The 71,296-nt window shown below is 40.1% G+C and overlaps 6 protein-coding genes across 9 annotated transcripts in view; 3 read left to right on the top strand and 3 right to left on the bottom strand.

Moving 5' to 3' along the window:
- Positions 1-4,311, top strand: part of LOC116258627 (phosphomethylpyrimidine synthase, chloroplastic) — a 6,536-nt gene extending 2,225 nt beyond the window's left edge. Inside the window, exons 4-8 of one of the 3 annotated variants that reach the window (XM_050079048.1) lie at positions 190-1,016; positions 1,142-1,827; positions 2,469-2,544; positions 3,121-3,335; positions 3,742-4,311. In XM_050079048.1, the coding sequence (XP_049935005.1) occupies positions 190-1,016; positions 1,142-1,825 (1,511 nt within the window). In that variant the 3' untranslated portion in view covers positions 1,826-1,827; positions 2,469-2,544; positions 3,121-3,335; positions 3,742-4,311. Of the gene's footprint in view, positions 1-189; positions 1,017-1,141; positions 1,828-2,468; positions 2,545-2,691; positions 3,336-3,741 lie in introns of all 3 variants that reach the window. The other 2 variants (XM_050079047.1, XM_031635883.2) reach the window with 2 other exon arrangements.
- Positions 4,312-8,415: 4,104 nt separating this feature from the next.
- On the bottom strand, positions 8,416-10,808 carry LOC116259398 (uncharacterized). Of its 2 annotated transcripts, none has more exons than XR_004173919.2 (2): positions 8,660-10,808; positions 8,416-8,543 (listed from the first exon to the last, which is right to left on the bottom strand). XR_004173919.2 is itself a non-coding variant. In XM_031637191.2 (2 exons), the coding sequence occupies exon 2, from the start codon at positions 10,320-10,322 to the stop codon at positions 8,790-8,792; it is 1,533 nt and encodes a 510-aa protein (XP_031493051.1). In that variant the 5' UTR covers positions 10,323-10,489; positions 10,612-10,808; the 3' UTR covers positions 8,416-8,789. The 2 variants fall into 2 exon arrangements, 1 of the variants encoding a protein (XP_031493051.1); XM_031637191.2 differs by having other exon boundaries at positions 8,416-10,489; positions 10,612-10,808.
- A 7,126-nt stretch (positions 10,809-17,934) lies between these two features.
- Positions 17,935-24,180, top strand: LOC116258866 (uncharacterized). The gene is made up of 4 exons (XM_031636297.2): positions 17,935-18,829; positions 19,477-20,497; positions 21,572-22,436; positions 23,866-24,180. The coding sequence occupies exons 2-4, from the start codon at positions 19,529-19,531 to the stop codon at positions 23,910-23,912; spliced, it is 1,881 nt and encodes a 626-aa protein (XP_031492157.1). The 5' UTR covers positions 17,935-18,829; positions 19,477-19,528; the 3' UTR covers positions 23,913-24,180.
- Positions 24,181-29,016: 4,836 nt separating this feature from the next.
- Positions 29,017-34,772, bottom strand: LOC116259121 (uncharacterized). The gene is made up of 5 exons (XM_031636765.2): positions 34,361-34,772; positions 34,168-34,241; positions 31,752-31,878; positions 29,914-30,225; positions 29,017-29,606 (listed from the first exon to the last, which is right to left on the bottom strand). Exons 1-5 carry the CDS (start codon positions 34,496-34,498, stop codon positions 29,343-29,345), a joined length of 915 nt encoding a protein of 304 aa, XP_031492625.1. The 5' UTR covers positions 34,499-34,772; the 3' UTR covers positions 29,017-29,342.
- A 17,546-nt stretch (positions 34,773-52,318) lies between these two features.
- Positions 52,319-54,973, top strand: LOC116259312 (uncharacterized). Its single transcript, XM_031637064.2, has 2 exons — positions 52,319-53,918; positions 54,162-54,973. The coding sequence occupies exon 1, from the start codon at positions 52,508-52,510 to the stop codon at positions 53,906-53,908; it is 1,401 nt and encodes a 466-aa protein (XP_031492924.1). The 5' UTR covers positions 52,319-52,507; the 3' UTR covers positions 53,909-53,918; positions 54,162-54,973.
- Positions 54,974-68,846: 13,873 nt separating this feature from the next.
- The window catches only part of LOC116258951 (ABC transporter G family member 7), a 9,468-nt gene continuing 7,018 nt past the window's right edge, over positions 68,847-71,296 (bottom strand). The window contains exons 8-11 of the mRNA XM_031636473.2: positions 70,977-71,197; positions 69,900-70,112; positions 69,715-69,799; positions 68,847-69,142 (exon numbers count right to left, since the gene is read on the bottom strand). Coding sequence (XP_031492333.1) covers positions 68,984-69,142; positions 69,715-69,799; positions 69,900-70,112; positions 70,977-71,197 — 678 coding nt within the window. The 3' untranslated portion in view covers positions 68,847-68,983. The remainder of the gene's footprint in view (positions 69,143-69,714; positions 69,800-69,899; positions 70,113-70,976; positions 71,198-71,296) is intronic.

The following is a 71,296-nucleotide window of genomic DNA, read 5'->3' as shown; positions in this document are numbered from 1 at the left end:
ATTTCTGTGTATCAGTGAGCAATAATAATTGCTAATTGCTGTTATTGATGTGCCTTGTTCAATCGGTTTCTTTCACACTTCTGATCTTATTCTTTGCCATTGAATCTTTAATGTTTTTTGTGTAACTGTTGATGTTTTTGCTATGAACAAGTCCACATTATTCATATTTGAAGTACATTTGGTTGGCAGGTCTACCTAAGGTACGCAAAAGCTGGGTTGAAAGGAGAGAACAGTTGGGAATGCCAAGGTGCACACAAATGTTCTATGCTAAACAGGGAATTATAACTGAAGAGATGCTATTTTGCGCTGCACGTGAGAAGCTTGACCCAGAATTTGTCCGTTCAGAGGTTGCACGTGGGCGAGCCATCATCCCATCCAACAAGAAGCACTTGGAGCTGGAACCCATGGTGGTTGGGAGAAACTTCCTGGTCAAAGTCAATGCCAATATTGGGAATTCGGCTGTGGTCAGTTCCATTGAAGATGAGGTACATAAGCTACAATGGGCAACCATGTGGGGTGCTGACACGGCTATGGACCTCTCTACTGGTAGACACATACATGAAACTCGTGAATGGATTCTTCGTAACTCAGCTGTTCCAGTAGGCACGGTGCCTATATACCAGGCCCTTGAGAAAGTAAATGGAATTGCAGAAAACCTTAGCTGGGAAGTTTTCAGAGATACCTTGATTGAACAGGCAGAACAAGGTGTCGACTATTTCACCATTCATGCTGGGGTACTGCTACGATATATTCCCTTAACTGCAAATCGAATGACTGGTATCGTGTCTCGTGGTGGTTCTATTCATGCAAAATGGTGCTTGGCTTACCACAAGGAAAATTTTGCTTACGAGCACTGGGATGAGATCCTTGACATCTGTAATCAATATGACGTGGCACTCTCCATCGGTGATGGGCTGAGACCTGGATCAATTTATGATGCCAATGATTCTGCGCAGTTTGCAGAACTTCTGACACAAGGAGAGCTGACACGCCGGGCATGGGAGAAAGATGTGCAGGTAATGTTCACTGTAACTGCATAGTACCTTTTTTGTTTTGTTATTCATTCGAATACCTGAATGAATTCATAATCAGCATTTAAGTTCTAATGGCACTTCATTTGCTTACTTCAATTTGCTTTCAGGTAATGAATGAGGGGCCTGGGCATATTCCAATGCATAAAATTCCTGAGAATATGGAAAAGCAGCTGGAATGGTGTCAAGAAGCACCTTTCTATACACTTGGTCCATTGACAACAGATATTGCCCCAGGATATGATCACATCACTTCCGCTATTGGCGCTGCCAATATTGGAGCTCTTGGTACTGCTTTGCTATGCTATGTGACTCCTAAAGAACATCTGGGGCTACCTAACAGGGATGATGTTAAGGCTGGTGTTATAGCATATAAGATTGCTGCGCATGCTGCTGATTTAGCTAAGGGTCACCCACATGCCCAAGCATGGGATGATGCATTGAGCAAGGCAAGATTTGAATTTAGATGGATGGATCAGTTTGCTTTGTCCTTGGATCCCATGACTGCTATGGCTTTCCATGATGAAACCTTGCCATCAGAAGGCGCTAAAGTCGCACATTTCTGTTCTATGTGTGGGCCAAAGTTTTGCTCAATGAAGATAACTGAGGATGTTCGAAAATATGCTGAGGAGCATGGTTATGGTACTGTGGAGGAAGCTGTTCGAGAGGGTATGAATGCTATGAGTAAGGAGTTTTTAGTGGCAAAAAAGACCATCAGTGGGGAACAACATGGTGAAGTTGGTGGGGAAATTTACCTTCCAAGGAGTTATGTATCAGGAAACATGGAGCGATGAAGGTTGGTGTATCTACACAATAGATATCAAAAATATTTTTTCTCTTGAAGAAAACACCATAAACTATCCAATTTAAGCTAAATTATCTTGATATATTCAGACTATTAATGAAGTACCATGATATTTGCAATAATGGTACAATTACATTGCCATAATGCAAAATATCAAGAAAAAACACGTGCATTTAAAATTAGGGACTTGATTTTCATTTGCCTTCCGTTGACACATGCTTGAAACAGTCTGAGTTTGAGTCGCCATTCTGGACTTCTGTTCCCATGAAGCTCCTTCTCAAAACTGAAGCTGAGCTTCAGCTGTGCTGCAACTGCAAGGTGCTGCATAACTATTAGGGCCAGAAGTGTTAGTAAACCTGCTAACATCTGAGTTTGAATTGCCATCATTTAACTAGGTGATTCTGGGCTTCTGTTCTAAGCTTCAGCTTTGCTGCAAGATGTTCATAATTTATTATTAAGGCCAGAAGTGATCTAGTAAACCTGCTAGAATTTGAGTCTCTTAAAATTATTTATCTGCTCTGTTGTTCATGGTTAAAATTAAGCAATGGGAATGAAAATGAAATTCTCTTGTTTCCTCCATTAAATATATCATTATTTTGTTATATGATCATTTTGTTGCATTGCCCTTGCAGGTAACTATTCGTAATCTTGAAGGATCGGATTGAGTTCCATGTCTGAATGGTCCCTTTTGTTCTTATCTGGTTGTGGGTAAGTTACAATGTGGAAAATAAAATCAATCCATCTGTTGTCTTTGTTCAGATAGTAGAGTTGTTCAGATAGTAGAGTCGTTATCCTTGTGGAATAAAATAATCTTCTTGCTATCCACTTCAGTTTGCTAAATACTAAATGCACCAGGGGTGCCTGCATCTGCGCTTTCCCATCCTGTTGGTTGGGAGTGCAGGCTGAGAAAGTCCCTTTGAACCTGAACAGGATAATACCTGCGTAGGGAGTGTGCATTTTTCGTTCTGTCACAGGATCGTGCTGTATGTTCTGGTGGTTTCGAGCAAGATTTTGCTAAAGGATATGTGGATCAATCTCAGAATGATAAGCCTGAAAAGGGAGATCATTTCCTGGCCCTAGCTCCCTACTTTATCTCCTTTTTTTTTCTCTTTCCCTTTTCTTGTTGAATTCTAAGAATCTATTGCGGTGCCTCCTGCTACAATAGATGTCAATGCAAGAATTTTGCTTCTTGCAGTGACATAAATGCTGTGCTTGCTTCATCAGGAGGTGTTGTATTGTTGTTTAGTTGCTTCATTGCAAATTGCTTATATGAGCAGGCACCAGGGGTGCTTGGACTGTCTTTCCCTACCCATGGGAGTAATGACTGGTTCAGGCTGAGAAAGTCCCTTTGAACCTGAACAGGGTAACACCTGCGTAGGGAGTGTGCTGCTTGTATTCCTCTGATTTTGCAGGGTGCTTCCTATTCTTGGCGATGCTGGAAGTATTGGTTTTTCTTTCCTTTTTACGCAAGTGTGCAATGCACAATCGGCTACTTCAAGGTGAGGTGGTCTATTCCTGGCGACCTTCTTGACTGGGAAGTTTGATGATTCCTACAATATGCTGCCAACCTTCCCTATCCAATACATACCAAATAATCACCCATTGTCACGTCAAGTTACAGAAATGTGTGTATGCCTATTTATGTGTTTGCATGATCATGTTTCTGTGTACATGGTGCATGAAGGCCCTTGTCATTCAGAGCACTTTCTACACGTGGAAAGCTGCTTCATTTGAACCGTCTGATTGCCTATATCGGTACTCTTAATATGGATGTCTACGGCACCCTATTATCATAATAAAGTATACTGGAAGCCAAAGAAATTAAAATTTCTGTTGCACTTTAAATTGGTGCTTTTCTCCTTAAATCGTACACCAGGAAATGAATTTTCTACTTGGTTCTGACAGCGATTTGCGCGGAATGACTGTGCAATCGGTTCTTACAGCTGCTTATAAACAAGTTTGGCGATGCATTTGTGATTCTAAGGATCGGATGTGAAATGTGGGCCCCTTCATTTCTTGACATTTGTCATGCTAAGCTATCTGCCTTTAGTCACTCCTGCTTTGAGGACCAGTCTGCTTTTATGTGGCCCGTCATGCCTTGTGGTGGTGGCGGAGCTACGATTCTTTTGGCGGAGAGTCACAAGCTCATACCTAGTGTGGGCTTCTTTATTTTGAGTCATCACAATGTGATTATCAGCTAGTCCAGTGAAATTTATCTTGGGCAGCTATGGGCGGTAGATCATACCAGCCTCTATGTATCTCTGCCTGCCTCTATGTATCTCTGCCGCTGCTTCCTGAAATGGTCAACCGCCCATACCAGCCTCTATGTATCTCTGCCGCTGCTTCCTGAAATGGTCAACCGCCCATACCAGCCTCTATGTATCTCTGCCGCTGCTTCCTGAAATGGTCATGGTAGGCCACTTGGATATTGCAAATAAGTGAACCATGAATAATATACAAGTAATATTGGAGATCTGTAAGTTGTGCTGTAGCATCTTCCAACTATTTCTAATGCAGAGTGCCACGCCCATGGTGGTACCTCTCGCGTAAAACTTGTTTGGTGGAGATCGTAAATCGATCTCTTTCTAAAAGTGATCCAGCTGATCATGAATCTGCTCATCCACCCGCAAATTCAAACTTAATCCGGGAGATTGCAGTTAAAAGATACCAATTCCATAGATCGAGAACGTGTGCTCACTTGCCATGAAGAATTAACATAGAAGGCAATACCACGAAGTAGAGAATAGGTGGTCATGGCGGTTCATGTACGCCACAAATAGTGTCGGTTATCAACTTCCTCACAGTGGTGAATTAATGGCTTAGCAGGTGGACCATGTACTCAGCATAGTTGGCAAACTCTGACTCAAATCGGCAGATGGCACCGAGTTGACTCTTTGACTCAGCAAATTGACTCGATTTGGTCGAGTTTTAAAATAACCATAATGTAAATCATTGCAGTTAAATCGGGTGAGTCGGGCCGAGTTGGGCTGAGTCAGGGGTCGGTGTGTCAGGCCAACCTTGACTTGATTCCTGAGCCAGTCCAGTGAGTTTGCCCACAATGGTTCTCAGCTCTACCAAAACCCCTCCACCTAGAGGCTAATATGTAAGGTTTGAAAAAACAAAGAAACTCTTACACTCTCAAATTCATTCTGAAAGCAACTGATGTTTGATCTGCTTAGAAGTATAACCATCACCATAAATTTGATGATCTAATGACCCCTACCAGCACATGCCATTTAATTGAAGCTCACTTACCCATTTACATGCAGATAGAAAATTTTGTTATGTCTGTACATTTTTTGACACAAAATGCAGTTTTTGATTTGGAAAAGAATGTGAAAGAACATAAAGGAGCTAAATGCACCAACCGAGTGGGCCAATCATAATTGAATAGAGAGAAAGGCTCGATATCAAGGTTGGATTAAAAAATGATTCCTCCAAAATGAATGTGGTACTAACTGTGACAGTTACGGATGAGATGATGAAGAAACAACCATTAAAGAGGTAGGTGACTCCAAGCCAAACATGTCAAATTGACAAGGATGAAAGATCATGCCATTCATTTGTCTATGATTGTTCATGCTGGTTGAAAAACAGTTTATTGGCTCAAGAAGCTGCCGACAAAGTATATCAGATCTAGGATGAAGGGCTTTGCAATTTTTTTTCCCTTAATGCGCATGGGATTCTCGATTCCCACGTGTTTACCTGTTTTGAATCCAATCCATTTACATCCCTAATCATGGAGATAAGCATCGTCGAAGGCGGTGAACCGGAACACCAAAACGAATCGGTGGCATCTTGAGTCGCCGGATCCGACCGTGACTGTAATTCATTCAGATGGGAGTTGAAAGTATGAAGTTACTTGATCCCTGAATACCTTTGTAATCTCACCATTTCCTGTTATTGTGATTTCTTTCCTCCCAAACGACTAATCTCGGGCTCGACTTTCATAGGAATCAATTTCACATCTGCTTATGTTCTTTCCCTTCATTTTACAACATGGGCATTTAATGTATGATATGAATTTGGTCTCACCTAAAGTTTAGAGTAGGTACGAGTCCATCAATGCGCAGCTATCTGCTGTTCTTGTCAATTGTGGGCGGACGAGGCTTATCATGTGGTGGTGCAATATCTTTTTGGCTTTGGTACGATTGAGATCTTATACGCACAAAGCAGAAGGGGCCATCTCTTCACATTCCACAGCACTTTGGTGACAAAATTTCTGGCGTCTTTTGCGGTGAGAGTGGGACATCCATGTACTAGAAACTCATCTATTTCTTCTAGGAACCATGGTGCTCTCAGCAGAGTACAAGTCCTGGACAATCGCAGGTCGCAGTAGTTCAGAGAACCAATCGCCATTGAAAATGCTCCCTTTTGGCCTCTTTATGACGGGACAGGTCGGGACAGATCACAGGCCTCCGGTTGCCGGGCCCTGCGTTAATGGCATACCAAACTCCAACGTTTTCCTGATGCTTTCAAATTTATCATTTTCCAAAGAGTTGGCAATTTTATGAGCATGGTCGACTCGAATTCGATTTGAATCTCTCAACTTTTAATTTCACAACCGAATCCAAGTCCAACTTTTAAATACGCAACTGGGTCAGAACCGCTTTATTATAATATTGCAAACTGAAAAAACTGAATAGAATCCAATCATATGTTTATTTAAGAACGACTCTACCGATCATATGTCATTTGAATCTCATTTACTCTACCGATCATATGTCATTCTTTTTCAATTCGCATACTAGTGACACCCTTTTGTAGCACAAAGAGTTCATAGCCTTGAGTGTCTGCCCATGAGCGGCTCAACCAAACCCCCATCATATCTCCTCTTCTTTTATTGTTGTTTGGGGAGAAGCCAATATATCGGTCTACACAAGCCTAACCAGGCCGACCATAACAAAGAATGACGCCAAACCAACAGCTTTTGACTTCAGCACCGACGCCACCATCACCTCTCCCTACTTTCGCTCAGCCTCATCCTAAGTCTCAACCCCACGTCCATTTCACGGCTTCTATCTCTTTCTCTCTCTCTCTTTATATATATATATATATATATTGTATTTTTGTACTACCAAAACAAGAGCATGTATATTTATATATATGTGTGTATGTATGTCTATCAAAACAAGAGCGTGTATATTTATATATATGTGTGTATGTATGTCTATCAAAGCAAGAGCGTGTTGGGAGAAGGCAGTCGGGTGACCTTGGTTTTGGTTTCAGTAAGTCCGGTCAAGGTCCGCCCAAGTCACCAAAAGGGGGGCCGGTTTCCACTCCTCTCCGGCATGCGGAAAGCGACCAGAAAACACAAAAATTGGGCTGCCCGATTCCTCATCATCAAGTTCCTCCTTTTATCTTCCCAGCAGCAGTTGCAGTTCTCGTTGACTCAGAAATGGCGGGCCACGGATGAACCAGGCAGCACAGGCTCGCCATTGCCCAACATTAATCGCTTTCCAGCTCCACCATTGATCTTTATGTACTGAATCCCACCTCCATTGTATATAGCTGATCTTAATTAACGGCCATTTTTGTATTCTTAATGGGTTTGGCACAACAGCTGATCTTAATTAACAGTCAATTTGTGTTTCTATTGAGATTAACACAACGGCTTCTGATGAAGGTTGGTCGGTAATCCATTCTTATTTTGAGTGGTATTGGTGTTAACCTTTTATGCTACAAAAAGGAGTTACCGATACACAAATTAAAGTGCAACTAAGGCGGCACCTCAAAACACCCAAAACAGACAAGATTGAATGAAAGTGTTGGCTTTTTCCGAACCTGCAATTAACGGCCAGTTTGCACCCAGAATTTATAGTTACAAATCAAATGTGATGCTTTTGAAACAGGAAACCCTACAATTCCATCGAACTAAGAATGAAGCTCTAATCGTGTCATTCTATTGTCTGAGCCTTATCATGCATTTGTCATGGAAAGGCTTGACGACTGGTGCTTACTGTCACTGAGAAAAGAAATTTTTCTTGCGAAATATCGACAGTAGTTTGTTTCATTACATTACAAAAAACAAGTTATATGCTTTACAGATGATAGTTTATATATGTATAATTATAAAGTTGGTATCAGAATCTAAATTGTTATAATCCAATTCGATGAATGCGCTATAAATCAACCATGTCCATCTGTCTTCTGAAAAGGCACGTTTGCTTTTTAGCCTACGAACTTAATGCATATGGGCTCCAATGATTCAAAAATATTCATACATCACATCTATAGAGTTGGATTTATGAAAAAGTTAAAAGACAAATAAAAGGAAAAACCGAGATAATCACATGCGCAACGCCTGCTTGGTTGAGTGCAATTAATATGAATGTGGAGTGTACGACCCTGCGGTGGCGGAAAATGGACCGACTAATGTCGGCAGTCAGCTCCATGAGGTTCCTGGTCAATGGGCCTGACCATCAGGCACGATTCAAGGAGAGAGGGTCAGCAACTTGGACGAGCCACAAGCAAGACTACCATCTGTCTGTAATCACGTCGCCGTTGCCATGAAAATCTTTGATGCTTCCTGAATCGATTACATGTTTCTTTTTTCTTTTTGTCAAGAGAGAGAAGATATAACAGAGCAACAAACATTGGTTTTCTTCTTCATTTTTTTCTTTCTCACCAACTTTCCTTGCAAAGTACATTAAATAGCTTTCCCTGATAACCATTCTCTCTCTTCTGTTCTTTATAAATCTGCACCTCTGGGATCACAGAGTAGAAAGCGAAAGCTCAAAATACATCACCGACGCACCCTCTTTATTCCTGTATACTAAATTATCCCCCAAAAGAACAAAGATTCAAGAAAAATACAGCTTACCTTTTCAGCTTCAATCAACCATCGATCTCTATAGCCATGGTTGCAGAGAAAAATAAATAAAAATCAATTAAGGCAAAAAAAACAGAGTAGATGGCGGTGGTGGTGCTGCTGCTGCAGGTAGCCAGGGGCATCAATTTTGCTTGTCCCCTTCTCCTGATTCATGGTGGTATGCCTTCTTGCTCCTGTCAATCACCCGCTTCGCCAGAAGACTGAGCATAAGGAAGCAGAAGGCGTAGACGGCGTGGCTCCTCCAGCTCGCCCTGGGTGGCTTGTGAGCGAGGGCGTTGTGGAAGACGGCCGAGTAGTAATGGAGACCGACCACCGCCCCTACCATCGTCTGCACCAGCGCCGAGACCCGAACCCACAGCCCTGTGGCAGTGGAGAACTGAACCACCATGTACAGTACCAGCATCAGCAGATACATCACATAGAACAGAGTCTGCATCACCTGCATGTTTATGTAGCTCGTCATCGAATATTGGTAGAAGAAGCGAAGCGGTTCAACTCTAGTGAAGGCGAAGGTCAGGGTGAGGACGGTGAAGTAGGCGCCGAGGTAGCCATGAATGAAGAAGAGCAGCCTCTGAAGGGAGAGGTACTCGCGGATCTGGTGGAAGAGAAGCGACACCAGAAGGAGTGGGAGGAGGAGGAAGATATAGGAAGTCACGGTGGCGACGACTGGAGCGTATCTGTGGCCTACCAGCGGCTTAAACCCCTCCACCATTTCACGGTTGGCTCTGTTTAGATAGGCCTTGGAGGTCGTGGAGATCCTCTCGAGGTCCGGGATGAAAGTCTCCTGCAATTTGTAGGGGAGGCCCCGGAAATCCTGTATCAGATCGTCCTCGTCATCGCTATACACTTCCTTCGTCTTCTTCAGCTTAATCTGCGTCTCTTTCTCCTTTGGGTCCTTCTTCTTCTCCGGTGTGGCTGGGGCTTTTTTCTTGGTGGGAGTTGCAGAGGAAGTTGAGGTGGAGATGGAGGCGTCAGGCTTCTTCTTTATTATTTGGAAGTCGCCGGCGTCAGATGCAGCGCCGAGAGTTTTCTTTTCTACTTTCGTCTTGTTCTTGGACTCCACTGTTTTCAGTAGATCTGCTTGCTTCTTGATGGGTTTCAGGCCGGTAGGAGGCACCGGTTTCGACTGAGCATTCGTGTGGTTCAAAGGAGTCTTCTTCTTCAGGAGCGTTGCTGCAGCTGATGTGGTAGTGGAACCATTTGTGGGTTTCTTCACTTTCACCACTTGTTTGATGATGGGCTGCTCTAGCTTCACCTTCTTCTCCGAAACAGAGTCAGAATCAAGCGCCTCCTTGGTCTTCTTCTTTAAAACAGAGCCAGAACCAAGGGCCTCTTTGGGCGCCTTCTTCTCCAAAAGGAAGCTAGAATCAGGTGCTTCTTTCTCCTTCTTCTTCTTCTTCTCCAACACAGAGCTAGAATCAGACACCTCTTTGTCCTGCTTCTTCTTCTTCACTGGAAGAGAGATCGAATCTGACGCTTCGGCTTCGTCCTGCTTACCCTCCGAATCAGGAACTTCTTCGAAGCCCAAGATCCGACGACCGCCCATCACAACAACCCCATTTGTGCTACCACGTATGGTCTGAGCACTGGACTCTGAAGGCAGCAAGAGGAGGGCAAAGAAGAATATGAAATGGAAGAAGCGCACAACACCCATCTTAGGTTGAGAATCTGTTTCAATCTTCTCAGCCTCGGATCTCAAAGAAAGAAGAACAAAAATGATTCGAAGACGAAAGGATGGGTGCCTTCAACTTCTACTTGTACCCCAATAAAGGATGCAGTGTGAAACTAAGCTGGAGATGAGAATCCTGCTTCTGCCTTTCCCTGAAAAGATGTCTAGCAGAGTGAACGCAGGAACTCGGTTTTATACGAAACGGACGATCTCAAGAGAGAGAGAGTAAAGCACAGCACAGCACAGGGAGGAGCGAGAAGAGAATGAGGCTCACGTGGCAGGAGCCGACAAGAGGTGCGCCGGCGTGGAGCTTCTTGTGGACCGACGCGGTTTCCTCTGGTCCGGTCATTTCTGCTTTCTTCGGGCATCCAACGCCTTTGCTGCTACTCTCACCTCGGAGCCTACTCCTGCAACTCCTTTCCATTGCTACATGATACAAATGGAGCCGCGTACTAAAATTCACTTCGTAGCTCAACCTTCACACCATAAATCACCCACATTCAAAGCCACGACTAAGAAGACACTGTACACGTTACTTTTTCTGCATCTAATAATAATAAACAAGAGGATAAGTACAACTATTGTCTACTTATTATACATGACTAACTTAGGCCATTCATAGTTACTTTGCTATCTTTTTTTTTCCCTTCTCATCAATTAAGAGGCGCAAATCTTTTTCTTCGTCTGTACTTGAAAGAAGATCAACCTTAGGATGCTCCTTCCTCGGTCTCATTCAAAGGTGGAGCTGTCAGTGGTTCGCAGTGAAATTACTGCTGTCGGGGAAACGAGCTTTGCTTCCAGTAGGAGTCAGCGTGCCCTTTACATACCTGTCAGCGAAGGCCAAACAAAAAGATGGTTCTTCCATAGAATCCATTTGAATCGCATATATTGATGACAGGAAAGTTTTTGAATTGGTAATAATGACGACGACGCATCATCTGGTTTCAAAAGGCAGGATAGAATGAGGTAAATCTAAATTGAGGTGGTGACCCACGCGGGTTGCATTATCATAGCAGGAAGATCTCGAGGTCGAAACCGACGAGAGTCATAGGCGATTTAAAAATCAAAACAAAACAAAGTTTTCTGCTTTTCACGAAGCAAGTTGAGATCACTCAGATACAGAAAACTTTTACAGGCTCGGCTGCTTGGAAGGTTATGATTCCTTTCAATGGTGATGGCTTCAAATGTTGCTGAGATCAAAGTCCATTGGCTTTGTTTCATGATCGGAGGGTTAGAAAGATCCGAGTCGAGAAGAAAAATCTTGATTATAGAATTCGTTCTAGGAAGTATGACAAAGGAGTTGTTCTGTCTGCAGGAGAGTCCAAAGAATGTGCCATCAAGAGGGCCTATGTTAATGGATGGCTCCATATATGAGATAGGACATACGTCGTGATACGTCACCATCTCCACAGAAAAATAACACGATCTCCTTCCATCTCAAATCCCATGGTTTTGTTAGGGAGCCATTCAGTTGAAGTTTAATATATATATATATATATATATTAAACAAAAACAAAATCTCCGACGATGTGCTGAAGGTGGAAACGGGTCGGATCTGGGTACCAAGGGTCTTTGCCATCTTCGGCTGCATTGGATCTGACTCCATGTATTACGTCATCGGCCCAGATCCCGCTCCTCGATTTCCTAAACGGAACGCTCCATGTTATATTGGCCCGTTACTGATACGATACTTTATTATGCAAAATAACGGTGCGATTCTAGAGTCCACTTTTGTTTTGTGAAGAAGCCATCACATTGAAGCCTCCACATCCGTTTCACCGGATTCATACGTCAGCTTTTGAGACTGTGCTTCAAAATCCAGATCCATTATGGGAACGGGATCCGTGAGATCTACTCCAACCTGACGTTCATGTGGGGGCATCAATCATGATACATGGTTTGGACTTAATCGGGAGTAAAGAGTCAACGAGTGCAGATCTGCATGGGATGATGGTAGGGCGTATGGGCCATGACAACTCACCCACATGCACTAACTTTGGGATCGGTGGCCATAAATCAGATTCCCTCCCTCCTAATAGAGGTAACAAATGGGCCGATTCGATCCGTGCTGGTTCCAGATCCAAGCTGTATTGCCCTAGGGCCACGGAATCTCCTTCTTTCTTTTGCATTTTCTTTTCTTCATATATATATATATATGAAGAAAAGAAAAGATATATATATATGATAGGCAAGCTGAGGATTCAGCGTTGGTTAATGCCGAGATGCAGTTTCCCAGCAGCACAACTTCACTTAGAAACCAAAAGCTGTGGTTGATGCAATGGCTTGAGGTGGGGGCAGTCTCTATTTCGATTATCAGAGCATCAACTTCTTGTACTGCAAAAAGGTCGGGCCACTAATATATAAGTTGAAGTAGAGCATGGGTAACACCCTGAGGCCAGGCCTTGTACCTATGGGACAAAAGGTTAGGTAGAAACTATTGGCTCTTTATTGGGTGACGGTCTTTTTTGTTCGTCAAAAAAGTATTTGAAAATAAAAAGGCGAGGAAGACGTGAACTTCCAAAAGGCGCTTTTTTCTGAGAGGTTGCTTAGATAACTTGAGTTTTCTACTTGAGCTCCAGATACCTTTATAACTTGGGTTTCAGTGGACTTAGGGGGGGATCTCTAACAACCGTCCAAAGTTTGGAACATTAGCCTTTAGCTCTAACCAGGTTACCGACTGGTATAGCTGTTGCTAGAATTGGGTTCAGATGTTGGAACCTCAGGTGTCCTAGCCCACTAAACATAGCTTGAGCCGAGCTCGGTTCAGGATTCAACAACTGTAGTCCGATCTCTACCCCTGAAATAGAGTGGAAATACTTGAACGTTGATTAGTGTTGTAAGTATCGCACTTCTACTGATCAGTGCACTTTTCTGTCAAAACAGAAAGGGATGTTAATGTATCAGACCCAAATTGTATATACTCTAAATCATATCTATTGTTTCGGATGTTCACATGTTCGGATTTGAATTTACATTCAAATATGAATCAAGAAATTTATATATGAATCGAAATCCAAAATCCGATTTCACAATCTGAATATGATCCACATCTGTTTTTTACTTTCACATCCAAATCAAAATTTTGAACCAAATCTGGATAATTTTCAAAATGTGAGGTCATTAGGTATAGGATATTTGTTTGAAACTAAATCAGATTCTAATTGAATTTCATCGGATGTTTATGTACACCTGAACTCGAATCCAATTCAATGTCATTTCCTAAATCTGAATTCAACTCGATTTCTTAATCGTATATATATATATATATATATATATTTGGAACATTTAGATATATTGACATTTCTAAATACACATGCATGAGCATGGTGGCTTATATTGTACATGCTGTTTCCGATATGGAAGATTGCAATTATGTACTTGGGGAATATTCTGGTGTGGTAAGTATGATAAATGCAAAGTTTGATATGCTTGAGTCTGAGATTCTCTTCCGATTTCAAATCGATCTCGGCGCCGATGACCTGAATACTGATCATTGTGTCGAGCCCGATCCATGCGGCAGTGCTACTTAGCTGGTCTGGGTGTGGACCTGCATATGAAGGGCTTCCTTAGGCGGCCAGCTGAATACTCCAATTCAAGCCCATTCCAGAGTATCATATATTTTTCAAATTATTAATTTTTAAAGAATTATGAATTTTTTATTATACTAATATTTTCTTTAGAAATTTCATTTGTTCAATTTTGCTGATTCACAACCATTTCCATAGATCATCGAATTGGTTGATTCACCAAATCGATTAGTGCATGACCCTGTTCAATTTGACAACCATTGGTTTTAGCGATTAATAGTTAGGGGCATAACATAGTTGGTTGGGATAGGAGAATGGTAAAAGTCAGTTTGTCAATTTGATTCTGATGGGTACTTCTTTTATGAATTGCAAAAGGTGGACAGACGGCACTCTAGTTGACTGATTTATCGGTCACAGCCTTGAAACCAGATCAATCTTAGAACTCCGAAACCAACCAAAAAGAAGATGAGACTTGGATTACTTTATGCATCCAAACTCCAAACCATGCATTAGTCATTGATATTTGATCCGCCAACTGCATCGATGATCATATTTGCCCAGATGGGCCACAATTCTGAACCCTCTATCTACTTAGTCTAAGAAACCAAAGTCTCAAGCCACTCACGACTTTATTGTCTGCATAGAATGCTGCTTATAGAGCGATTTTATATTTGGATCTACCGAGTTGTTTAAGTTGCTCAAAAATCGTCACTAGCATATTTGGCTACGTACTGTGTGATCTGATCCACTTTACATGTAGGATTTCGATACTCACTCAGCAAAGATGTTCAAACCAACCACGTTCTTCACACCTCAGCCTGCGTTCCTTTGTACAAGAAAGGTTCCATGTGCGAGAACTGATAAGGCTTAAGGACTCCTGTAAATCCACCATTGTTATTGGAAGTCGAGGTTCAGAGTTTCTGAGAACTTGCCAGTTTTCATACATTGCAGCCATGGAACTCCCTCGTAATGTCTCAAATGTTTAGTTTCGTATTGAAGATTGTGATGAATCTTCAGGGCTTTATAAAGGGAGTCATTAATGAGATGATTATCATGGTTCATAGTCTTTTTGGGGGTATCGAAGATTGTGATGAATCTTCAAGGGTTTATAAAAAGGGTCGTTAATGAGATGATTGTCCTGGTTCCTAGTCTTTTTTAGGCTGGAGCCGAAATTGTTAGGAGGCGGGTTGGGGTCCGCCGAACCAGAGGCTTGAGCGCGGGAGTGGGTCGGGTTGTTATATGTCCATTCATCTGTCTACAAGGATCACAAGGTGAAAGTGGCCTGGGCAACCTTGTGTAGGTTGTTAGCTCCAAGGGTTTTCGAGTAGCTAGTTGGGTCTTATGGAGTCAGTTTATATATCTTATTCACATGAATTTTTCAATTTATGCCCTTAAAATTTCAAGCTTAACTGAGCCTGTTATATGCACTTACAAAACCTGCATGCATGGAGCTCAAGCTTGGATTGTCCTATAAATTGAAGATTTCATGAGAGGCTCCAACAAGTCATATCTGTTAACAAATGATTGAGGCTCACCTCTTGAAGATGATGAATCCAGTTTTAGCTACTGTGTAAAGAGCTTGAACATGCCTTGTTCACTTCATTCTTTTTGTATGTTCAGCACTAAGGGTGAGGGAAAATAGGCATAGTTCATAAGTATACAAACTCTACTAATTTCTCCCATGCTCTCCAAAACCTGCTCGCAGCATAGTTGGCCCCCGTAAAAATTTTAGAAAAAAAAATATTTATTTGATTGATGCTTTGAACTGTTTGGCCTCTCAAAGAAAACTTGCTGGCTCCGCTGCTAAAGAAGATAACCAATGTATAGATGCATAAGTCTGGTGAGAACCCAGACATGTTAAAAGTAGAGATGACATGTTAAAAGTAGAGATGTGAAAGGTTGAGGTTCAAATTAGATATATCATCCTCTTCGGGTATTCATATATTCGTATTCAAATTTGGATTCAGAAAAGTTGTATCTGAATCTGAAATCTGAATCCAATTTTTACATCCATATCTGAATCCAATTTTTCAATCAAGTCTTTGCTGATTTTTAAAATGTAAGAGCATTGGATGTAGGATATTTATTTAAAAATAAACACGGTCTGAATCCATAACCGAATCAGATGGGCTATTTATGTATATCCAAATTCAAATCTGAAAACCATCAGATATCATTTCTTAAGTCCAAATATGTCTGATTTCTTAATTGGATATTAATATTATTTTTATATCCGATGCTTTTTTTTTAAACAATCCGGTCGAATATGCAATCCAAATCAAATATATTAACCCTCAGTTAAAAAGTAATGGAGCAAAAGGTCAATCGCTTGATCAGTATGTGGACGATGAGGAGGATGAACATCAAAGTAGTTCACTGGACTGCATCTCAAGGTCCGAATCCAGATCCAGTCTCCAACCTTAGACCAGTCAGCAGAGTAGAATCCTCTACTGTACGTCCAAACAAATGAGTGAAAACAAAACCCCTCGTTAAGTCGATGCTAATCTCGATCAAGACGGCGACAGTTCTCAATGGAATGGGTCGAGATACCCAAACACTGAAAGCCTCTCCTCAAACAATGGAGACCGCGAGATTTGAGGATCTACGTTTCTTGGCTGCGCTCTGTTGAGTCTGATTTCCCCACAAAAACTTGGTCGAGAAGTCTTTCCACAGTCACCTACAGTTTTTTTTGGAATTCTTCTGCTACTGTTTAATATAGTCTTTGAATCAAGTGTTGTAAGATTATCTGAGTGAAGTCCTCGGAGGAGAGTGGCATCCTTATCACAACCGATCAAAACCTTGAAAATGAAAGCGTCTTTAAGGGGTTTGTTCGTTAGTATCCATCAGTTCGTGTATCATAATTGGTGGTGGGGACTTGCCATTAAGCCACTGCTGTCATTGAACTTTCCAAATACTTCCATTGTTTAGTAGTTATGTCACTTACATAATGCACCGAGTAACATTATTTGAAAAAGTAACAAGAAGAAAATGTTGAACAACTTCACATCCCAAGTGGAGAGCTTCCATACTTGTATCTACCACTTTATCAAGAAAAGGTTGAAAGGTTTTCCTTTTGGAATTTTACTTGCAGAAAATATTTATAGGTCAAGAGACTTTAGAAATATTGAACAACAATCTACCCCACAAGCGAGCCCGGAATTGTAAGCTAAGACAATTTATTGTGGACTAACTATAAAATAAAATACAGAGGACAATTTGAGAATATAGTAACATATTTTTATAGGATTGTGTTCATGAATTGACAATTCTCGCCTGTTAACCTACCGAATTCCAGATAAATTCGTGATGTTTCATATCCCAATAATAAAAGAGTTCATCATGGAGTGGAAGAAGGGGGATGGGACCTGGGCAAGCCTGTCAGACTGTCCGCTTCATCATGGTGATCGAATCCAGTGGTCCAACTTTCTATTCCTTTCTTTTTCCCTTTTTCTTTCACCTTCTTAAAAAAAAAAAAAAGAAAGAAGATGAAGAAGAAGAAGCTACTTACATTGAAACTGGATTGTTCACTTTACTTTGGAACTCATAGCCTGTACCTGTAATTTTGATGGATGTTGCTAAAAATCGTTCCATGATGAATCAAATCAGTGAGGCCATTCACATCGACTTTTAATCGATTCGTGCATTATTAAAAAACGTAAAAAAAAAAGGTTTTATACATAAACAAAATAATGTACTAATAAAAATAGAAGATTTTTGGATATTACAAAGATTCAAGCATAACCAAGTGACAGTTTTGAATCGATTGCAATTCAAATCAAATTGCCGCCAATGCAATTGAAATAGCTCTGTCCTTCATAGTATAAAGGTATGATAAGAAGTGCTATAAAGTATTCATGGCAATATAGGTACAAGTACTCCCGGTACAAAATAGCATTACTATACATATTCAGCAATTTTCTTATACAAACTAATGATAGAATCTTCAAAAAAATTATTATATGTTGATTCTCAGACTTTAGGGGATTGTTCATATCAAGACTCTGATGGGGCTGCAGAAAAAGAAGTAATCAAGATTTCGGTTTCTTTGCAGAAAAAAAGGTACCATTATTTTGCCGTTTCAAATTTCCTTTTGTCACAGCGTTCCCTGCATGGTCTCCTGCAGATGAAAAGGGTAGAAACAGAGAGAGAAGGAGAGAGGGTGGTGGGGTCTGAAACTGAACGCTGCGGTGGCCCAGTGTAGGCCTGAAGCCGGGCTGGCAAATGTTGCCCCTCCCTTTTTCTCTTCATCCACTGCCCACCTTCTCTTTCCTTAAAGATGGAAATCTTTCATTCTGAGTTCCATTCACCAGCAAAACTTGGATTTTGACGGCGAGATCCCTTGATATTGTGCCTCCACTACTATATTCGGCTTCCCCTCCCTCTTTTCCTCTATCTTCTTCCTTCCTTTTGCGTCGTCACTACTGGAGTGAAGTGAAGAACCCCCGCCCATCTTGTCTTGCTGGGCAGGCGTTCAAGCATTCTTCCTTTCTCGGGTCGGAGTGTTGGTGTTAAATCCACCTGCTACTTCCTGCAACTCACGGATCTGCAAGAACAGAGTACTGGAGGAAGAACAGAAAAGGGGAAAGTTCTGTTGAGGAGCAGAACTCGATAGGATTCTCTGTTATTTCTTTTTCAGGAGCAGTATTTATACAGTTATAAATACGTATACATTTACAGCTATATAACGCTCTCAGCCACTCCAAGGTTTAGACTCTTTCAGAGACGCGCACAATACGTTCCAACAGGTTTGGATGGTTTCTTCGTGGTTGCGTTGCCCTTGCATACTGGTATGCTGTAATAGACGGGAAGGGGGAGACATTTTGAAGAGACAAGGTAAAGGATTTAAGGATCTTTGGTTAGAGTAAATTTAGGAGAACGGGGAAGTGTTCGGAATAAACAACCTCAGGACGGTCCGGTTTTCACCTTTTGTCGCCCGAATAACGGCGCCCTCATCGCGATCCTTCGGTAAGCTACTATCTCTCTGCGCATCCGCTGTCACTTCAGCCGTTAACTACCAGATCACCCTGTACTCTCTCTCTCTCTCCCTGCAATTGCCCCGTTCTTTAACGAGTTCCATTGTTTAGGTCTCTCTGGTGTTCGGATAACTGATTAATTCCTTTTCCATTGCATCCTGTCGTGAGCGTTCCTTTTTGCGCGTTTTGCATATTGTACTTCTAGTAATTTGTTAATGGGCTACTTTTCCCTCGTCTTATGACATAACACAACATGCTCATGTCTCCGGCCTTGTTGATGCGTTTCCAATGCGTTTTTCCCAGCACGGCCTGAGCCTGTGTATTTAGCCTGTCCAAAGACGGGAGTTTGATATGGTTGCACTTTGCATCAGCTGACCATGGATCACCGAATGTGGCTTGGCTTGGTAAACTCAGTAATAATAGCAATTGTCAAATATAAAAGCTCTGGTCCGATGGTTTTATTTGCAAGCAGGATGGTTTATTATCCAGATGCTGACTGTTTATAGGAAAAACTGTTAATTTAGTTGTTAGGTTTTGTTGATTCTAGTTTATGCCAATTATTTTTGTTCCCTTGATTCGTCTAAATTGTTTTAGTTATCATGAAGACGGCACTCTATGACATCAGTTTTTCTTGTTCAGATGATTCTTGAAGAACCAATTTCGTAGCAATTCCTGTTTTGGACAGTCAGCAATGGGTACAGTTCCTCCTGATTGCCCATATCCTGGATGCTTCTTCTGCGTTATGAAAGAAGGAAATCCTAGTAAACGTAGATCAAGTGTATTGAAGTTCTTCAGAGAACTTCCTACTCAAGATGATGATGGCCAGGTTCTCCCAATCAGTGGTCTCTGGAATACTGCCATGGCACACCCCAATGATCCTGAGTTCATTGAGTTGGGAATATTTGAATGCATGTCTTCTCTTATATGGAAGGGCTTGAAGAATAGGCGCTGGCTTTCCCATGACCAGAATATCTATATACCCTATTATGCAGCACATATCATCGGATCATACACAATGAATATGGAGGAATTTGCAGAACGTGCGGTCCGTTCAGGGGTTATCCCACCTCTTGTGGAGCTTTTAAGAGGTCGATTGACTTGGGTGGAGCAAAGGGTGGCGGTTAGAGCTCTCGGACATTTGGCCACATATGCCTCTACTTTTCCTGCTGTTGCCAACCATAGTGAAGTTCTTGAGCTCTCCATTCAGCTGGCAATGGGTTCACTTGAAATTGTTTATTCTCATTTCTATCAATTTGTGGACAGACGGCTTAGTTATCACTGTGATTTGCTGACACGTGGAATGGGTGGAGTTGAAATGGAGTCTAGGAAAGCTGAAGAATGGGCTAGTCAATTGCAGTGTTGGTCTCTTCAGCTCATTAATTGCTTTGCCTTCAAGGCAGAGTTTATCCCTTTCGTTTGCAAACCTGAATTTCTTGTCAAGCTCCCAGGCATGTGGGGAGGACTAGTAAATGAAAATTCACCGGCTGGTATTGGTTTATTAAGAACAATATGTCACCACAAGCATGGCAGGTTACAAGTGGCTAGTCTTCCAGGAATTATCGAGGCTCTTTGCAACATTGCTCGCTCTTCGGATGATTGGCAATACATGGCTATCGATTGCCTTCTGTGGTTGCTTAAAGATCAAAATACTTCTCATAAAGTATGTAACATAATCATAGTGTTTAACATACATATTTTTGGTAAAGTAGTTGCAGGGACCATATTTTGCTTTTAAATGAAGTTGACAAATTCATCTCAGCAAGAATGCTCTACATCTTCTCAATGAACTTTGGTTGAAGCCACTTCACTTGTGGTGGTGTTGTCTCTTATTGTTTCTTGCTTTTCATAGATTTGGAATCAGGTTCTTGGGTTTATACTTTATACATCAAATCAAAGTAGAAGGTTCTCAGCATAATCAATCCTCACCTTTTAATTGTTCATCTACGTTGGAACATGATATTGGTGTTTCTCTGTTCTTGTGAGAGGAAAACTAGCTCTCTTTTTGGACTCCGTCACTCTGTTGCACTAGTTCTTTCTGTGGTGGTCGTGCAATTTATTAACTCTGATTACGTATTGACAATGCAATGGTTGAGAACTGTTAATTGACAGTTCTTTTTTTGTGGTGACGTTGCAGTTTATTAACTTGGATATACCGATCTGCTGAGAACAGCTAATCAACAGTTCAAGTTTATATAGCAATTCTTTGTGGAATTATAACTTGTAAGTTTCGAGAATTGTTGTCTAAAAAAGTCAAATAACAGGTCAAAATGGATAAGACTGGTAATAGCATATTGTGAACAAGCTTGTCATTAACGTGTGTTGCTGTCTTACTAAGATGGAAATAACTCTTCAATTTCATCAACTTGTCTCTGTTGATGATTCTCAGCCTATCTTAAATTGCTAATGCTGTAGTGACATATAATCTGCCCAAACATTGTCATTATGAAATTGTACTTACATATTACAGACTGACAAGTTGTGAACTGTATCACTATCATCAAGTCAAAACGCCAAATTCAAGTTTTACTTTTGAGCCATAACAAAAAAATTACCTGTAGTAAGAATAGAAAAGAATATCATATATTTGTGAAAGCAGATGTGCCCACTATAAAATCGGAATTTTGTTTTATGACTTGAAGATCAATGTTATGTTTTCCAGGTTGATGAATTCTGAAACTCCTATGTTGCTGTTGTAAGTGCCTGTTTGGGTCATTGTCCATTTTGTTTCATGCAGGTAATTGATGCAGCCGCTCCTGTTCTTGTAGACTTGGCGGAAGTGTCTTCTCTGGGGGACCACAAAAGGCTTGGGGAATCTATTGCTGAAGTTCTTCAGGAATGCATCCAATCACATGTCATGGTAAGGAGCTCTATCAGCAGCCACACAAAGGAGCAACTTGATGAGCTTGCAAACTCAAGGAGGAGAACGAAATGGGAGAAGAATATGCCAAAAGAGGATCTTCATATCAAACAGGCTGCAGCGTTAGTTGTAAAACTCGAAGGCAATTCTCTCTTCTCTTCAGGTGATATTGCAGGTGCAGCAGCCAAATACACAGAGGCATTAGCTTCATGTCCTATGAAGTCCAGGAAAGAGAGGCTTGTGCTCTTTAGCAATCGGGCTCAATGCCACCTTCTCATGCAGCAGCCTTTGGCTGCCATAAGTGATGCTACACGTGCGCTCTGTCTGCATAGTCCTATCAATCGCCATGCCAAAAGTCTGTGGAGAAGAGCCCAGGCATATGATATGTTGGGATTGGCTAAAGAAAGTTTGCTTGATGCCATTCTTTTCATCAATGAATGCTCTCAATCGACTGATCCAGACCTCTCACTTTGGAAGAATAAAGTCCCTGATTATGCGGAGCGTTTAGTCAAAAAGCAGATGCGGGCATCTTGGTTGTTTAGAGAAGCTGCGATAAAGCATGGCAGTACGAATCATCATGGTGACATTGGTGATATTTATGGTGAGGAAGGAGATGATTCTGAATGGGAGACTGCAAGTGAAAGCGACATTGAGAATGCTGTTGGAGGAGAGGCCGGCAATAATGGCAGTTGGCAAAATGATGAACAGGAGAAAGCTGAACATGAGAAATCTTCCAAAGAAGGTAGTATACACTAACTATCCTTCTCTTTTTCCCAAAAGAACTGCAATTAAGTCTTTCTTTTAGTAATGAAATTCTGGTAGTTGATAATTCAACTACCACCACCACTGCCACCAAAAAGAGACCTTTTACCAACAATAAGTTGGAAAGGGTGGGCCATAAGTCAGACTCTTGGTCTAACTTGAGATCCTTTGCAAACCATTAGACGTTGAATTCTGGTATGGGCATCCTGCCATTAAGCATATCAGTAACACATAAGATCTTTTGGTTTAAGATCTGAGATTGTCAAATGACTGCTGGTGGATATCAGGAAAGAAGCTTCTAACACATCTAACCTTGCTTTTAACAGAAAAACACCTATCTATTTGGTCTTGCACCCAAGTTGGAGCTTGTGAAGAGGTGCCATCTAGAATTGCCATAAACAATTTGGGCTTGAACTTAGTTTACGTAGTAATAAATCTTCCTAAACGTCTGTTTTCTGAACATGGACTTGTTGAGATCTGGTGGTAGGTGATTTCTCTCTGTAGAACCAACCGTGGATATCATCAGCGACTTTATGTGAACTGGTTAGAGCCTTTAAGTTGACAACTATCATGCAGATTGCATATATGGAATTTTCAGGCTAATTAATTTTCATTGGTGACATAAGCACTTATGAACTCGGAAAAAATCTGTTAGTAGAAAACATTGAAAATTTTGTAACCCTAACAAGTATGAAAATCTTTCAGGAAGTCATGGTTTCAAAATTTTTAGTGTACACTTATAAAGTTATGTAATTAAGCCCTGGGATTGTTTGGCTGCAAGGCTCATAGGGACATGCAGATGAAGAAATGTGTATACTGCAGGAGTTATATTTAATTATGCTGTTACTGGTGCCTTATCACAAGTACATGCAAGTAAAAGGTCCAAGCATACTAAAAGTAACATGGGATTTTTGGAAACGTTGTGCGGGATTGGTTTATACATGACGCACATCATTGTGCCGTGGTCTACTAAATGCATCTGGGTGTAACACTATGGTGATGAACCAAAAACAATGCATGAAACTGCTGCAATAATTAAACATAAAGAGTAACTGAAATGTCTATTTTTGCAATAACATGTCTGCTATAGATAGTCATTGGTGGGGTTTTATTATTAAATTAACAGAATAAATCACAATGATCTGGATGCTTCCAAGTGTAAGCTTTATTAATTTGGAAAAGAAGATTCAGTCCAAGTCTGAATTGAAAAGTTGTGGACAAAATCTGATTCTGCATAACAGCAAGTTTTCGTTAAACCTTGTTATATTCTTGAAGTTAAGATCTGATTCATAGAAGGTGATAAGAAGCTTCATTGTCTTGGAAAAGTTCCATTATTGAAGTTGTAAAGTCACTGATAACTTAGTCTGATTCTGTGTTTGTCTGTCCCTTTTTTCCTCTGAATGGAGCAGACTTGAGGCTTGGATACAAGGTGCATGTTGCAGAAGAAGAAAAATAGTCATATGCAGTATGGATCTCCATAGCCATGTTTGATGAACATAGACTCCACGTTCTAGCCTTAAAGTATTCAGATAGGTTTGTGTTGTGTAATGTCTCTTTCCACCTATTGTGCCCTTACATGAGGCTGCCTACGAATTAATGTTTGGCTAGCAATTGTTATAAGTCTTCTTGTGGCTCAAATGCCATTTTGAACTTGTATTGGTGAAAGAGGACTGGCTCAACAAAGAGAACCAGATTTCGTCTAAGGAATTCAGTCAATTGTATCACCCTTTCTCCTTTTACTTCTCTCTTATTTGTGGTTTCTATAATCTCGAAATCCAGTCGAGTGGTTGAGTTCAGCGCTTCGTGGTTGGGGGTGGAACAGGGCTTAATGAGATAAGGTGACATACTAAAATTGAAAGATTCTATACCTTGGTTGATCTTTGGTTAGCACAATTCGTTGTACATTGAGCTGGTCAGCAGTGGATCTCGTACTTGCACTTCATCTTAATGTGATGGAGTACTTGGTTTACTAGCTTCTACCAGGCTGAATATTCTAGTAATACTTTTTCTGTTTTTGCTTTTTCTTTTTCCTTCTTTTGCGTTTGAGTTCACCTTGAACATTCTCATTCTTCCTTGCGTAGTTTCTCTCCGTCGAGTGGTTTTAGAATAAATTTGAACCACAAAAACCTTTCATGCAATAAGTCAACCTTTTTTTTTTTTTGGGTAAACGCGGACATCCTCTCAAGAAGGCACTTGTGAAGGGAATTATACGAGGGGGGAGTCAAAGGCATTTCTGCAATTCTGGCGAGTCGATGTTGGAGCGGAATCAACTCATTCTCTCTGACGAGTCCGTTGTTTTTGTAGAATGTTGAAAAAGATTCTTTCCTTTCACACGACAAAAAGGGGGCGATGCAAGACCTTTAAGCTTTAACGTCTCCCTTGGCATCAACCTTGACAAACAATGGATAATCTATATCCCATTTAGTATGATTTTTGCTGGTTGATCAGGAGAACTTTGTTAACCCGGAAAGCTTTGGATTTATGTAACTGCAGTCGGATTTGAGCTTGAAGATCTCAATGGCAAGAAACGTTGGTGCACTGTTATGGGTAGGCAGACTCTTTTTGAGATACTACCTCTATTCTCCGTCTTCTCGAAGAGACGGCGACCATTCTGCGAAACTCGAAAAGAAAGGGTCCGCTTCCTCCTTTGAGACAAGATGGGATGAGGCTGTCGTTCTGGATGGCTTCGGCCATGGCCACACGCAGCTGCTGCAGATGCTTCCACAAGGAAAGATCGCCTGCGAGCTCCGGTTAAGGAGGATGATGGGTAAGTAGACAGTCTATGTTCATTCATCATACCCACTAGGGATCCACATGTGGGTGTGATGGATGATATGTATGTTTGGTCGGTATCATTAATAATTAATTAGTCAAGCCAGACCTGCGTCACATACTTTTATTAGTGACGCGATGCTTCAAAATTCATCACGAAACGCAGGTTTTTTACCAGTCTCTAGTTTTTTTTTGCACATCCAAAGTTAACCACAGGTTTTTGGCTTCAAAACCTGGTTTATGTGCAAATTAAACCCAGGTTGTTTTAATTTTTAAACCAAGTGTAACAGCATGTCATCCAAACAAGCGTTGCGAGCTGTCTGTTAGATACATTGCTTGAATTGATGAGATTGTTTACAAGGAAGAGAAGATGGCATTTCTCTGTCTCTATCATCTATATACCATCAGGACAATCATTCACTTACTCCAAATGAGCACTGTCTCTCCTCTATCATCAGCTGTTGTTTGTGAATTTTATTCTACGAAATTTTTCATGACAGTAGTCACCATCTTGTTAGCTATTTCTCAGGTTCGCTCTTTGAAATTTACCTTTCCAAACTGTGGCCTCTTTTTACAAGTCTCAATAGGTTGTTTTTCCATCCGAGTTACCTCACCTTCAGAAAATCTAACCATATGGATGTGACCTTTGTGGCGGAAATTTTTGAAATTATACAAAAACCGTTCCCAAGTCAAAATAATTGTCTAGATAGTTGAAAAAAATGGATGTCTAAAATTTTCATAAAATCGTGAAAGTGGGTAGCACGGGCTATTGTTAGAAATAAGGTTCTCTCACATTCTCTGAACGCACCAAAAGAAACTAGAAGAAGAGAGAAAAGTAACACACAAATATTTACATGGACAACATTTTCCTATGTCTAGCCACCACACAAAGTAGTTTTTACTATCATAATAGAATACAAAGTACAAGCAAAACGGTGCCTTCATAAACATGAGATTAGGATAAAACCTGTAAAGCAGAAAAATGACGTAAATGTTCTTACAAAAAAATCACGTCGAGAGTTACCGCGAAAATTAAAAAAACTATCAAGTATCGATCAGGCTCCATAATCCAATAGCTACCACTCCCCCATCTATCCTGCTACCTAACATTTACTAAGCATCAGTCTAACCAACAGCATATCTGAGCCACCCTTTCCCTATTGTTCGTCTAGGTGAACCTGTGGTCGGAATCCTCTTGCGATTCTGGCATTTTCTTATGAAGCCATTAAAAGGCTGACATAATAAATTGGGATTATTGTCAGCTTTATCTTCATTTCCTTCATTGTGTCAACGCACAAGAGAGATGAAGTTAATTAATTGAGTCAGGGCATCCCTGCTGGTGTTTAAATATGTGGGGAGGTTTATTCCTCCCACCACGAAGGTTTCCCCTAAATTCTTTAAGTGTAGGAAAACATTATCCAAAATTTGTGTAGAGAGAGTACATGAGCTGCTTTACGAGCATTCCAAAGCCCAAATGGTTCTGCTCACATTTCTAGCTACAGTAGCATTAAGGACCGCCGAGTATCACCATCTAACGGCTCTATCCTGTGGGATCATTGTGTCCAAGATGAACCACATTCGAAACACATGTCTAGATACAAGGGAGAAGAACTCGTTGCAACCTGTCACTGTGGGAGAGTTGCCTCAAAATGGCCATCTATAAAAACAAATGATGAAAGAAGAATTGCTAACAAGTTTGTAATGATTTTCATGGAGAACATGGTCCTGAAACTGGGGACTGGCGTATTTGGTGTGATGGTGCCTGGTTTAGAGATTGGCCGCCTGAAAATTATCGCGATGATTTTGCCTTCGCTGGCGAAGTTCAATGGGGAGAAGAAATAGTGAACAAGAAAAAGCATGGAAGGCATACAAGAACCCAGATGGGCAGTGGCCATTTCTCAGAGGAAGGCTGGGGAAGGCCGCCTACTTCTATCACAGTTAACATTCACGACATGAAGCAGAGAACAGCACCATAGAGTTAAAAAGGCAGAGCAACGTTGTCCGTTAGGTCACTTGATGAAGCATATGCGCTCTAGCTGGAAAACGCCTAATAAATACAGCAAACGCATATGAAATACAGAAAACGCGAGCCCACAACAATCTTAGAAGCAACCATTGTGCAGTGCACTAAATTTCGCACCTTTACAATCACATTTCTTAGGAAAAATCTTCATAACAGGAGAAAGATGAAAGTTAAAACACTCAAGGAACAATTTCATAACAGAACTCTTCACACACTTCATCATAAGAGCCACTCGAAAATAATGTAAGATGCTCTAGAGAATAATGGATAAGGGAGAGAGAGGCAGAGAGAGCTTTTTCTAGGATAGGAAAAACAGTGCAGGATGATTGCTGGTGGCAGGCTACAGGAGATATAAGGAACAGTCCATCAACTTCGGAATGAAATACAGAAAACGCGAACCAACAATAACCTTAGAAGCCACAATTGTGCAGTACAGTAAGATTTGGCACCTTTACAATCACATTTCTTACGAAAATCTTCATAACAGAAGAAAGGTGAAAGTTAAAACACTCAAAAGAACGATTTCGTAACAGAAGTCATCACATACTTCATCACAAGAACCACCCGAAAAGAACGTATGATGATTTAGAAAATAATTGATAAGGGAGAGAGGAAGAGAGACAGAGAGAGACCTTTTCAAGGATGGGGAGAAACAGTGCAGAATGATTGCTGGTGCTAAAGCTATGGGAGAAATAAGGAAGAGGCCATCAAATGGTAAGCAGTAACGGTTGTAACGATGATCAGCTTCTCTCCTATGGTCTCTTTATCATCACCACATGTATGATAGAAGACATCATTCACATGATCAAGACCAGCTTAAAAAATCTGATCTAACGATGGCTGGCAAATCTGATGAGGAGACCAAGTCGTCTCGGATTGTCGATTAAGTACTGGGTCTTAATTCAATGTCTGACGCATATAGAACGAGTTCTTTAGAAACAATATCTAGATCATTGAGTTATTGATTCAATCCATTTTTGTGCTAATATGATTCAATGTCGGTTAATTTTATCACTATAATTTTCAACATGGTTTCAACTTAAACCGGGTCAAGCGCCGGTATCTAGTCCTCATAATTTTTTAGTATACATATTAATAAACTTATGGTGTCCACATGTCAAAATGGTGGATTGAACAACTGAAATTCAATACACCAAGAAACGTTTTGCTTGCTACAGCTGAAACTGTGGCCGACGTGGAAGACATTGCTGAATTATTAGTTATGACTAAACTCTGTCAAATGGCCACAAGTGGCCTTGGCCTAGCTGAAAACGTATCATTAGCAAGGACAACGGACGTGGCTAATAATATTATTGGCCACCTCATGCAGTCCCTGCTGGTACGATCAAGGCACATATAGGCTGGTGTGGGCAATTGCCCACATTTTACTCACACCAGCCCCTGAAAAATACTATACTTACACATTGTTGCCTCATTATTCTTTTATTTTTTTAATACATAGGTGCTTCTTGAAGATTTACAATATTAGTGCTTAGTCAGAAATTTTTAGCTCTGCTACTGCCCACAAATCCTGAATGATAGAACCCTTGCAAGGGCTGCAAGTGCTAGGTTGAAATCGATGTCGTGCTGTGCTCTTGTGACGCTTTTAAGGCAGTCGAAGGGACATGTACTGTTCAGCCCACATGTACTGTTCAATTTTGAAGAGCACTTGCAGCCGGCATGGAAAACATGTCCCTTCGGAAACAAGGGACTCAATTTTGAGGCCTGCATTTGTTCCATTGTCAGCCATTTCAGCAAAAAATGGTTCTCTTTCAAATGAAAAATCTCACCCTTTCAAATTAATACAGTATCCATAACAGTCCAACAACAATCAGAACACGTACCACTCTTTTACAAACACGAGACCCATAAAATTGCGACCAGTATCTAACTAGAGACACACGAGAACAGGACACAACAATTTCCGAACGATGTTTAAGCCCTAGCTTCCAGCCTTGTTGGCAGCCACCCTACCAAGACTCCCACATGATCTCCCCCAAACCAACAAGTAGAGTATCTATGACCAGTTAATGTATGCCTGACCAGTTGCACCAAGAGCAGGCACAAGGAGAAAACTGATCTGGTTAGGAATCAAACCAAAGCGATGCTGCTTTCACCACCTGGAGGCTTGCGAACTCCACCAAGGTAATCTCGTGAAGATGCTTTTCCATCAGCAAATATGTCACTACCACTCATCTCCCTCAGCTTTGCCACACTCAGTGACTTCTCAGCAGATGATGGCACTGCTTCCTCTTTGAAAATGTCATTACCTGTCAACTCTGCCATTTTCTGATTGTAAATCTTCTTTGCAGTTTTCCCTACATTCTCTTCAGTAACAGATTGATCTGCTCCAACCTGAAATAATAATAGTAATAACAACAATAGTAATAATAATTGAGTCAATGAGAACCAACTAGAATAGCAGAAAAATTTGTATGCACCAACTTATAATACTGTAATACCACACTAAAAAATGGATAGAGAAAAATACCAAACCCTTCAGATGAAACAAAATTTTCGGTATTGTGAAGCTTTGGGATTGTATGCGTGTTTTTTCAGCAACAATGCATAAAGCATAGTGAACAGAGGAGACACGAAACTAACACACACAACAAAAAGTGATCATTTTAATCACAACAACCCAAGGAGAAAATATACTCACGCTCGATATTTTGATAGAAGTTTGAAGATGTCTTGGAGTAGAATCAGCTACACCTTTTATTTCTTTTGGGTCTAAAGAATGTGCAGCAGAAGATTTAGGAGGGATTTCTGCAGGACCACCAAAAATATCATGCCCACTTAGCTCTCTGGATTTAGCATCAGATAGTTGTTTCTTGATCTTTGCATCAGACTCATTCTCTAAAGACCCACTAAGCTCCTTCTGTTTTGCCACCTCAGTCAAAGTTGTTGGCTTCTTTGGAGATACACTCCCATCAGCACTAAATGAGATCTGGCTGATCGAATTAATAGCTTGCTGAAAAAGTACATATGACTCAGATCAGAATAGCTCAGCCAACTTACTTTCCAACCTGCCATGCTTTAGCAGCATGGATCACATCCTCAACAGAAAAATAGCATCTTAGCTTCGACAACATAATATTTTTAATCTGGGAAACTATAATTCCAAAGCTATTTCACGCTAAAGCAAAAAAAGGTTGAATAGAAATATATCAACAAATGGATGTATTCAAAAGAAATACAAGAGGACTAGAGGGGAAAACTGCCATATAAGAACTTAACAGCACTACACAGTCTTAGAATCAGGTGCTGCATATGAACTATGTCACATGGGGGCACGGTGCCGGTGCGGGATGCAGCAAGTTCCAAAAAAAATTTGGGTGCGGGTGTGGCGAGAGCATATATATATATATATATATATATATATATATATATATTATATATATATATACACATACATATTTCTATTTTTTATTTATCTTGCTCTTGGGAATGTTATTGTGATATTTTGAAAATGTTTAAGATATATGTGTTAAAAAAGAAGACATACTTTCTTTGCATGCCTATATCATGTGTACATGTTAATAAATACAGGCACTCCAAAACATTTGTAGACTGGAAAAACTGATGCCCAACACAATCAGCACTCAACAGTGTCAAATTCTATACATTCATTTTATGGTCAGTCCTTCATTTTTATTCACCTTATGCCTTTTCTATTCAAAATTTGTCATCAATTATTACATTGCATTTCAAGTTCAATTCAGTTTCTTAGATTGAAACCTTTAATTACGAACCTAAAGTGTGTCCATTCATGAAAGTAAAATGTACCCTTACAGTTTCATGTGCTTATATCTGTATGCACGCTACAAATTCAAAGTCCTGTCAGAAAATTGGATGAACAGGGAAGCATACTCAAGCCTCTGTACAAGCTTCAACCACAAAAGTTTCCATGCCGCACATGACCATGCTGTAGGATCACATGAAGAGTTCCTTAGGGCTAGCTGAAATTTCTAACAATCTTCTTGATCTCTAGCATAGCACGGGTATTCAAAGCAAGAATAATTCCATCCTCACACAAACAGAGTGCCAAAATATGATCAAATGAAGGAAGTTCATCTTAATTTTCTGTATTTTATGTGTGACTGACAAATCTGGCTTGAACTGATTGTTCATGACCAGAATCATCCGTAGCTTCAGACTTTGCAATATACATTTCACATGTACAAGAAAGTGCAGTTAGCCAGTTACTAAGATAACATAAATGTTAGAAAGAGCTCGTAAATTGGTACCAAAGAAATTAGCATCAGGAAGATGGCAAGATGTACTCCACAAATAAAGAAGTTATATAATTTAAATTTAAATGTATTTCATAAAGTTACAAACGATAATCAGCATCACATTTCCTATACAACTTATTTACTTTTCACTCATTTTAAAAAAGTACCATATACCTGGATATCTATTTCCTAATTTTCGGTTTTCAAACAGTTATTGCTATTGACACGGTCTTGCATTCATATTTGGGAAAGTAGAACACACCTGGTAAAGCCGTAAACCAGTTTTGTTGGTAGGATTTGACAAGTTGCTGCCTGATTCTGGATCTTCTTCACCGACAAATATTCCACTGCCAGTCATCTCTTTCAGCTTTGATTCTGAACATGGTTTCCTGAGCACCAGAAAGCAAACCCTAGGATTATTAAAATGTTCACACTTAATAATTAATACAGCCACTGATGCAAAGCCATTTGCAGTACAATTAGTGACGTGATACTAATCAAAAGATCACTGCAGCACTGCCTTTAGTATTTACGTGTGGTTGAAAAATTACATTTTTCAGAAGCCCTGCTGCAACTATGCAGCCAAATTTACCAGTACATGATAATGATCCTTGCATCCATATCAACAAATGTATCACTATAAATGTAACAGCCAGATGCATGGTAAAATGGTGACTTTGTATTCCCAAAAGGACAATTATCAATTTATCATTAAAGAAGATAACACAACCCAATATGCAGAAACATGCAGAAGGCACAGAAACATCCATGTCTGCATGTGAAGTTAAGAAGTATCAGATACATTTAGTGCTAAAAAATGGGGTCTTGATAAGAAGACTTGTAAATACAGGTCAATCACTTGGAGACTTTGAGTAGACAGGTTTTTCCTTATTTTAAGCATTTCTGTAATTTTCCATTTTGCCTGGCAATCCCCAGACATGCCCAAGATTTAAAAAAACCTATATATTTATGAGACAGATCTTATTGAGATATATTAGAAATCAATATTTGTGACTATTATTGAAAAGTAAGTACAAGACAATTACAACCACAATTTGCTGCCTAGCATTGAGCTTGATAAAGAATTACGACAAGGGATTTAAAGCCATTGCCATGTCAATCTTTTCTAAGACAAACAGATATTGAAGAAACACATCTACAACTTTCAAATTCTTAAGTATAACAGGTCAGGTATGCAATGTTTATACTAACCGAGAGAAAACACATGCAAGAAAAGATATTGACGTCAAACTGAAAAGAGTAGATCAGGTTTCAGCTACAATTATTATCTGGATTAGGGAGCAAATTTGGAAAGGATTTGCAAAATCGCTGATGTTCTCCAGTGTTCAGGAGCCTGCATTGAGAAATACTGGAAAAATAAAAGGGTCTGGCTTCCATGATTCCACCTTATACACTGACTTCCACCATGCCTTCATGAGGTTGTCATCACAAAAGCCATGATCATAACCTTCATGAGATTGCACATTAAGGATCAAGGAGCCAACCAAACAAAGCTGGAAGCAAGAAGGAGAAGGAGACAAGAAGAAGGTGATTGTTTGATACGAGTGTTGGGCCTGGTGGGACATGTCCAAGGCTACAATGACTAGAGGTAAACCAGAAAAAGTCGATGCAGAAACTTTCCATTTTTCCCGTCTTGCCATGTCTTTCTTGAAGAAGGTGTTCTGTTTTGACCTACATTTCAATTACTTGTATTTTCAATACGGATTATATTTCAAGACTTGCAGCATTGATGTATCACCCAACAAAAATATGTTGAAGGAGCTAGTGCTGCAGTGCATCTACAAGCGTATATTCTTGTATGGAACAAAAATCTAGAAAGCAACCTCAAAACCAAAATGAACTAAATCCAAAAAACTTGCAAGAAAGATGGGTGATCATCTGATTCATCTAGCCCCCTAACCTGGTGAGAACCACCAGGCCTTCCATATTATAAGTTCAATATTCCTTAAGGATGCTTCTCCGTTCGCCTTAGTCAATAACAGTGGCACTATTAACACAGTTCCCTTACCTTACAAGTTGCAAAACATGCTCAGATCAATCTTTAAGGAGTGTTTTGCTAATGCTAACGTCAGATCATTGGGTATCCACGAGTAAGCATGGGCGCCTGCTATTGCAGCACTCGCACTACTGTAGGATCAGATCAAGACACGTATCCCATTTACCATAAGTGCATCCGCTTCAGATCGAGATGGTTTGCTACCAGGTTAACTCATCATATATTAACAGCAACAAATAGCCACCTAAGAACCATTTAGACCAAGCAACAAAAAAGTAAAGCAAGAACAAAAGCCTTCCAACATTAGAGTAAAATAGTAGAAACATAGAGTGCTGCTTCAATTTCTTTATTTTTCAGGAAATGCACCATCTAAACACCCTGATTAAGCTAAAAGTTACCGTACATTGTGAATCGGGCAATCAAAATCATGAAGTAGACATATCACTTCTCGTGAAAGAAAAAACGCCGCAGATAGAAAACCAGTCAGCAAGTAATAGCTCCATAATCAAAGAAAAAAACTGGACAAGGTGTAACAAATAAGAATGCAGCTCAGCTTCTTCAAGCCAACTCGGAGATCACCAAATCAAATACTGGGGAGGAAAGAAAATGCGAAAAACAGAAACTAAAGTGGAAAAAGGGAGAAGAGATCCACAGATCTGACGTTTTCAACAGGCTCTCCGCCTCTTCAGGAGTCACCTGCCCACCGAACAGCACCGCCCCGACCCCTCCAGATGGCTGAAGTAAAGATAAAAGAAAAAAATCCCAACAACAAAAACACTCTTATAAGCACCGCAGCTCGTGTAGAAAAGACATCAAAAGCGAAAAACGAGACGGAGAACAAAGGATAAACGGACCTGATGGGGACGAGCTGCAGAGCGAGAAGCAGGCGTCCCGGCGTTCCCGGCGGCCGGATCCGGCAATGGCGTCTCGGACCAGGTGAGCAGATCGGCCGTCGATGTGTGGGGCTTCCTCACTGGGGTGCTCCTCTCCATTCCCTCTCTCTCCTCCTCGTATGCGTGTACAGAACGACCAGCAGGTATCTCCAGGAAAGGAAAGAGTGGTGGAGGTCAGTGCTCGTCCTCCTCTCTCCTCTTTCCTTCTGGGAAAAAATGACGGGAAGGGCCTTCTTAGCCCCCCTCTCTCTCTCTCTCTCGCTCGCTTCTGCCTCACTCCACCACCTCCTTTTTCTTTTTCTTTTCTGCGACTCTCTCTCTCTCTCGCTTCTGCTGGTGACAGTCAGTCAGTCAGTCCCAGTGAACAAAAATAACGATGGCTGTCCCCCCTTCCCATTTTCTCCAATTTAAATTCCCCATTATTTTTATTTAGAATCCCACCTTTCCCTCATTATTCCTGCAAGCAGTCGCTCATCTTCACCGTTTTATTTTCCAACTCAATTTTAAAAATTAAGTTAGTTTTAAACTAACAATTTAACACCTTCTTTGTAATAGAAAAAGACGGCGATTTTTTTTTTTTTTAATTCTAGAACATAATAACTTGACTCCTCATCATCTGCTTTTATTTTTATTTTTTTGTAGCTTTTTATAATGATTGAATCCTTCGGTTTTTTCAATTTCACTTCCTTTGTCGCCACTTAAACAGTTGATTAGAAGAGATTGCCGCCGCGTTTCGTTCAAAAATCAAACTGGCCGGCCGGCGCCGGTTTTCGTATCGGCTCGGCAGTTTACATTTTATTAAGATTCAGTAAAATAATTATTTAATAAAACTAAAAAGTGCATATTTTAAATCTCCGTATCGGTCGGCTCGGGTAACTGAGACAGCCGCTCAAACAGTTTGAATGAGAGAACTTCGCGCCTTGGAGGTTGGGTCCAAGTGGCTTACATCGGCCAAAAAAATTTTATTATTATTATGATAACCAAAATTATATATACATGTAAAGCAAATAAAAAGAAATAGATCACCGGTTTTCAAAATATTCAATTTCAATTAGCCTCAAAGGCTATGGTGCAATAAAGTAGCAAGGTTGGAAGTTCGAATCTCATGGTCACTATTAAGATTTAATGTGTTATTCTTCTATGCTGAGTTGAATAATATACTATAAGTTCGAAACAAGGTAGAACCTTGGAAACATAAGGATATTACTTTGAAGTTTTTATGTTCAAAACAGTTTCTTCTTAAAATATATATACATTATTCAATTTGAATTAATCGATTCTAGTTAATTTTTATAACAAAAAAAAAACTTTGGTTTAAGCCCCTATATATACAAGAAAGAATTTTGATAATGTGCTTATGTTTCTCTCTACTTTCAAAGCCTCCCAATGGTGATTTAGAGACAATGACTGTGTGTCCCAGTGTAAAAGGTTGCAAACGTATCTGATTTTCACCTGATTTATAACGTATTTGGTGTCTCTTTTGCGACGGACAATCGATCCTTAAGTGCTTGCGTCGGTGCTGGAAATTGGACCTCTGTGGAAGACAATACGGATACGGATGGGCTCCACTTAGTACTGAATTCATAAGAGTAGTTTCAACTATTTGAATATCAGTAAAAAAAAATATTAAAGAACATACTTGTTTTAGTAAAAATGAAATCATGTAAAAATAGTCAAAATAAAGAGCATCAAGTACTTAAAAATCTTTTAAAACTAACAGTGGCTTTGACAAAGTTTTTATTTCAGAGCGATGAATTTAAAATCCGTCTTGTATTCAAATCTATAGATGCGAGATAAGATGGCGAGTCAGACATATGAATTTTAAAATGTAATAATTATTAATTCATAAGAAGTTGAAGATATGATATCTTGGAAATCTAAGAAGTCCAAATCTCACATCATCTTGAGTTTTAGATCGATGACAACCAAACTCCCTCGACTGATGTTCTACCCATGAAATTGGGTTTAGTTGTTCATAAAGATGTTAATGGATAGGATTTGAATTAGATGTGCCTCATAAGGTATCCAGTAGTTTATAGGATGTTCATATATTTGAATTCAAAAACTGATTCAATCATGAGTTTGAAAAAAAAAAAAAATCTAGGACCCCAAAGTCAGCTTTTAAATTCATAATCGGAAACCAATCCAAATCTGACTTCTAAATTCACATCCCAAATCCGACATTCCCAAATTTCAACTGGATTATGATATGTTTAAAAGTGACTTTTAATGTATAGATAATAGATATAATATATTTACTGAAAGTTGAATCCTGAGCACAATCTGATCATATGCGCATTTAAACTTGATTCAAATTTGGATTTCATTTTTTTAAACCCAAATCTGATCGGACGTAACTTTCTTATACCTGATTTTTTGCACGTAAGCCCTTTGGGTGCAGCTGTTTTTGTTTGCTTTAATATAAGCAGTCTCCTTTATGAGGATATGTACATAAATTGAACGTCCGCAACTTGTTATATTGCAAAATTCCATACTTCTTGCTAAAGGAATCTATTTTACTAAATCAGATGCCACAAAAAGACTCGACACTATTACTCATAAAATCCAAGTCCTTTATTTATTTTTTTAAAATAAATTCGTGTTAGATGTATTATGAATCATTGGCTTTTCTCTGTCCTTGACGACCTCCTTCTAAATGAAGCAATTTAAAATATGTTTATTAAATAGACCATTTGGATCACATCCATTAATTGATTGTGAACAATATTAAGACATAAAATTTGGAGCACATCTTATATATATTATATTGATGAATTTGTATATCCAACAGTTCTCTCCACCTAAGTGGCATCTGAAGGTCCCTACGTCTCTAGGGTTCAGAGGTGTTTCGCAAAAGCATATGTCAAAAACCTGCGCCTTGCACATCAACTAGTATATCATTGTACCTTTTTTTGCGACACAAAAGGTAACTGGGTGCCAACGCCACACTAAGGCTGGACCCATTGTAATTTAAAAAAATGGGGTCAAAATTCCCAAAATTGTATATTAAAAAAAATGCTGGAGTCTGGAAGGCCATTAAAATCATTGGTTTGGAACAGTCTATCATAAGGTTTAATTTATACATGAATTTTTGTGAACTTTTCCATGTATGTTGTGTATTGGGTCTGAATGTCTGCACTGGTATGAATGAATGGCCAGCATTTTTAATCTATTCTTGTTGGTATCCAAATGCTAATTTATCATCAAGAAGAAAAGCAGGGAAAGCCTTCTCTTTTTCACTGTACAGGCATGGGCGTGATTTATCATGAGCGGTGGGAAACATCATAAGTGCTTAACATGCTGTTTGTTGCTGGAATTGTTTGTTTGTGGACGACGGTGGGTCTCGCTCTCCTTGTTGGCTGTCATCAATCCCTTGAAAGATACCATCTTCCATTGCCAGGAACTGCTGCTTACAGCCTCTTAAGAGGCTGCATTTGAGCCTGGGCTTAAAATCAAAGTTGTCTCCGCCATAATGTGGTGACAGTCAGGGGCGGAGATAGATGGAGGCACCATGTTCAATGTGGGATTTGAGTGGACCTGGCTTCAATTATGACAAAAAATCGAAACAAACAGATGACGAAGGAATCGGCATGCAGATCCTGATGAAGTTCGATTTACAGTTTCATGGATATTTGAAGTTCCAAAGGAAAAATGTTCAGTTGTTGAGGCTTTTGCAGAAACATTTTACAGGGCTTTGGAAAACCAATCATTTTTTTTCTTATGGTTCATGTGCTTCCGATATATGAGAAATTAATGATATGGAAGATCATTAATGTTCATAATGGCGACTACCCATCCTCAAAATGAACGCGTCTTCTTCAAAATCATGCGTATATTGAGCTCTAGCGCGACCTTGCCTTGTTAGGGCGAGCAGAAGGATGATCTTCCAACCCATGTTTTTCCCTAAAAATCTCCACAATCAAAGGGTATCAGAAACACAAACTTAAGATCTCGGACGCGTTTTCATGATTCTCTGGTTAGAACATCAGAAGGAAGCTCCAGCTCTGCGTCAATGGCGTCCTGGACAAAGATCACAAATACCCACAGGATGTATCTGTAATTCTACCAGCATCCATCCTTTTTTCCTTTTCCCCTCATGGGTACAACTTGACAGCCTACAAGGATAAAGGGAAAATCGACTGCCGGCGTCTTTAGGGGGTTGTGTGCTTAGATCTCGTCTAGCTTTCTTGTTTCTTCCCCAGATATGCTCGCTCTCTCTTTCTGTGAACAAGAGCTCTGCTTCTGTTCTTTTTCGAAGGAACAGACACAGATCGGAAGTAGCTTGTGAGCGAAACAATGATGGATAAGGGTGGTGGCGTGATGCCTGAGGCCCCCACGTGCAGCCTCTGCGTCCAACACGCACAATGAAAGATTCCTTCTCATCAATGTTACCAGAATGGGTCTGTGAACAGAGTCGGCGATGCCGCGGCCGGTTCACCGGTTCAATAAATGGGGAAATAAATCTTTTTTAAAAATAAAATAAAATAAAAGCATCTGTGTATAAACATTAACTAAAAATAAAAAAAATATTAGACATTTTAAAAGAATAAAAACCGATACGCGACACTCCCGAATCGGCCAAGAATTCGAAGAGGTTGCCTAGTTGCATGACAGTGCCTCCCGTGTCTTTGCCTCGATCCCAACTCCCAATCTTGCCGATGTAACGTGGGGCGAAAGCTCATTTTGCAACATTTTCTACGCGGTTTTGGTAGACTAACTGCAGTTGATTAAAGAAAATTATTCTTACTTCATGATTCTGATTGGCAAATTCGTACTTGCTCCTGTTGTTAAACAAAGTTTACGCCTTTTTCTGACTAAAATATATGTGTTTTTTTTATGTGAAGAGAAAACAAACGCACGTCTTTCCTTCTCTCTCTTTGAAACCAGTTTTATTCTGTAATTTTTAGCGTCGTTAACTACTGCGAAATGAACATGCCAGGATGAAGATTTAGTTGGCATATAAAGTGGTGGTGGAGCTGTCAACTTGTAAGGTAGGAGGGAACCAGAAAAAGCAATTTCTGTTGAGCAGCTCACTTTGTGGTCATTATCTAGAAAATGGATCAGATGCTGTTTTGACACAATTCCTAACACGTCTCCCTTTACTTTCAACTATCCATCTAATCGGAGCTTACATTGAACAGTTGCCTCATAATTCTGGTTAGATTCTCACTCAAGTTGAAGGAAACAACATGGTCTTATTGCTTCATTCTTCATTTCTGTTTGTTGTTCAGAAAATCAATGTCCTTTTTTCTTTCTTTTCTGAATATGTAAAACTTTTATAGCAGCTAAACATATAGAGTAAATGAAGTGAATTTTCGATACCTGCAGACTCCAGAACACGCATCAAGTTCCAGCAATAATCTCAATCAAAAGTTACTCAGAAAATCTACTCTAAGAGGTCAGTTTGCAGAAAAGGGTAGGAAACATCTGGTAGAGCAACTCCACATGCAACCGAATCTCAAGATAGGGGGTGTTTATGCGCCTCTGTGAGGGAGGGTACAGGCTACGGTGAGATCTAAAAAGATCCCCAGATCAGGCAGCTGAAGCTGATCACGAATCTGACATTGTTTAAGTGAGACAATCTTGAGAGTTGGTTCTCTAAGATGGAAAAAAACAGGAGAATTTCCTCTTTGTTTTGTCTAAAGGTGTTGCCAAAAACTGTTGCCAATCCTCTGTGTCAGACATTCGAGCTAAAGGTGTTGCCAAAAACTGTTCTAGTCATGTCCATTGTGAAAAGCTAAGGTCTCTTTAGAGGGCCCTTGATGTGAGAAACAGAGCATCACTTTCATAAAATGCAGCACAGCATTTTATCACAGTTGATCAATTTGGCAGAAGGGTGAGAAGCTAATTAACTGTTTGCTTCTCTTCTACCAGAAGGCTTGTGATCAAATGCCTTCTTCATCTCTCTTCCTAGATTGATGTGCAAAGAGCTCCTCCTCGAACACCACAGTGGTACAATCAACCAGGCATTCTTCCTTCACTTATCGTTGGAAGGAAGAGACAAGAACTGTCGATTCGAGGGTCTGATGATCATCATGAGTTTTGAGGTGAGCTTGTGCGTGGTGTTCCAAGGTTTGAACCCCGAGGCGCCCACTCACTACACAAGCCAAGCATGTCATTATGTTTTAGGTGTTGGCGGAAGGGAAGAACAAGAGATTAACAATCAAAATATTGGGTTTACATAAAAGAGATGCTCAAAAAAATTCACTTCCAACTTCAATGACCGACGAATCAAAAACTATACATAAGTCGTTAGGAATCTGATCGAAGCATCACATGTCTGTTCCTTATGATCAACATGCACCCAATGCAGATACAGATTCAATAGGCAATCCAAACATCAATTTGAAATGTAGGAGACCTGAGCATGCTGGTTTAATGGAGATTTGGTTGGTAGTACTAGAACTCGTCTCCCCTGGATCCTGCAAAGTTTTAGTCTGACCAGGAATACCAGAGCTGGATTTGCTAAATTAATTAAGTTGATTTCAGCCAAGCTAAGTTGAATAAGATTCCTTGTTGAGCAATTTTTGCCGGAGTTTCAGCTAGGCTTGGCTAACATAGTGGGCTAGGTTGGGTGGTACCTGGGTCAAGGTCCACTCAAAATTTGGCCGGATCAGGTTTCTACAAAACTTTAAATATGGCCTCTATTATGCTTAACCTAGAAAGTTTTATGTATATAGACTAGGCCAACTTAAGGGCTAGGCTAGGTTTGCTAGGCAAGTTGCTTCCCTAGCCTAACTTACCTAGCAAACCTAGAGTAATACTTAACTCAGTTGGCCTAGTCTATGCTCTATCTTAAGGGCATTTTCCTAGCCCAATCAAGAAGGCAGTAGGCACCATAAAAAAATACTACTTCATAACTTGTCAAAATCAAAATGCTACAAAAACCTTTATTATTAGGCGTTCAACAGCCTGCCTCGTTGCTTGTTCAAGCGTCTAGAAAGATCTATGACCTAGGTCAAACTGGATCCTGAAATATGGTACATGAAAAACAAGATCTAGATCCAAGTTCTGCCCAGTATGTAGATCCACACATAGATATGAATGGAAGTGTAGCTCTAAATCAATAATTTGACAAGCTCCTGACGATGAAGAGCCACCTAGCTCGACTTTCAACTTTTGTTTCTCATATTCTGTTTGAGTTCTTTCTTCTTTATTGGCATTCTTTATTTTGTGCAGAAAACTTCAACTACACAAGATTGTGTGAAATTTGAGGTTGCAGTCATTCTCTAAATGAAAATCCAGATGTTCAAAGTGATTTTACGAACTATAGAATTAAGAATATCCATCTAATGACTCAAGCAATTCAATACTTTAGCTGGCCTCAGCTAGCTTAGCTTAGAATAAACAGGTTGCATTTGATTCAGCTTACAAATAAAAAAAAAAAATCTATAAATTTGTATTGGTGCAGATCTCCAAAAACAAAAAATTCAAATTCAAAACTAAACCAAATTCATGCGTATGCTGAACTTCTTTCTTATTACGAATTGTTGGGTGAAAAAGGGTTCGATTGCCAATGAGAACAATAACAAACCGTTGAATATTTGGGAAAACATAAGGGCCTTTTGAATGCCCCCCCTTAAATAACTTTGTTATGTGAAAATCAAATTCTCTGAAAATTTGATTAGTGACACGAGTTTCAAAAACCTGGTTTGGATGTTCAGACTATAAGATAAAAACCTGCGGGAATTCGGCTTTATCCGAAAAATCTGGGGGCGACATGTTTTCTTTGCCCTTCATTGAAACCGGGTTTTGGCAAAAACCAACTTTTGATGTCGTCCAGACGCATTTGAAGTGACATTTTGTTGTCAGTAAAACACCCATAAACCTATATGGCTTTCACCATGCAAATCTTTTAAGTAGACAGTAGACTGCCCCCCTCTTTTTGCAGTTGTCAACATAAGGTTTTCATTATAAAAGCTGAAGTATCGAGCTCGTATTTGAGGTTACACCTAAAAAGTAAACCCCAAAATGAAATTTTTAGCTTTTGACTTCGTCATGGCTTTTTTTTATCTTGTTTCAATAGGGAAGCTAGGATTAGGCAAACCTCTATATATATATATATATATATATATATATATATATATATATATATATATATATATATATATATATATAGTAGTTGATAACAGTCCCCCATCTAAACAGACCTGAGCAATAAAATGAAATAAACAATATAGTCCACATAGAACACACGTAGTAAACAAGAATTGATAGTTTTGCAGCTATGGTAGGAGGGTGTCCCTCCTAAAAGGGGGATCGATTTTGCGTGCAAATTTTACCAAACTCCTTTAGATGCTTTTCTTCCTCCATCCGCAACCTGGAGCACCGCCGTTGCACCCAATACCTGCTTTTTCGTTAGCGTTTGCTTAACCACCTGTCGGTCAAACCAAACGATAAACGGTGTGAGGGATCCTCTAGGGACTAATGGGTAGCGGGTTTGAATATGTAATTTGATATGGACATGCTCCATTGATTTGAAACCCAACATACATTCCAAAGGGGATATGCAAAATACATACTTTTGATGACTTTTAATGAGAGTTGAGTTGAAGAACTACTTTATGACCCCGAGTGTAAGACGACATGCTTATCGAATGATGGGTAAATTGAAACACACAGGATCCTTGCGAGACTATGTGAAGACCTATCAAAGACTTATGTAGGATTTACCTGATATACCGGAACAAGATAAACTTGATTGGTTTATTTTGACACTTCAACCTTGAGCACAATTTATCCAAAATGAAAAGAGGTAATCCAAGACCTTGGATGATGCTTATGTAACAGTAGAGCGCTTGATTGGAATGAACCCAATCTGTCTAAATTTGAGGCAGAATCATTGGACAGTAACAAAGGTGCCAAATGACCCGAAAGATATTAAGAAAAGTTATTGGTCGAGATCAACTATAGGCCGCACATCAAATAGTTTAGCTGATCAGCACGAAATTTGGCTGTGGAGATGAGATCTGCAAGCATATCCCCCACCACGTTACTTGTCATATCTTGCGCTCATCTGAGTGGGCGAATGAGGTGATCAAGATGGTGACAACATCTGTATCTTCTTGCTGATGAATTAGGACAGGGCTTAGCTAAGAATGGAAGATATGTTCTACCTTTTCATGTCAGCACGAAACCTTTGTGTGGTTATTAATTATCGGGGTTGTAGTGAGAAGCTAATAATCACTCATCGTGCCTATGGAAGAAGGGACTCGTGAAATCTAAGGGATTTCACAGTATTAATACTATTACTTCTTAGTGGCTTTCTTAAAAGAATAAAATTTAAAAATTATTGTGAGGGTTTTAAAGAAACACCCTATTCTCAACTTTGATGCTTTGATGTGGCCTCTTGTGATGGGCACGCCAGGTTTCACATCATTCTCAAGTAAAACCATAATACTAGGTGTCAAGTCCACTCTCCAAAAGCAGGGACCCAGTAGTGACGCTCATCAAAGACTTGCACCCATCTATGTCTCGATTTTAATTTTGGAGCTAAAGGCGAACTTTTTAGAGTATGATTACATAAACTTTACACAATCATGCTACATCTTCTTTGAACTTGTTCAAGATGGGGAACATGTGTTCGCATCTAGAGGGGAAGATGGTGGCTCCAATTGTGAAACCAGCTATATTGCATCATAGCCAAAGGGAACACAGGTTCACCTACAGAGCAGCTGCAGCTGGCTGACCAGTACTCTATAGTGACACAAGTGGCGCGTCACAATAGGCCGCCGGACCAACCACCGGCGGCCTGCCACCTCATGTGGCGGAGCTCAATGGGGCCCAAAGATTCAGACATTGTAGCAGCAAGTGGTTGGCCCAATTCTTTGGTGGAGCTTTGGATCCCAATAGGCCTGATGCCATAGCGAGCCAATTATTGGACGCAGCAATGATCAGTGGCTGCTGTTGCACATCTACAATATGGGATCACCGACTGTTTGGATCTCTTTGGTTTTACACTTTTGGTGAGTTTTTGTCACTTGTGTTTAGAAAAGTTGGATGAGATCAATGAGGGCGAGGATGTAAAGTTTCCATTAGAAAATGATTTGGGCATTTGGTAGATGAGCAGATCTACTCTCATGGCTTACAATGCATGGTGGCTGGGTCCCTCTCTCTCAAGCTTGCGACGAACTCGAGAAAGCCGAATGAATTTTCCACATCTGCTGATTGCAACTCGCTCAGGAACATTAAATTGGTATGACATGACTAATTTTACACATTGGTAGTCTGTGAAAGGCCCCGATCGAGTGTATCTGATGCTACAACCATGGAGGAGGAAGGTTATCTTCTCTCGATCGGGTTCTGTGGCCTGACTGCTATGGCTTTCTGGTCTGCATCTTCACTGTTCTTCACAAAATCAAGCTACCCATTGGGTGAGTGCTGGAAACAGTGCGTCCAGGGCTCAATTTAACGTAACATTATCTCATAAAAACCATGGTTTCTGGACCAAGTTTATCTTGAATAGCTTGATCACTAAGAGAACCATGACGCCATTCTCTCAACCACACCTTAAATTCTCTCCCTTACAAGGTGCAATCTGTCTTACAGCACGTCCAGAGAACAGTTTGGCGAAAGTTAGGCAGTTGGGTCGAATGTGGACAAGACAATGAGAGAGAGAGAGAGACAGAGGGAGAGAGGTTCTCCACCAGCACCACCACTTTGAACTCTGCCAAGGTCAGATGAAGAAGACAGGTCCACCAACTCAACCTAATCAGACAGTCTGATAAAGATACTTTTCTGTATTTTCCTTCTCCCGTTTGAGAAAAGTTGTTCATAACACTAATTTCATTGTATGTATGGATCGATCCAGATCATGCTGAAAAGCTTCAGTCCACATTTAAAATGCTTGCATTTTGAGTTCTGCACAAAAGCTGATGCATGTGGCTTGTAGGAGTGCACATGAGATGGATTTGAATTGAATAATTAAGCACTAAGTCTGGTTTGGAGTGGATTCTGCGGCGCTCAGAAACAAAATCCCGAACCATGCATTATGAAGCTGTTGTGCACTCACCAGTTCCATAAAGTGGAACTGAATCATCTGCAACACATGGAAAGTGATCCTCAACAACATGGCAGGGCTGTTCACCGTGTCTTACTGTTTGAGAGCGTTGCCACAGAAACCATGTTTTACCGTCTTATTTCTATTAAAAAAAAAACGTTTTTTTTTCACTTATCTGGGTGTTTTTTCACATTTTTTATTTACTTCATTTTTATTTTCATATTTTTTTTTGCATTTTTCTTTTAGGACAGTTTTTGTTTTTCCTTTTGAATTTGCCGAGATTTGGAAAGGCTTACCTTTAAGGAGCTTCCTTATTTGTGAGTGAATTTTAGTGAAGATGAACCAACAAGAGCCTCCCTATTTGACTTGGGATGAAATTAAGGCCTTTGACCCAGAACTTAAAAGTTCAATATTAGATTGCCCATCTGTTGGCATAGTTTGGTGTGAGACTACCTAATTCTAGCCTCCAGAATCAACATCTCTCTCTCTCTCTCTCTGGCGCGCACACACACACAAATACATGCTATGCATTTGAACAAGAATTCAAATAGTAAAAATAGAGGATTAGATCCATCAAAAATAAGAATCAAAGTTTGGCAGCAGGTAGAGTTAGTAACAGACACATCGACACAGGACTAAACTTCGAGGGTGTTACAATCCACCCCCTTAAGACTACAATCCACCCCCTTAAGGCACATGCATTCGCGCATGTGGGACCCCAGGACCGAGTGTTGAACGAGCTTTGAATACCACTGTAACAACTCGACCCACTTCTAAGCTCGGGCCCTTGATTCAAGGGATCCTAACCCGTCCCCTAGCAGTGTCGGTTTCAACTCCACAAAGGCTAGGAATCAGGACGATCATCTCATTAATGATCTCTCTTTATAAGCCTTTGAAGATCCCTCACAATCTTCGATACAGGACTAAACTTCGGGGGTGTTACACATACTCTTAACAATTTCGCTCCTCCAAAAGACAATAGAAAACCTTATAATTAAGTTGTCCTGGATCCTGGAAGCAAAGACAGAGCCATAAATTTTCTTTTCATGGGGTATTAAATATATAGTTAACAAAATTTTAATTGACCATAGGACATTGATTCGGATCTGGTAGGGCTATCCTATGTAATTGGATCTAAGTTCTATCAATTTTCAACAGTGAATGAACGTTTCAAAGGGTGGGCTCCGTGTCTGCCCCTGCCTGAAAGATACGACCAATTTTGGCCTATAAGAGAGACGCTGCTAAACAATAAAACCATGGGTCCATGACGGTTTGCTTGTCACCATGGCGCACCTCACTAAATCAACCCTTTGGGTCTAATGCTAAAGTTCTTTGATAGAATGTAAGCAATGTAAACGCTGGCAGAAAAAAGAATGGATTCATTAGATTAACCCAAACTTCTGATTTGGTCAAATATTGCAACGAATTCATGATATTTTGGAAATGTTATATAAATATCGGGCAGACTGGACATATTGGTAAGCAGGAAAGCAAATAGGCTGCACAAACAGACAAAAACTATCCAATCGCCACCGATTATTTTTTGAATACCACCTTATGAAAATTTGAGATCTGGCTGCTAAATGTGCATGTGGCTGCACAACTTGGATTATACATTCTGGTCTACCAAAAATGGCAGTGCACTAGGCAAAGTATACACTGCCAATTTCACTCTGTGTTTTTGGAGTTATTTGGTTGACAAAAGAAGGTGAAACAGTTCGATGGTATCTAGAGAGGTTGAACTTGGAGTGGGTTCATAGCTTACCGAGCACCCGGACCTAGTCTTGCCCATGTAGTTGCCTAAAACAAGTTCCGCTTTAATTTGCTCACTCAAATTCTGGCATGTACAAATGCTGGAAACATTTGCATAGTCATTAAACTCGCTGATCTAAGTAGTGAGTCATCCGAGGTGGCTAGGATCATCCCTTTACTGGGTCACAAGTCAGAGCTTAACAAGTCAGTTGGGATCGTCAACTAATTACATGTTCTTTTGTGTCGTGGATTTTTCAATACCAAAGTCTCTGATTAATTTTTTAAATTGTGAAATGTCATTAACTTTACTAAATATACCCGAAGATTCATATCACATGTTATTCAGTTTCAATTGATTAAAAAAAAATCAGACATAAAGTCCCTACAAACTTATCTTCATCTATTTATAGAATAAGTACACTACAAAAGTTTAAAACCTAACCCAACAGAGTTGTCGAGTAAACTCTTTGACCTGATAATCTAGCCTGGCCAGTCCGAGTCACGAGTTCGACAACTATGATATATGCAACAAGATTTTAGATTTGCTATGGATTTAGAATATCGCTACCTAATTCAGATCAATTGTTAATGTGATCATGCATTTTTACCAAGCCATGCTGATTGGACCTAGTGGCGGAGCCACATACGGGCGGGTGTGGGCAGTTGCCCACACTAACTCCCGAATGTTTATTTATTTTGACGTTAATATATTCAAATATTTGTTCTATTGTATATATATATACATTTATTAATGCTCCTTCAAATATGAAAATAGTGCTCCTCCAAAAAAATTTTTCTGGACCATCTTTGACCGTTTTTTTGTTTTGTTACTGATTTGAAAAAAGAACGTAGATTTGTAACTTTACCTGACACGGGCAAAGTTTGATCCATCCTTCCCCTAACCGATCAATACATCCCGAATGGGGATCCAGTGCATAGTTGGACCTAGTCCGAATCACAATCCAAGCTTTTAGCTAATATTTTGAGAGACTTGGCCTTTGCTCCTCGCATACTTTAGTTTAGTTTTTGCAAAGATCAGGTGCCAATCTAATTTAGACAAGTTACTGACTGCCTACCAACCGCCGCTGACTCGATAAATGTAGACACCTACCATCCACATTCACATTCACATTCATATGTAAGAACACTGAGCCCAACTGTTTTGAAGGATTTGGCATCTACATCAGAAATACTCTGCAGGATTGACTTTCAACAATCACAAACTCCCATAGCTTTCTCTGTCGATGACGGGAGAAGGCACTGTTTTTTCTGAGACGTGTCCCTCGACTCACCGCATGTCCTGCTCTCATTTGTCCATGGCGGCCCTATTACACAGATATATATAAAAGTCTACCACATATTAAAAAGGTTGGGATAATCACTCATCGCATGTTCCACTCTGATTTGTCCATGCATGCAACGTGTACTGTACTCCTCGACATGAAAAAGAGAAGACCCATATCGATATTATCGACAGAGAGCTGCCTCCTCCATTGGCTGGACTTGAAGGCCGGAGTGGCCCTGCTTACTTACAGTAAAGGGTAGCGATGCAGGTCTTTATCGTTCTCTTGTTATGAGTTATGACAAAGGAAACGATTCAGGGGCGTGTTTGATTCGTCGAAAAATGTTCATACCTGATATGTGCAGCTAGAAAATTCCTTTCTCTTTAAGTTTTGTGTACAATGCAGACGTGTCCCCACCAGAAATATCTTGTCCGGACAATCAAACACGACCTAAATCTTCTGCAGCTAAGGAGTTTTATGCATAGCCAAGCCACCGCCTCATTCTTCCGCCCATATCAGTTCTAAAGAAGAAGAAGAAGAATTGTTAATGCTCCATATCAGAGCGTGTTCATCTGATACCAATTGATATTTTTTTTAGATCAAACTAAAACACTGTAAGTTTTTTTTTTTTTTTAAATCCAAAAAAAAGGAGGTCTTGTTGACCTATACCAACTAATAGCTAAGGCGTCGATATCATTATTTACAGCATCGGAAGAAACCATTCAAAACCTTGCGGCCATATTTCCTAGTAAATATTTTTTAAGTAGTAACCAATTTTTCTGATTGTGTTTGTCATTATACGGCTGCAGGTTTACTTCTCGCAAAGCATTGGACCTCTCACAATAACAAACAATTAACTAGCATGAAACTCGAACATCATTTTCAATCCCTACATAAATCTATGCGCCTCCTACATTGTTTATCTAATTAAGACAAGTTTCATTCACAGTTTATCACATTGTCACCAAGTTATGATGATGGTTAACTGTAAGATGCATGTAATCCCTCTTCCATTTATTGTTTCGGAGTTACAGAGGCAAGTCTCCCTTCATGTGGTCTCATTAAACGATTTATTCGATAAAAACAAAGCAAAGAAATCTTAAGTATTCAATCTGCGAGAATTTTCTAGAGTTCATGGCTTCATTTCCTTGCAGTTTTACATGACCGGTGTATATGGAAGTATAATCAAAGTGGCATGTCAGTTTTCTACCCAAAAATTATATCCTTCACTACTAAAATTAATGAGTAAGATGGTGGGGAATGGCTACGAGGTATGTGCTTGAAATTTATTGCAACTTGCCATCCTCTTGTTTGATTTATTAGTAGCAGTATTGTTGTGAGACAGGCAACAAGGGTCAGCTACCTTGCCAACCTTCACAAAATTAAATATGGTCAAAGAATGCCTGATTGGTTCCCACCTGCTTTGACTCCAATTTCATATGTCAACCAACAACGATATAATTTCTTGATTAAAAGAGAACAAGTGGAGTGTTTCATTTTACGATCCGGCTGAGTGCTGAAACCACGGCCATTTCCCTCGTTCCCTAAACGTACCTCACTCTACTATGCTTCAACTTGTATATTGGTGCTCCTAATTTACAGCGCAAGGAATTGACGCTTCAGGAGCTCGAAACAGAGACTATATAATCTTTTTGATTGGCAAAAATAAACCTAGCTAAGAGTAAACTCATATTTTGGATTTTCTATCCTTTTATCTCATAACCAAACAAAAGTTTGTTTGATAATTTTCTTTCCACGAAATTCAAAGGGGTTAAAGTAAAAAATGTTAAGACATGCAGCTAGCTGGCTAGCATATCTTAATAAGTTGGCATGCATAGTCTCCTTTAATTTTAGTGTCACTTTTTTCTTCTTTTTTGTAAAAAGAACTTGGTGAACTGCCTGAATTTAGAATCAAGGGGGATTTGGTGTAGTTGGTGAGCTTTCAGCTTTCGGCATAAGAGTCATGTCTTGCATAGATAGGTTAGTCCCTGGAAGTGAAGGCTTTATGCTTATAGTTTTATGTGCAATTTTACATTATAGGGTAACAAGTTAACGTAAAAAAAACCCTAGAGTTCCATAATTGGAAAATGCTACCTTATTACTACGTTCATATTTTACCTTCCTAAGATCAAAATGTGAAGGCCGTAATATTTCAAGAATCTGGCTTTGGTTCGGATCTCTAGGCTTGACCATGTCTACCTTAATTGGATCTGATTTAATTGGGTTGTTGTTCAAGTTTTGGACTTGGCTTTGAATTTTGAAATCGGTCTTGAATCCGGCTTACTTTATATCCGACAATAACACGCAAACCGTACACATACAAATTTGAATGCAATTAATATCATGCACAGTATGTGAACTCGATTATTGACCGGATCGATCCCATTGTTCTTTACGACGGTCGCCTTGACTTGTTAAGGCAGGACGCCGGAGGTCTGCAAGCGCCATTTGATAAAGTCAGCCTTCATTTCAGATGCACCAGCTTCCGGGAAAACGAGAGAATCAAGACAGCAAGGGGAGAAGAAAGATGGCAAAGGACTCAGAAGTCACAGATTCACTTGGCGGCCATTAACAGCCCAATTAAGCTCATGGAAAACGCGAACTAGAGACTGCAAGACCTTACACGAATCTCAAGAAGCTTTTTATTTTCATATAGATATTTTTAAGTATTTTCTTTTCGTTTACATATTGGTATCATTTTTTTATACCTGGTGCTCTTTAACCAAAATTTTCTGGCTTCGCCCCTAAGATGTACAAGGTCAAGTGTAGGCGACTAAGGGAACAACATCTTGACCAGAGGCCCTTTGGATGCAAGTATATTACATATTAGAGGAAGAATTTATTCTTCCTTTGGAGAACTGCCTCCCCTGCTAAATGCATGAGGAGCATTTTGCTTGTTGGAATTTAAAAGAAGGTCCTCCCTAACTACGTTCATTCTTTTTGGATATTTTTCATGAAAGGCTTTAGGTGATCACAACATGCAAACGCCTCTCAACCAAGTAGAACCAGCAAACAATCAGCTATCTACCATCCACGGACCGGAACCAATGCAATGAGCTCCTAAGAAAAAGGCGATATTAACAACACTAATTGTTTGGTACATCTAGAGAGGCTTGAAGGGCCCCCACCATCACGTATGGTGACTGGTGAGTGAGATGTGTAGGGATTGAATGGAAATTGTGATGCAGCAGCACATAGAACAGCATTGCGTTAGATTACCGAGCATCGAATGCGCGGTTACGCAGCGATGACGATGATAGTAATAAATGAAAATCGCCGGAATATCGGCCGGCCGGTGAGCATGGCAGATGTGAATCGAGAGCAGATATGACTTCCTTAAAAGTCAGGCATGTGCCTCGAAACCCATCGGTTCTTCTTCAATTTCTAATGCGAAACGGAAACCGAGGTTTAGAACACTGCCCGGATCCCTTGCTGTAACGATGAAAATGACAAGGCCTGAAAACAAGGAATTCTTATTACCAACGTTGGGGAGGCTGTCTCTTTTCGAGCCACTCGAAAATTTCCGTTCTTACATAACGACGCTGCTCCCTTCGATCTTCTGTGATGTGCTTATTGTTTAAGCACACAATTGATTTTTTTTTTTTCTTTATTTAGATCTTCGCTTTTCGAAATAGAATAAGAGTTTTTGGTTTCTTGAACTGGCTTCGCAGCTTCAATTTGGTCGCCTGCCCACCTCATTCTTTTTTTCACAAAATCCACCTCCCCCAACCAATCAAATCCACCTCTTTCTCTCTCTACCCATTCTTTCTCTCTCATGGGTTCTCTTCTCTTTCTTGGCCTTTGACCCAGGTGGCATGCTCTGATTGGATGAGCAGTGGACCCACTTCCCAATATCCACCAAATCTTTTAAGTGGAAACGTGCATACAATATGCTTGCCCTCCCTTTTCTTTCTCTCTTTGTGCCTCCACAGTTAGTTTCTCTCTCTAAAGTCTCGGCCATCTCTTGATGGTCTTTCTTCCGAGCTGCTGCTGCTGCTGTCGCTGCTGCTTGTGTTTGTGCTTCTGCCTCGTCTCGTTTCTGCCGAGTTGAAGAGCCACCACCACCTCACGGAAATGGATTCCGGCAACAGCTCCTCCAGAGACGTCGATCTGGTGTCCAGTGCGGAGGAGGACTACGACGACCCTCACCACCCCTGCGGATCTCCGCCTTCCTCCTCCGCCACCTCCCGCTTTTTCCTCGGCAACCAAATCCCACCACCGGCGCCCTCCACCTCATCGCCCTCCTTGTTCGACTCCTTCTCGTCTTTCCTCGAACCTCTTCCGGGGTCCCCCAATCTCGAACCCGGCTGGCAGAGGAGCGTCAAGAGGCTCGCCTCGTCTCCCATGGCCGCCCTCTCTTCCTCTTCCCCCTCGCCCTTTGTTGGTGCAACGACCCCTATTAATTCGGGAGCGGTCCAGCCGTCTGAAGCCGGAAGCATGTACCAGAGGACCGCCGGGGAGGCGGTTGGATCGGCCCCACCGGCCGCGAAAAGCGGCAAAAAGCGGTCGAGGGCGTCGCGGAGGGCGCCGACCACTGTTCTCACGACGGACACCACCAATTTCAGGCAGATGGTCCAGGAATTCACAGGTATTCCCGCACCACCCTTCGTTTCTACATCCCCCTTCTCTCGAACTGCCGCCCGGCTTGACCTTCTAGCCGCGGCCGGCGGCGGGCCCGGTGCTGCTCCACCTCCCTTTCTCCTTCGCCCCTTTCCTCAGAAGCCTCAAATCCTCACCATGGCTAACACTACCATCAACAACAACACCGGCAACAACTGCAACAATGATGTGTCCCCTAACAACCCTTCCTCCTCCGCCCCAACTGCTGCTTCCCTGGGCACGGAATCAGCGCAGGACTTCTTGCTCCGGCGCCAGCACGACGCCCATTCCGGCCCTCTGCAGGCTTCTAACTTGCCTAACACTCTATTTAGCCTCCAATCCCTCATGAACTTAGCACCATCCAAGTTTCAATTGCCCAATTTCCTTCCCGGGAAGCTGCCGTCAGCGGGTCTTTCGCCGTTCCAGATGCCGCCGATGTCCACGACTATGAGCGTAGGTGCCGAGATGCACAGCGTAGGCGGAGTCTTGGACGAATTTGGCGGCAGCGGGTGTCATGTGGGTCTGAGCAGCCAAGGCAACGTGGGCGCTCCCAACATGACCAACAGCATGAACATGAGCAGCGGCGACCTTCCCACCGTTGGTTCCTCGCGAGTGTTTCTCGGGGGGATTGCTGATGGTGGTGGTGGCGGCGGTGGGGGCAGCGGAGGCGGTGGTGAGAGCAACGAGAACCAAGTGGGCATCCGCCCGCTGGTCGCCGTTGGCGGTGGTGACCTGTGCAATCCCCAGAGAGGTGGTGGAAGCAGCTGCAAATTGAACTACAATGCTTCCTCCTCCGACTTCCACGTGGAGAAAGGGTCAGAAGGGATGTCAAGAGGGGAGGGCATGGTCGACTCCTGGATTTGTTCATCTGATTAGCGTCCGCAGGGTATGGTTCGAGATTGCTTCCATCCTTTTCTCTTTTGACCCATAAACGGAGAGAAGTGAACGACAAAAGATTTGAGGCTGTATCTTACATAAATACATAGATTAGATTAAGCCTTTCTTGGCTGCTTCTCTTTTTCCTCTTCTTTGTAAGATATTGCTTAGTTTTAGATACGGGCACACCTCCATTAAGTTTATATTCGATATGATATCCTTTTCAGTCTCTCTGTTGAATAAATTCTTTCAGGGTCGGGGGCAGTTTTGGTGAGCGAGAAAGAAAAAGAGGATGAGGAGGAGGGGGAGGACAAAGAGATCGAATTATGTGGAATCTGCATGATGAGCACTCTGAGAATAACCGCGGTTCTTTGTACAAGAGGTGTTCGCTGGAAAGAACTCTCTCTCTCTCTTTTCGATTAATTAGAAGGAACTCTCTTTCAGAAGGAAGGAGCTGAAAGAGTGTGACAAAGAATGGTGGCTGACAACCACTCGGCCTGGCCCGCCTTCTCCTCCTTCCCTCCATGGGAGAGATCATCATGAGAGTGTGGAAGAAGAGATAACCCAAGTTGGGGAGTGATGAATCCATGGCTGTTTTTTTCTTCGTATATGGAGGGTGACATGTGACTCTTTACGCAATCATGGTGGCCCATGCCAGTGAATGATCCTCCTGGTGTTTAGTAATGATGGCATTGCCAAACATCGTCTGTCCTTTGGAGTCATCATGGGAGAGAGAAGAGAGGGGGGCCTTCTTCCTGTTCCTGTTCCTGTTCCTCTTCTTCTTCCTCCCTCCTCCTCCTCTTTAGTGCTCTTCTGGCTTCTTTCCCTCCCCAAAAAGCCCATTGCCTTTTTACATGAAAAAAGCATCATGCTGGTACTGGCACTCATTTCTTAGTCTTAGAAAAAGGAGAAAAGCCCACTTTGTTTTATTGATTCAGTCAGACCATCGAATTTAATATTGTTAACCCTCCTTGTATTTAAAGAAAAAGCAGGCTATAGCAGACGATTCATTAACGTAGAACACCATAATCTTCAAAAGAAGAGTGTCTGCTTGTTATTAATTAATTGATCTGTGGGAATGCTGCTGATTACTTCTTTGATCATTTGACATTAACACCTCTCGGCTGATCCCCATGTACCAGAAATGCTGGTTCCGTTTCGAGGATTTGTCAATTGCTGGCATTGAATGCGGGGATTTCTTTTTTTTTTTTATATATGCATAATAGTCAGCGATTCCCCATTTCACTGTCTTTGTTTTTCTTTTCTGCGTTTAAATTATTAATAGGTAAACTACCCAACGTAGGGGAAACGGCTCGAGGGGTCGCCATGGATGAGCCACCGAATTGGTCAACTGCTAAGGCCCTGTCCCCGCCTCGCGTCGATCTTCTTCTTCTATCTGTTTTTGTTTGCATTTTTTAATCTCAATCGGCAGAAATCAAACGCCTGCAAGGGTACCATTTTTTATTCAGTTATTTCTTCGTCTCGTTGCTTTTTCAACTTAAAATATAACACATATGAGGCATTATTTTTATGGAATCTGTTTACCTCTTACCTATCCTCTTTACTCGGTCCCCTTTGTACCACCAAATAGTACACGAAGCGTCAGCAGACCAGAGAGAGATAGAGAGAGAGTACGAAATTATGTGAAGTTAATAATAAAAAATGGTATCTTTCCAGTATATAGATGCCTTCAAAATATCATCTGTCTCGACTGTATCAGTAATTAAAAGCCAACATCTAGGCGTGAGTTTTTCTTTTCCTTCTTTTTTGCGGCAAAGGTGACTAGATTTTGAAAGAGCGGTGAAGATTTTGGTTGAGATTAAGGAAATAGTCAGTCGTTTTCCATTTGGAAATACATGAAATGTAAATTTCTAGGTTCGTGTACTCTATGATTAAGAAAGCTCTGACAACGTACCTTAGATTTAAGCGGAGCTTCCCTTAAGACCACATAATCGCTGACAAATATCTTTGTTGGTTGTTAAATAATTGCACTATATTAAGCTGAAGCCCCAATGGAGAAATCTGAAGCAGCGGTCACGTAGCTCGGAAAATTAAGCATGTCCCTTGGTCTGAGTTCTTTGCTTCCTAGTCACGGCCAATGTCTTCCGGCCACCCGTGGTTGGACGCATCGACGATGGCCTCAAAATTTTTTTGTCTTTGTTCAAGTTGAAAGGACGGCAGAGAAGAGAAGAAAGAGAAAATCGGTGAACTTCTGGGCCGTTCATCTCCTCATTAATGAATGGTATCTCAAAAAGCCTCGATTTGATGATGAAATATGATGGTAATGGGTCGCCCACCCTCTCTCTCTTCTGCACCAATAATTGTTCCTTTCAATCTAATGGTCAAAGGAATCCTTCATGAAATAAAAATAAAAGAACTAAAATAAGTGGAATGAAGAAACATGAAACCAACTGCTGCGGTCAGCTGCCGGACTGAGATGATGAGCAGAGCATAAACTTTGCACAGGGAAAAAGTTAAACTCAAAGTATTTCTCTTTGTCCCCTTCTCCTTTTCCTACCCTTCTTATCCTTTCATGGTGTTCACAGTTAGGGAATAAAAATCAATTAGTTAATTTCCTCGGTTTCGTTGATTACTTAGCAATCAGGCAAACGAAAATTCCACGCTGAATGCGCTGCACGTGATGAGATCATGCATATGATAATAGAAGATTCCCCTAAGCAAAGTATGCCTCCTTTTTGGGCGATCATCTTCCATCTTGTCCTGTGCGGAAACTGTGGACGATGGCAGCCATTAAAGAATCTAGTTTTCCAAAATGAGGATTAATCTGAATCATGGAAATCGGAAATTAAAATGGTTCAAGTAACAGCCTTCGTTTTTTTTATAGAGAGAAGAAACTGGTATCCTTGGTATGGGGGAGATGATCCCGCTGGTTTGTTTTACATCTACAGAGAACCCGCCAAGATGATGAAGACCGACTCCTACCAAGCCGATAACTTTCTTCTAACAGTCAGCACAAAGATTTTGAATTCATTCAAGCTTCAAGAGATCGGCCTCGCACACACAGTTCACACGCAGCCTGATGCAATTCATTGGGCTGCGTGTGTGAGATAATGCCGAGCTGCATATGCGAGTGCCTTGGATGGACAGAGAATTTCATGTTTTATATATATATATATATATATATATATATATATATATATATATATATATATATATAGAGAGAGAGAGAGAGAGAGTATTTTTTTTTAACCCGTATTGCTCTAAATATTGGAATCTCAGTGTGGCTGTGGATGTAACAAGTTCTTGCTTTCCTCGAACCATGTAAATCCTTGTGTTTTTGCATGTTAGTTTCTCTTTTCTCTACTTAATTTCGAGAGTGTGACTGTGAGGACACATCTTTCTTTAACAAGAGAAAGTGAAAGATTTGAGATATTACATGGATGTAACGGTGAGTAATGTAAGGCATGTATGCGTATTTGAATCGGTTGCTTACCAGATTATCTGTCACCCTCTAACTAGTTGATAAGAATTGACATCTGAACTGTGTTTGAGATGCAAAATATAATAGCAAGTTTTTGACTTTTGCTATACATACGAGCTCAACATAATTGATAGGATAATTTCAGCAATTATAATGTGTGTTTGTTTTTTTTTTCCACTTATGAAATCAACCAATTATGACTACAAACTTGAGGCCAAACTTTGTTTTGTTGGTCCTTGATCAGCATAGTCATGAAACCATTTTTAGATCTCAACAGGACTTGAATGAACATTAGAGGACGGATCTAAATTGAAATTCCTCCTAAATGCGTGCATGTGCTGCCCATTATATTTGGCTGGACGGGAATATCTCTTTAATGCAACTAATTTATTTGCTGCTCAGTAAATTACTAGCTTCATGATTACATGCTTTTAACAATTTGTTTGTTTTTTATGAGCGTCGGGCACTTCTGCAATAAGAAGCTGTTTGACAACGGCAATACTTTGTTACTGTCTCATGAACATACCAAAAAAAATAGGAAAGATTCGTCGAATGCTGTAACGAAGTGAAGTGTTCTATGAATCTGACCTATTTTTTGAGGTAGAGTTATAGGACATGAACAATATGTTCTTACTGCCAAACAGACTTTAAGGATCATCCTAGCCTGATGATTTTGGTCCTTGGCTCGTTACTGTTGCCAAATATATTTAGCTTTTCTTAGTACATATAATGGTAACTTATGCAAAAATTGAACATTTTAAAATTTTAAATTAACTTGGTAAGTGAATTGTATTCTTTTTTAGTTGCTAACGATGGGATTGGATCTGGGGCAGCAAAATGCGGCATAGATCGGATTCTGTTTGGATCCGGTTTATGGGCAAAATGATCAAACCAAATCCGGACCACGACCGCTAGACAACCTGAGTTGAGTCGCGATTCGATGGACGGTCGAGATGAACGCGTGTACGCCCGTTTCCTGTTTCGGAAATACATCCCTTAGAGTAGGGGCGTTTTGGGAAGGAGGAATTTTCCAGAAAAGAATATCGTCTGAATGAGACAAAGTCCATATTGTGGTTTAAAGTGATCTCACCCCTTGTTTTCAAACCAGTTGAATGGAAAGCCCAGACTTTGATTGAGACACAGAGTAAAAATCATCAGATGCACCGCCAATATAATATATGAACTTTCAATCGATATGACAACTATGCATATAATTGAATCTTTGACAGTTTATAATGTTCTATAAACTTTATATATCCAAAGACCACTTACATCTGAGGCCAAAATGCATCGAGTCGACTTGGTTTTATTAAAATGAAACTTTAGTTAATTTGTTACTTCCAAAATTTTGGTTTTAAAAGAGTCACTAGCTTTTGATGTATCTCAACTTAAAAGCTGCCTAACTTAACATATAATTTCCATCAAATCATCCTAAACAGACAGAATGACAAGGAAACCAACTACTTAGCAGTCCATATATAGAGTAAATGTTGCACTTTCTTTGTCATATAGTAGATTTTGATGTTTGTTGCATCAGAACATACGAGTTTATTTTCATAATAGGAAGAAACTATAGAAGATGTTACTTACATCAATAAAATATAAGTTTATTGTTATGGTAGGAAGCAATTACAGAAGGATGAAAACACTCTTCTCTGTTAGTATTTGTCGAAGATGACTATTAAAGAACCCCACTAATCTGCCCAACTGGAGAGTAATGAACTAGTAAATGCTTACTTCAACTTAAGTTCACTAAGAGATTCAAAGTCTTGGCCTCAAAAGTTTTTTTGGGTGTCTTTTCATAGTCCAAAATTTAAAGGATGCATCATTGTTTACGGATTTGACAAGAGATCTACTTAAAAAAATTCAGGATTCATCAAAACAAAGAATCTTAGGACAGAAACAGTTGAGATGTGCAATTTGCTATCTCACATGCCAAACAGTCTATTACAACATAAAAAGGAGAGGCTATACTGATCGTAATTCATGAATTTCAAAATTGAGGAACAAAAACAAGATCGGACTGGAGGTACTCAAACACCACTTAACAAAATCAGTATGGCAATCATAAATGAGGAGACTAATAGCAAACCAACCTATCATACCACTGGATTTCCAGTTGTGAACAAGATAGAAGACAAAATCGAACTCCCTTTCTTTCTTTTCAAATATAAAGGAAGAATCTGGAGTCTTTTCTGCATTCACACCAATATTGCTAACAGACTATGTGTGCGTGTGCGTGTGCGTGTGCGTGTGCGTGTGCGTGTGTGTGTGTGAAATTTTTCAATAAATGCATGTGTAATCTCAAAAGAAATGCTAACAGGAACCAGATGCTCGAAAGGTGTCAAGGCAGAATCAGTAATGGTGTTGAAGACCATGAGTCAAGATCTGGTCCTCCCACTTTCAGGCTGACCATTAATTCCCAAGAATTTCTTCTTACAAAGCTCAGTTGTAAAAACTATGGCTATTAAATGACTTTTACCGATGAGAAGAATTAAAACGAGACCAGGAATTGAAGACCACTTGAGCGAAAACTTTGGTATCTGATTTTACCACCTTTTGAACTTCATCGAGGTTTTGCTCGATCGAACTTACTCATTTCCCTTGCTGCAGTACGCGAATGTCACTTACTTTTTCACTCTGAAAACGCAGTGGCAGGTAGAAGGGTAAATCCAACCTTGTTGACCTCAAGTTCTTTGATCTTTTTCCATAAATTAATTTTTGCTTTGGAGGTTCAATTGGAAAATTGGGTTTCATTCTGCCTTTCAAGTTTTTAGGAAAGGGCCATACTTTTTGCTGAAAACCGTCTGTGGTGCATTCGCAGTCACCGGTAGCTTTGATCGGGTGCGATGAGATTGCAAACAAAAAGTTGTGCAATTAGTTGCCAGATTTAGTATATATATATATATATATATATGTTGTATTGCTTTATATTTTTAAGGGAAGAAGCACGCTTTTGGTTGGAAGCAAGATGGTGAGTGAGGATAGCACGGGAGCAGGTAGAGTATTTTGTCAGTTGTGAGTTACATAGGGGGAGGTGGGGAGGCAAGCATTCAATGCATTACAGGAAAAAGATGGAAGATGGAAGATGTACATCCCTGTCATCTATTTCCCGAGACTGTCACCCTCCTTCTAGTGAGGCATCGTCTCCTTCAATCAAGAATTGCCTCAATCATCTTCCTTTCTCACTTCTCACTCTATATACGAACTTGACAGTAAGTACTTACATGTATACTACAAAAAAAAAAAAAAGGATGGATTCACCGGACGTCCGTCCATGAAAAGCAACTTTTACCGGCATGCTCTTCACCAACGATCAATGCCAACGTTGGAAAAACCATTAACGACGCTTGGCCATGTTTCACCGACATTTTCAGCTTGTCGGTAATTCGTCGGTTTTTTGTAATCATATGAGATCGACGCCTAAAACTTAGATGATTTTTTCCCTGAAGGCAAGATCCTTTCTTAGTCGTTATAGTCAATTTTTTTTTTCAGTATAAGAACCAAGTTTTGATGAGAACTAATTTATTAAACCCTTAATAGGAAAACCACTTAAATGATGCTGGAACAGTATAGGGTTTACCGCAACATTGTTGGAACCATTGGCAAAGACCCCTTAGTGCCGTTGGCAATTCAAATGTATCATTGGGAGATTTCCCGTTCGGAATAGAATTTCCAACGGTCTGGGCCGTCGGCAATTCTTACGTGTCGTGCACTCGATATGGTATCCCTCGGCATAAAATGATGTGTCCCTATGACATAGGTCTATGATATTTGATGCGAAAGATAATGTGAGGTCATGCATATATATGAGTTAATGGTAGTGAATATGCTAACATGTGAAATCTGTTAGACTCAAAGGGGTTGGTGTGATGTATGGGTTGTTTGCAGTACGGATGACCCGATTGATCGGGTGGGCAGGGGCCGAGCCAAGGGGGGCGGAAGGGGCCTTGGCGGGCTCTTCATTTTTTTAAATTCCAGCCTTTGGAGCCCCTTCATTTCTTTAAAATTTATATGTAATTTTTTTAAAAGTTCATTTATTTTATATAAAAAATTTAAAAATCTAATATTTTGCCCCTATTAAAATTTTGAAACTATAATTCGGCCTTTCTCAACAAAAATTCTTAGCTCCGCCCCTTGACTTGCTCTTTTTTTTTGTAAGCACAAGATCTGCCACCTGCTTTCTATGATTTCAAGAAATCAGTTTCAAGTTTGTTTGTTTTTTTTCCTCTGTTAAAGTGGAAAAAAAATATTTATATTAACTGCCACGTTTGGTGAAGAAAGGGAAGAAAAGTCTAAATTAATCCAATATAAGGTTTTGCATGTGCTTGAGTTCATTCTGACCTTGGATATTGGGGGTGACTGGAAGGTCTAATATTACCATAAGAATGGAAACACCTTCTTTTTTTCCTTTGTCTATAGGGTCTAAAGCTGTGTCGGTACCTAGTGACAGAACCTACTTGCATATAGACGCACCCAAGCCCACCCATTTGAGCTATTCTGATCGTCGATACTGCATTCATTAATTTGAAGCAAAATCCAACCCATTTGCGTCCTCAGGTTGACCTGATTGCGGACCCTAACTGGGTCCTTCGCTTGCCGTTCAAACTAAAACCGGACCCATACAAGTGATAGGTCCTCACTCACCTGTGCACTTACATATAGCTGGACCCCTTTGAGTGAGCCATTAAACCTGTTCTATCAAGCGGTTGGAGAAACCTTGCTTTGCTTTCCTCATAGAGATGCAGGCCAGGCCCTGCATTAATCTTGAAGCTACATAATATATCAGGTTTGAACTGTGTCGCGTGTAGTTGGCCTACTCAATGACTTTCAGAGGAAAGAAAAGAAACATATCATTTGGGGAGGGCTTAGGATTTCCATTGTCACCTGTATCATTTTTTTTACTATAAAATTGTCTTGAAAGCAAGATCCGAGAAGGTTGGTGCAGTGAGGGAGGTCCACGACTGTTAGACTGGATAGTCACGGCATGGTGGATTCATCACTGCTTCTATGAAGGTTTAGGATCAGAAATTACTTGAAAACAAAACCGTTCAATTATTTGAAAATGTTGGCCAATCACTTGAAGCAGGGACCAGGAATCAATTCATTAGTTAATTTAGTGCTTCCACTGCTGAAATGCCATGCAATTGTTCATTTATGATAATGAACATTGTTAAAGACATGGAATCCCGATTGACGATCACATGATTATCATGTCTTACTGGGTTTGCCTCTATTAATCTGAAATTCTGACGTCTCTCATCTTGTTCAGCTTCAGACCAACTTGTTTGGCAATGTGCTCGTTAAATCTCAATTTGGGTTGCAACATCTTAATCCAAATTCAGAAATGATTTCATTGCTTAAACAGGCTTGACTCCACAGAGACAGACAGAGAGAGAAAGAGATGATCTCACATTCACGATAGGGTGACGCAGAGTACAGGAAGTGAAACGTAAAGGAGAATTGGTTGTGGGGGAGGTCATGGCCGAGCTTATTTAGAAGGGCTAGATGGGAGGCCGACCGGCCGAAAGCCGCCATGGAGGCGCATGTGCAGCGAGATGGGCTCCTCTCTCACCATCACCATCGTGGGAGCGTTGAGCATGAGCGTGAACATGGAGGTGCGCCCTCCATTGATGACGATGGCGACCTCTACCACTGGGTTACTGAGTCATAGGGCCGTACTGGGGAAGGGAAGAAAAAGGAAAGAAGAGTGTGCCTCTGGCCATGGTGGGGTCATGGTTGGTCGAGAGAGAGGGGGGACATGGCCCTGTGCTACTGCTGGGTCAGGCTTTGGTTGGGGGGAGGAGGCAGGGGCTGAATGAGAAAGAGTTCTGTGGGTGTGGGGCTCTTCCTCCATCGCCTTTTCCCAAACCTACCCGTACCATAAATGCTCTTCTCACTGTAGCTCCTCCTAACGCCGAAAGAGAAAAGACCAAAACAGAGTTGCAGACCTGGACAAGAGAAACACGACGACAATGGATCCGTGAAATTGGTTTTCTTCAAGAGAAAAAAAAAAGGCCACCAACGAGGAAAAAGGAAGAAAAGAATGAGTAGGACTGCTCACCCGTCACCGCCCCTTCCCCCTTGCTTATGATGGTGCGCTACAGGATTGTACAGTATCGGAGTCCCTCCCTTTTCCTTGATTTCAGAAGACACCACCATCCAAATCTGCAATTCTCTGACAGGCACAGAGAAAGAGAGGGGCATGGAGAGAGAGGGAAGCGCCCGCTCCGATCCCCTCGAAACCATTCCACGCTCTCCCTGTGTCGCGGCAGGATGTGAATGATGAATGTTCGATCCTGGTTTGCTTTTTTCTCTCCTCCCCTTTCCCGGTTACGTCACAAGTACATGTCTCCATTGCGTCGGCGACTAACTAGCTAGATGAACGAGGGCTACTCCACGGCCAGCTCCGGCGAGGGACGGCCGTGGGTGGGGTTCTTCGGTTCACGGCCGATTGAGATGAATTCTCAGGCCGGCCCGAGCACTTCGATCAAACATACAGACAAGCTGACTGAATTTTTTTTTTTTTTTTAGTTCTTGAATAAAACACACAAACGTCGCAAAAGGCGCTTGAAAAGAGAATGAGAACCCATCATGATGTCAGTATCACAAGATCTTCGACATGAGTCGCATGGCATGCTTTTCTGATCCGCAAGAGATTCACTTAAAATTTTGTGCTTTTTGAAATTAAGGATTTTAGGAGTTTATAAGATTCATATTTGGATCTTTATCTTAGGTATTAATTTTTTTTTATTACTTCATATGGCGTGCGTTTGTTGTGACAAAAGATATAAGGTAAAATCAATGCCACACTGAACAGCTTTTATTTCACCTTTTTTTTATTGAAAAAAGGTCAGATTTAAAATCAGAATGATGAGGGTCTGATCTTAAAATCTATGGTTCTCAAATATTGGAGATTTGCTGTCAGCGGCAATCAAATCCACCTTAATTGTTTCACCTCCAAAATGTGTCTGTTTTAAAATTAGAAAGAAATAGGAGTCTAGGACGTCTGAATTAAAATCCACCTCATTGGTAGCATGAACATCTAAAATCAGACTACATGAGGCAATCAGATGCATCTCGGCAACGAGCTTTTAATCTGCTTATAATAGTGTTCACATTATTAATCATTTCAAATCATCCGCACCTTTTCAAGTTTTTAAATTTGGATACACCATTTCTCTTCGAACTAGAAAATCTACTTTTGAAATGAAGTGACCACAGAAAGTTATGGAAGTTGGCTAAAACTAATCGGCGCAATGCATTTTCCATTAAAAAGAAAAAGGAAAGTTTGTTCAAGATAAAAATTCATCATATTGTGAAAACCGTTAACTTCATACATGCAAAAATATAAAATAAAAGGTATACAAATAAACCTACGTAACATGTGTATTTTAAATACTAATTTTAATAAGAGGGTAATAAATATAAATTAGTTATTTCAAAAGCAAAGTAGGTGCACACATTCTTCAAAAACTTTCTAGTTCTATATCTCTCTTCTCAGATGGTTAATGAAGTTTTCAGAAAAACACTCTCAAGATTTCTACTACTAATTATTTTGGAGAATGGTGGTGTGTAAACAGGACCTACAATTATAAGCAAAAGCGGCAAGATATATATGAAGCCATTCATTTAAGATTTTCCTCTTACCATTTTATTTTTTTTCTTCTAACAAGTCATTAGGCTGATAGCGGTGTGCATGTGCATGTGAACAGACAGCTCCTACCATTCACGGAGTCAAAAAGTTTGAGATATAGAACGATCTGATTTGATTCGTTCTCAATAACCATGAGATGATCATCTTAGGGTGATCTTTTTGCCGACAGATATTCCTATTGCACTCGTAGTCTATGAAAGATGAGAACCAACTATGTAGCATCTACATCGCTAATTCAAGTATTGTATATATCATTAGTCTAATCCTTTATAGAAACTACCTGTGATAATGAATTTGCAAAATGAATATGTTTATCACAAAGAGATTTGTTGTTCCTGACCTTGTTTCACTTTAATTGTTATTTGAACAAAAAAAAAAAATCACAATCAACCTTTGTTAAAAGTTATGGCTTAGTACGAGTGGGGATAGCATTTCTCTTCTGATATCTTCAAGATTTCTCATAGTGAGTTATGAGCTGCCAATCAACTAATAGGGAGTCCGTGTACTCCTTTGAGAAACTTCAAGGAGTATTTATCAATCGACATTTCATCTTTTACATTAATTATCTCCAAGATCTACTAAATTGAACGGATGGAGCCAATTTGAATTTGACAAATTCCAACAACAATTCAAATTATGAGCCACTGAACCTAAATTAGCAAGGACATTCACAGCCATGATGAGGACATGAAGAGTCAGCTGCATTCCATCAAGAGATCCTGTTGTGAACTACTTTGTCTAAAAAATCTTTTGGAGCCCAAATGATCTAACTCTAAAACATGACACCAAATCAAGCCACAACTTAAGGGGCCGCTTGACATTAGGAATAACATGGGAGTGTTCCATGAATCTACATCAAAATTGAAACTTGTTCAACTGTTGTGAAAAACTATCTCAATTTTGAGAGAGGTTCATGAAACACTCGCACCTTGTTCCTGATGCTAGATGGCCCCTACATGAAGCTGATAAAGGCTCATTTGATGATTCAGTGTCATCAATTACAAGGTTATTATAAATTCCAAAAAGAAAAAGAAAATTTTAAGAAAGTAAAACGAATTCGCTATAGGGCACGACAGACTTGTTATTTATGAACAAGAATGTTTACTTCAGATTTTTTTCATGTCAATACATTAGCAACAGATCCAATAAGCAGAGAACTCAGTCCCCTGAACTCCAAAAGTCTTAACTGCAGTGGCGTAGCCACATTGTAGCTGGTGTGGGCAGTTGCCGACACCAACTTCTTAAAAGTTTTTTATTTTTTAAATAGAAATCTTAAATATTTATCCTTATATATATATAAGAGTATCCCACCAAATTTGAGTTTGTTTAAACAAGTGTTCCTCCAACCAATTTTTTTGGCTCTGCCACTGCTTAGCCGGTTGCATCAGTGACTGGTAGAAGGCCACGAGTCCGCTATTCAATTTCCATGGGAAACAACCTCCTACACAAGCCGACGCAGCCCTAGACTCTGAAGGCATAGGGAAGGGGGAAGCTTTGGTTAACTCCGGTAGTCTTCACCAAGAGTGCAGGTACAAATGGAATATATTTTAATGAGGTTCGAACTCGTGACCAGTGGGCAGCCTAGCATTTCCCACCCACTTGGTTCGAAGGGAGGGGCGCATAATTGGAATGGAGCAGGTGGGAAGTCGCTGTTTGGGACGAAGAATCTGCAATTGCTTGCGCAAACAGCAGGCCCACCAATGCCTATGCTTCAGACTCTAAATCTCTAAGACGACTCACGTGACATGTTTGCACTTCGGTTGCTAACAATCTTTCACATTATCTTGCGACTTTTTGTATTTAATTTGTTAATTCTTTTTAGCATCTCAAACTGTCAATACTTAAGGTTTTTCATTCACATCATGTTTACTATTAAGACATGTCAACTAATTGAGTTTATCTCTTAGCCAACTAAATATCATTTTCCCTCCTTCTCACCTTTTATAAAGTCAACTAAATGAAGAAAGAGACAGATATCGTGTTTGGCTTGACATGATTTGTACAAATTAATATCTAGTTGCGTTTGTGTGTATGTATATATATAAAAAAAGGTTTATACCCCATACCATTTAAGTGAGGGATGGAAACAAGACTCTTTAAAATAAATTATCGATTTTTTTTTTTTGGGTGCCATCTAACTTTGTTTGAGTGGCGTTAAGAACGGTTTGATAGGAGATGTATACTAAGTCAAATTTGCCCCTATTCTTGACTGGAAATATGCTTTTTAATTGTAAAAAATTAATGCTTTTATAATGCAAAATTTTTTATAATGAAAAAATCAATATTATTTCGACAAACAACTAAAATTAAAGTGCATTTTGTACTCAATTAGCATAGATAAGCATACTAGCATGTTTATATTTCATTTAAAATAATTTTTTAACTAAAAGTAAATGGCATAGTACATACATACATACATAAATCCACTTAGGTTAGAGCAAAAAAAAATTACTTAGAATAGATTATCAAATACTTTTGTGCAATCTTATCTTACAGATCCGACCTTTTAGAGGGATCTGATAAGAAACGTATACTAAGCGCATTCTTCAGTTTTAAGTGTGTATTAATCATAAAAATTAACAGCTTCTATAACATCAAAATTTTGGCAGTAGAAAAATCAACAATTTCCATGAAAACAACTTGCATTGGAATATGTGTTGTGTTAGATTGGTATTCATCATCAAGATAGCGTGTTTATATTTTTATTTAAAATAACTTCGACAAAAATTTGTGCAGTCTGATTTCCATCCCTATCTATGGAGTCTGAAATGGGTGCCTATAAATTGCCAACTCCTAAGGCTTCCGTGATGTGTCACGTCACTGCTACAGTGTGTACTGGTTGCTTGCGAAAACCTCCAACTGCTGGTGAATTGAGGAATCTACCTCCCTCTGCCGTTCTACGTGCCTGTGCATGCATTTCAGCACGCAGTACAGTACAGAGAGAGAGGGAGAGAGGAAAAGCCATCTTTCCAAGACAGTCAGAAAATGTCGGCTCTTAAATTGTTAATTTTTGGTGTTAAGATAAAACCAGCGACTGGGAAATGTCTGAGGCGTGGAGGTGGAGTACCACCTCCGATTTCAACAGCATCTATACACAGTCTCTTTGGTTGCTTATTACAACAGATTGTAGGCAAAGTTTTCCAAAACTCTAAACCAGTGGGAAAATGTTGGGATAATAGCGAACTGAGCGTTTGTAAGTATTAGCCACAATAGCCAGTCCATTAAGATCCCGAAATCTGTTGGGAAAAGAAAAACACAAAATCTTACTCAGTAGCTGTTGAAAAGGCACAGCTGTAACAGCTGCTAATGTCCCAAATTCGATTAAAACCTGTGCACCAGCTCCGATTTGAAAGCACCCTGGTCATTTAATTTGATTGCAGATAACTCAGAGTCATTTGCATACAGCCATTAAATTCAGTAACCACAAACGATACCACCATGACATGTACAAAGATCTAACCATGAAGCACCGATCATGTGTTGCGCCGCCATTTTGAAGATTTATTTGTGCGCATGTTAGTGCAGACATGCCATCCCACATGGCTTCACAAGTGTGTCCTGCCAGGTTTAAGTGAGATGAGGATCACAGGTTGGCTGTCACTTAGATAATGTCTCCCAGTTTATCAATTAATTCTTGAAGAACAATGATACCTGGGTATCATGTATCGTTCTGCTGCACACAAAAGCTTTTCTTCCATGAACACCATACATTTGCTGCTGTTAGTAACTAATTATAGGGACATTGATTTCCTAGAACTTTTCGTATGTAAATAATTTTCTTGTAATTTTTTATGCCAGACAATTCCACCTTTTTTCTGCATGCTAAAGATACCAAGCCATTTCTCAAGAGTTCCGTCTAATTTCTGCCAAAATTGATCACGCAAAGAGTAAACTTTGTCAGTGAATCAAATAATACATTTTACTATTGGATATTTCTTAGCATTGGCCAGGATAATAATCCGGCATACTTATCACATCATACTTCGGACTGTGGCGGTGGCTCCAACTGCTGGTACTTGGGCTTGTTTTTGTGCAGTAACACATAGGTTGCCCAGTACCAAAACATAAGTATTCTGCCTTGAGCCAAAACTGTTTGTGAAATATGACTTCCGCCAAATGAAAGCCTCTCCAGAACCTGATAGAAGGAAACGTAAGAAAAAATTGCCGATAAGCTCCAACAATTTTTTTTCAGGAAACAAGGCAAATTAATTTAATTGACTTGCTAGTGACCAATAGATTCCATCACGAGTAGGAAGTGTCAAACATGTTACTCTACTGGTCATATCCCATCCATAGCAGTTACACTGTGTTTATATAGCACCAGTTGCATTTGTAGTTGTTTGATTCAAATGATTCTATAAAGTACATAAGAAATATATTTATAGGACACATGCAATTGGCTGGGATGGAATGAACAAATCAATTATGCAGCTTTAGGTTATACGGAATGCTCCAAAAGCAGACCAAGCTAACAATGTTTCATTAGTTTATACTTGCAACTTGCAATACTGTTTCAGTTTTAGCAAGTCTGTAACATGGAGAAATTTTTCCAAATTTTGGAATTTCAGAAAGCTTCAATAGAATATTTCTTATTTGATGCGGCCCAGTTTCAACTTTATTTTCTGATAAACATAACTAATCTGAATGCAGTTAGAAGTGATAGAAATTCTTAAAACATGAGGAAGGGCATATGGTTCTAGACTTTACCTGCTCTCCTGTTTGGATGTCAAATGGCTGGTGTTGATCAAATTGAAGGCCAGTGAACTCATTGATACAAAGCCCTTGAAAGGCCCTGGTGTTAGTCATTACCATTAGGTAGTTCATCAGCATAAGTTTTCATGGCATTTTTAAAGAAAACAAATCCAGGAACTCATAGAACAAATAAATATTACCAGCGAATTAGAGAAACTTGAGGAATCCAACGGAAAATTACTGGTGCATTCTCAGTATTTATGTAATAACCTCCAAACACAATAAAGACAGTCATAAGGGAAGGCCCTAGAGCCATAGCAGCTTCTGTTGTTGGCACCATAGCTCCAACTGTTAGACCCATAGCAGACGCAACAAATGACTCTACAGTAACAAGACCACAGAATTTCCCAAATCTGTATGTTGGTAGAAAAATAAAGAAATAAGTACTAAAACTTCAAAATAAGATAACAAATTTACTGGTGAATTCTCGGGATCATATAATGACTTCCAAACTCAATAGCAGGTCAGACCTAAAATTGCTTTTACTCTGGGAATCTCAAGACAGGAAATAAAACACAAAATGCACAGTAAGCATCAGCTCCTAAGCACAATGATATTCCTGAACTGTTAAAATCCATTATTTAGAAACTAAAAGAAAATTTTGATGCAGAAACTATAAATTTGACAAAACACTAAAGTGCGACTCATGTATCCATGCAAATCATGTCCCTATCTCCGTGAACATTAAGGAACAGTTCATTATCAAATCCTGAAATAATAATAGGAGAATAGTTGGTGCAGATTATAAGAAAAGAGATGTTATGACTTAAAACTAATGAAAAAAACGGTCTGATGGACCCACTTATAACAAGTATATATTTCCTATATATGAATTGATTTTTGGTGACAAAAGTTAGGCACAAGCACAACAAATACATGTTACAATTAACAACATCCAATTCATAGCCACCTTTCACAACATAAAGTTTTAAAGATGATGACAAAAGAAAAAAAAAATGACACTGTACAGTATTGACCATCTAATATCAGTTTGAGCATGTCCATTGAGTACCCAGGAACTGGATTGTGCTGACATAGGATGCACAAGCCAACTGAAGTGCAACTACAAAATTATTTTATGTTAGAAAAAAAAAACCTGGAATTAGAGTCGTGATCCAAATAATACCATCAAACAGAAGAAAAACAAATGAATTAGTGAAATATTTGTTGCAAATGTTGATTGCAGTCACTTCATAGAAACAGGAGAAGATGTTTACCTAGATAAGCTTGGATGCAGGCGTGCCATTGGGTATAAAATTGTACCAAAGATCAGAGGAAATGCTGCTCCAATAGGGATCTCAGCTATCAGCTTAGACAATAAATAGGGTCCTAAAGCATATGACCCCTTTTTATTCTCTCTGTCAACTATAGCCCGCTCTTTTGGGAACACACCAACTGTTTTTGTTAGCGCTGCCATAGCAGTGTTTATAGCAGCAACCTTCAACAAGTGCCAAAGTCCGAAGGCTATATTAGTACATATACTTTGTCTACGATTCTAGCTATCAACAGGTAAGGGTTCTCATTAATCAAACAATAA

Source organism: Nymphaea colorata, chromosome 8 (genome assembly GCF_008831285.2).
Source record: "Nymphaea colorata isolate Beijing-Zhang1983 chromosome 8, ASM883128v2, whole genome shotgun sequence".
NCBI classification, from domain to species: Eukaryota; Viridiplantae; Streptophyta; class Magnoliopsida; order Nymphaeales; family Nymphaeaceae; genus Nymphaea; species Nymphaea colorata.
The sequence above is the reverse complement of the archived record's forward strand: the minus strand, read 5'-3'. Positions and strand labels throughout refer to the sequence as shown.

Excerpts from the sequence above, each read along its gene's own strand:
- LOC116259398 (XM_031637191.2), bottom strand. The coding sequence starts at position 10,322 with ATGGGTGTTGTGCGCTTCTTCCATTTCATATTCTTCTTTGCCCTCCTC.
- LOC116258866 (XM_031636297.2), top strand. The coding sequence starts at position 19,529 with ATGGGTACAGTTCCTCCTGATTGCCCATATCCTGGATGCTTCTTCTGC. Across the intron at positions 20,498-21,571 it reads ATCAAAATACTTCTCATAAA|GTAATTGATGCAGCCGCTCC; the intron begins GTATGTAACATA and ends TGTTTCATGCAG. Across the intron at positions 22,437-23,865 it reads TGAGAAATCTTCCAAAGAAG|ACTTGAGGCTTGGATACAAG; the intron begins GTAGTATACACT and ends TGAATGGAGCAG.
- LOC116259312 (XM_031637064.2), top strand. The coding sequence starts at position 52,508 with ATGGATTCCGGCAACAGCTCCTCCAGAGACGTCGATCTGGTGTCCAGT.
- LOC116259121 (XM_031636765.2), bottom strand. The coding sequence starts at position 34,498 with ATGGAGAGGAGCACCCCAGTGAGGAAGCCCCACACATCGACGGCCGAT. Across the intron at positions 34,242-34,360 it reads CTGCAGCTCGTCCCCATCAG|CCATCTGGAGGGGTCGGGGC; the intron begins GTCCGTTTATCC and ends TCTTTACTTCAG. Across the intron at positions 30,226-31,751 it reads CTGGTTTACGGCTTTACCAG|CAAGCTATTAATTCGATCAG; the intron begins GTGTGTTCTACT and ends GTACTTTTTCAG.